Below are 72,089 nucleotides of genomic sequence, written 5' to 3'. Positions count from 1 at the left end.
CCATCTTCATCCTCAATATCTGGGAAAAGAGTTTCATTCAACTCACTGAAATTTTTCATCAGTTCCCTTATCTTTGTTTCTAAATTTTCTGGCAAAATTTGGGCCTCCTGCATTGATTTTACCAACAAATATGTTGGTTGGAGTGCATGTGGCCTCTCAACATGATACTTAGAAGCCATAGACATTATTTTGAGCTCGTTTCCCCTTTGCAACCATTTTGTGAACAAAGGGATTGCCACTTATCTATCATCATCAAATTTTTGAATAGCATTAAATAATAAAGAATACAAGGCATGAATGCTATTGAGTCTACTATCAACTTTTTTATTTAAATGATTTAGCACTGAGCTAACTATTTCCTTTTGCTGCCCGATTGATTGATCTTCTGAATCTTTCAACTTATTTTCTAATTCAACAATCTTCTCCAAATTTTGAGATTGAGTTGGATCAGTAGATCTAGTGGCTTCAGGCTCGTCATCATCATATGGGACTAATGATATACTGGGGTTACCAACATTGATGTGAGGTTGAATTGCTTCTTCTTCATGGATAACAGGTGACGACCTAGATGTTGATGGCGCTGATGTCCTTGTAAGTGTAGAGGAGGTGACCTTTATTTGTCCTTGTTCAAGGAGTTGCACTCTCGTTTGCAACTCCACACACCTTTGTTGAGATGCATTGTAATCATTGAAAAGCTTATCAAATTTTCTCATTAACTCTGCCTTTTCCAAAGCTTCTCTTTTTGAAGTTTCATGAGCTAATTTAGCAACATCAACATTCAACTTTATAGCCTCCACATTTGATGTGTCAGATTCTCTTTTTATAATAAGGCCTCTCCTTAAGTTGGGGTTTAAGTCACTAATGTTAGGCTTTCTAGGCCCTCCCTTTAATGCCCATATTGCCAAGGTTGCATAATCATCTACAAAATCTGAACCTTTCAATTCCAACCTTGCTTCCTCCTCTAAACTAAATTGATGGACGTTTGATTTCCTAATAGCATAAAAGGCCACTGCATCTGCTATGTCCCATTCTGGTAAGGTTAGAACTCTAGCCTGACTTATAATCATCCTGCCCTCGTCTATAGTGATTCTCTTGAATTATTCCATCATTTCATTGTTGACCTCTTCCTGATTTTCTTGATCAAACCTATCTGACCTTTGGGCCTCTTTCTCAACACTTCTCCTTTTGTATTCTTCAATTTTCATCTTCCATACTAATTGCAAAAAGGTCGAGCTTCTAAAAAAAGTATCATCTTCAAGAAAATTATCACATGCCTCCTTCATTGTATTCCTGAAAGCTTTACCCTGAATATCTAAAGGAGTGAGGTCCAACTCCAAATTAGGGGGGAAAAGAGGAATACCAATTTGCAATTCTACACTTGTTGCTACAAATGTATCTTCCTCCATTTGTTCTTCATCCCGCCTTATGGGTGAAAAGGGCATGTGTGGTGGCAAAGGACTTCTATCTAAGTCTTCAAGATCAATGATCTTGACTCCTTTAAAAGGGTTGATTTCCATCTTTGGGGAAGGGTCTGTCTTCCTTATCCTTTTACCTTTTCTCCTCACTAACCCTCCACTGTCACTGCTATTCTCTTCTTCATCACTTGTTTATTCTCTTGCTCTCTTTTGAGAAGACTCATAAACATGTGTCTTTTCTATTATGACATCTATTCTTTGAGGCAAAGGAGGTTGTGAGCTTGACTGTTGCATCCCCTTTTTATGAATCAAAACTGATTCCTCCACAGTGATGGGTGTTGGATGATTTACATCCCTTCTTTCAACTTGTCGGCCATGAAATTATTTAAGTTTGGCCTTGTTATCCTTCAATGCCAGCTTCAGTTCATCAAAATTGTTCATAACAAAATTGACTTTAGCACAAAATGGAGTAAAATTCTTTGTTGGATCATAGCTTGGATCCATTTTCTGAAGTGCAGCCCATAACTTCCTGAAAAATTATCCTTCTTTTTCCTCCACTCCTGGGTCATGGAATCAAACTCATTTCAAATTATATCCTTAGGAAAGTTATTCTCACAAGGAAATAGACCTCATTTTATTCTTATCTTGAAAATATTGTAAAACCCCTTTGGGTCACTATGTCTAGCTATGCTCACCCCTAAATGATATGGTGCAAAGAATTTGTCAAAATGTTCATATCCTCCTTTCAAAATCACAAAATATGAGATGATAGTATAATTAGGGAAAATTGTTCCTTTTCCTTTTCCCTTTAATTCCTTATCATGAATTCACCCTATCTACCACATTACTTCAACAAAGCCCATTCTCAAAGGAACATTAAAAGGAAATACATGCGGCTAACCAGAAAAACCATAGATTCTAATAACAATGCTAATAGGATAAGGGATAAAATCCCCCCAATTGTGCTCAATCCTCACAAGTGGCAACCTCTCTTTAGGCCTTACAAAATCATGCAACTCCTTGGGGATCCTTGGTGGGTTCACTATCAACCTTTGTCTCAACTTAGCAACAAAGTTGTTATCAAATCTCACAAAACTAGTCTCCTGTCTGTCCCAAGACATATCCATGCTCCAAAGTTGCACTGGAATTTCCTTATTAACAATTTCCCTCTTGAGGTTCATATTACTTTCAAAGTAATTTGTGTTCCTATATAGGAACATGTGCATGAGCAAGGAATACCAGTAGAATCTGGCACCAACCACTTCATTTTTAATATCTTGTAACCCCTCATGAATCTTATCTTCAAGGTATGGGGGCAAAGTCAAAAACCACTGTATAATCCAGATGTTGAATTTGCATGGCGATATACATGAAATTAGGTGGCATAACTACAATTGAATTGAAACCCAATATCTGACACAGAGAGAAAAAGGTAGCCTAAAAATAAGGAGCAAACACACCAATAGGGAATGGCTCCTTTGAACTAGGACCAATGTAATATGTTGTATCTCCTGCTCTAACCAAATGCATTGGAAGAAAATTACTTCTAATGAAATCCTTCATTTTATAATACTTTGCATTTAACTCATTCAAATCTACTTGCACCAAGTTAGTAGATGGTTCATATAGGTAAAAAATATCCTGGAATTCTTCTCTTATGATTGTTAGCAAAGTTTCTATTGGCCATTTGGTGGAATTGATTATGTGTTGCATTGATGTTTTGTCATTGATGCCAACACTAAATTTTGGATACTTTACCAACACTCTTCTGGTCCTGGTAGGATGAGTGGTTTCTAGTTGATCTAGATCCGACATCATCCGGTAGGCTCTAATTGTTGGCATTGAGTTGTCATTGATATCAATCGGTATTGCAGGCTACTGGTAGAAGTATGTCAAACTGGTATGAAGAATATTGAACTGACATAAGGAAGATTAACACGAAGGCTTGTCAACCGGTATGGTGGAAGACAAGTAGGTATTGAGACTATCAATAACCTCATCGGTATGAGGAGAGTTGCATGTGTGTGTTAGCAGTTTGGGTGACAACCAGTAGAGCATAAATTGGTTTGAAGGATGGCTATCAAGTTGTGATAAGAGGCAGAATGTTAAAATGATCACAAACCACAAGAGGTGAAGATGTGCTACTTGTGTTGTGTGCACTACTGGTTAGTAGAAGGAGAAGGTCTCGCCGGTAAGGGTTTGTGCCAATATGAGTTTTTTGAATGTCAAGTGTAAACCGATCTTGTGTCAGTGATTTGAGTGTATGACCAATGTGATGCCATGTGGAGCTGAAGTGCCAAGCATGCAGAGGTCGGTGAAGTTTCCATCGACATGGTTGTTGGAATAGTTAGTAGACATTAATGAAACAACCACAAATCACGTGATGATAACAAATTGATGCGGCTCGAGGAAGAAAGAGTGACAGAGAAATATCAGGGAGTTATTGGCACCTGGATTGAAGTAAATAAATCAGACTGCAAGAGGACCTCGATAAGGAAACAACTGGGTCATAAATGAGTCGACAGATTTCAAGGCCAAAAACCATGGTAGGGATTGCTATCTTTGGCAAATATGCATTGGATAATAGAAAATGCATACAGATGCATTCCTCCAATGCAGGTGATCAATCCAAGGTAGATTGGATTGGATATGATGCAGATTTGGTCAGGTGAAGGAAACCCTAACCGCCTAGTTTGAATTGATTTTTGGTAGGAAAGCTCAAGATTAAATATGATGACTTGAGACTGCGATCGCTACTGCTAAAGAGTGAAGGTAAGTGTGAAATTGTTGTCTGAGAGCTAAAGAGATAAGAACTTGAAGTGTTTATGAGAAGAAGACTGTACCAGTATGGAGAAGTGAGGTAAACTAGTGTAAGAAACAAACCGATAGAGTTAGCATAAGATGCATAGGTGAAAATCTGAAGGAAGCCACATCTGATAAAGAGTGATCGGTGTGAGTTGAATAAAAAAAAAAGGAAATTGTAAGAGAAGACTTAAAAGGTTAGAATTAGTAGCAAAGCAAAGTTGCAGAGTGTGTGGAGGAAGCACAGACCGGTAAGGTTGAAACCAGTAGAGCAGAATATTGTAGGGTTGCAAAACTTCTCTTGTAACAGGGATCTGATTTGTTTAATTGAGTCTTATATTGTTTTTCACTAAGTTGGTAATTAGTGAAGGGGTTGTAGCTCCTTTAGGTTGTGGCCTATAAATTGATCAGGGGTTGGTGCTCCTTGGGTTCGTGCCCTAAAATTGTAATCAAATCTTTTACATTGTGAGGCTGGATTGGATCAGAAGATCTCCAACAACTATTCTCACCGAGGTTTTTCCCACAATGGGTTTTCCTTGTATATCTGGTGTTGTGTGATGCATTCTTGTGTATGAGTTATGTTGATGTTATAGAAAATCATTTCACACACTTAGTTTGCACTGTTTGAGCTACTCAGTTTGTTTTATATATTGCCGGTATATCCCTGTTGAAGAAAAAGTGCTTAAATCATTGATTCACCCCCCTCTCAGTGATCCATTGTGTCCAACAATTGGTATCAAAGAATAGGTACCATGTTTTGTCAAAAACATTCTCAATCTTGGGTAGATCCTATCAAGTGTTCACAATGGCAAGAAATGAATCCGCCTCCTCAAAAGCCCCTATGTTTGATGGTGTCAACTATGCATTTTGGAGTAGAAGAATGGAAAACTGTTTGTCCTCTCTAGGTTGTGATGTATGGATGTCATTTGTGAATGGGTATACAGTCCCTAATAATTCCCCTACTGATCCAGATGGTAGGAAGGAATATAAGAACAATACTAAAGCTAAAAATGCCATTCTTAGTGGGTTATCTGATAATGAGTTTGTTAAAGTCATGCGTTGCTCCTCTACCAAAGAAAATTGAGATAAGTTAAAGAAGATATTTGAAGGTGATGCTAAAGTCAAGGAAGCCAAGTTACAGAAATTGAGAGCACAACTTGAAGGTTTGAAAATGAGAGATCAAGAGAAGATTGCTGACTATCTCCAAAGGATTGATGAAACAACAAACACCATTAGAGGGCTTGGAGAAGAAATAAAAGATGAGGTGGGAGTGAAGAAAGTACTTAAATCTCTTACATCTAAGTATGATACAAAGGTCTTAGAAATAGAAAATGCAAAAGATCTGGAAGTCTTTACAATGGATGACTTGTATGGTTCCAGAATCTTGAAAGTTGAGATTCAAATGAGGCCTTCAGTCCCTGACAACATTGAAAGCTGACATGTTTTCAATGATGATGATGATATCTTAATGTTTTTGCATTGTGTATATGAATATGAGAATCAAGAGATTGATTTAAATGCCTTTGTACAAATAGTGGATGATAAAGAAACAGTCCTTGGGAAGGAGGTGATTCAATTGAAGACAAACAAAATTCCCAAAGGTCTGGTTGTCCTAGAAAGGGTGTTTGATAGTCAGGATAAGGCCAAGGTTGCTACCACTACCCCACACCCTGAGGATTTAGAGGAAGTTAACCTTGGAATAGAAGGAGCCCCAAGGAAGGTGTATATTGGAAAGAATATGTCACCTAAGGGGAGGAAAATGCTGATTAATTTGTTGAGGAAATATAAGCATGTCTTTACTTGGTCATATGATGACCTAAAGGCTTATAGGGAAGATTATTTCAACATGAAATTCTTTTGAACAAAAATTCTAAGTCTTTCAGATAGAAGAAGAGGCCTATTAATCCAACCTTAGCACCTAAAATGCAAGAAGAGCTTGTCAAGTTAGGGTATACTGGGATTATAAAACCTATTAGACATTCATCATGGGTGTCTAACTTGTTACCTATGAGGAAAAATAATGGAGATATGAGATTGTGTGTTGATTTTAGGAATTTGAATATATCTTCATTAAAAGACAACTATCCATTTCCCAATATGGAATCAATACTACAAAGGGTGACAAGATGTGATATTTTGTCTATGATGGATGGATTTTCATGGTACAACCAAGTAATGGTCAAAGAATCAGAATAGTACAAAACAAAATTCACTACGCCTTGGGGAACCTATGTTTATGTAAGAATGCCTTTTGGTTTAACAAATGCAGGAGCAACATTTCATAGAGCCATGGATGTTGCTTTTTCTGACATTATAAATGTGTTCTTAGTGGTATATCAAGATGATTTAACAACTTATTCCAAGAAGGAAAGTGATCACTATGGTCACCTTGAAAAAATCTTTGACAGGGATGTTGACTATAGAATATCATTAAACCTAAAGAAACGTGCTTTTGGGGTTACTGAGGGTAAGCTATTGGGTCACATTGTTTCAAAATATGGTGTAAGGATTGATCCAGAGAGGGTAGTAGAAATTTACAAGGTCCCTCAACCCAAAACAGTGAAAGGTATCTGTGGTCACATAAATCTGTCCATTTTAATTAAATGAATATTTGCTATTTATTTAATTAAAAAACCCACTAGCCATTAGTTAATTAAATTAACATTTAATTAATTCATCCTCAAACATTCTCCTATTAATTAAATAAATTATTTAATTTATTTTAATTAATTCATTAAACCATATTCACAATCAATTAAATGAATAAATCCTATTTATTCAATTTAATCCCCTTTCCTCTTTTAAATAAATTAAATAAAACATTTATTTAAATCATTAAATCCCCCCCCCACTTGCATTCTCCTAAAAATGCAACCTGCACCTATTTGTTGAAATAAATGAATTTTATTTTAATAAAAATCCTATTTTCCCTCACCCACCAAACCCACTTACAATCCTAATCCCCTTCTAGACTCTTCTAATCCCTTTATAATTAGCCTAATCCATCCCCTAATTATTGTCACATTCCTAAGCAACTTGGAGTCACTTCTCAAAGACTCCAAAGTCTTTGAAAAACATTTAATGCTTTGTGTCCAACAAGCTAACCTCTAAAGTCTTCCAAACCACTAGTGGCTCTTACATGACCATTAATGGCTCTTACATAACCATTTATGGTTAAATCCACTTGCACCCATGGTTAGGGACTTTGACCCCTAAAATCATACCTCATGTAACCCATGTGTCCCATCAAGCATTTATTGCTTTGACCATGGTTATCCTCACTAACTCTTGCACAAGAGTTTACCCATTGGATAAAGATATTATTTATTGGATAATGGCTTTATTATTTCAACTCAACATTAACTTTGCCTCCCAAGTTAACCCTCAGGTCATGTCAAGCATTTAATGCTTGTTCCTTCTCCTCTCAACCCATCTCATGTTGACACTTGTCAACATGGGATTGGGTTGAAAGCCCTCTCATGGATTGAATATCATTCAATCCCGACCCTTGTTGAGATTACTCAATCTCAACCCTCCATTGCTCCATTTTTCCTATAAATAGAGCCCATTTCTTGATGATCCAGATCTTGAAAACTTGTATGCATTTACATTATAGTCATTTTTAGAGAGCATTTAACATAAATCAATCATATTCACTCTTTTGGTTTAAAATCAACACTAGCTAATTAGATAATCTCTCATTTTTAGCTTTTGTTCACACTTGCATAGCATTTAGATTAATTATTTTCAATCTTGAATCTCCATAAGGCATCCATAGTGCAAAAAGCTGCTGAGAGCTACACTAATTTGGAACTTGGAGAGGAGAGGAACAAGGGAGGAGGAGCTACAAGCATGGTGGAAGGCATTTGGAGATGTCTTCTTGCATTTGTTTTCATAGTTAAATGCTTCATTATGTTTTTAGTGTCTCCCTTGGTATGCCTACTTAGATTAGTCTTTGGTTGATTAACACTAACATTTCTCTTTGTTTGTTGTGTTTCTTATGTGTTATACGACCATAGGTTCTTGTCTAACAACCTCCCATTTTGCAGAGCATCAGTATCCAATCATTCTTTGGGCAGATTAATTTTCTCAAAAGGTTTGTCACAAATTTTGCTGAAACCAATAGGCCTATATCCAAGATGTTGAAGAAAGGAACAAAGATAGAATGCAATAGAGAGCCAGTCAAGGCATTCCAGGAGATCAAGCAGGCTATTAAGAATGCACCTGTTCTGAAGACACCTAATTATGGAAAACCTATGCAAATTTTCTCATTTGCATCTTTTCATACTGTTGTTGTTGTCTTGTTGCAAAAGAACTCAGAAGGTTTTGAGCAACCTATAGCATTTTTTAGTAAATCCTTGCAAGTTATAGAGATGAAGTATGATTTGAATGAGAGGCAGGCCTATACACTAGTAAAGGAAGTTAATGCTTTTAGGAGTTATTTGATGGGAGAAACATTGGTTGCATATGTGCCAAGTGCTGCAATCAAAGACATTTTCACACAATGGGAAGTGTCTGGAAGAACATGTAGATGGATCAATAGGATCCAAGAATTCAATATTGATATCCAAATCACTAAGTTAGTGAGAGGACAAGGACTGGCTAAATTAATGGCTCAGACTAATTTCGATGCCAATCAAATAAATATTGTAGAAGAACATAGATCTTATACCTGTGACATGGATGGTTGTGAATGGTATGATGATATCATATACTATTTGCAAAGGATGAAATGTCTTGAAGAAATTAGCAATAATAAAAGGACATTGAAATTACATGCTATCAAATATACCATAGTTAATGGGAAACTTTGGTGGAGAAACAATTATGGTGTCATGCTAAAATGCGTTGACCAGGACTAGGCTCAGAAGTTATTGTCTGAATTGCATAGTGGAGTTTGTGGAGGGCATTAGATGGCCAAGACAATTGCACACAAGATATTAAGGGATGGGTTTTGGTGGCCAACAATTTTCAAGGATGCACATCAATTAGTCAAAAAATGTGATCTATGCCAAAGGTTTTCGGGAAAATTGAAATTTTCAGGGAATCTGCCATTGAGACCTGTAAATGTGCAGGCCCCATTCCAGCAATGGGGTATAGATTTTATTAGAGAGATAGCATATAAATCTAGTAGTGGTCATTCGTAGATCTTGGTGGCCACTTATTATTTCACTAAGTGGGTTGAAGCCATACCTACTATAAAAGCAACAAGTAAGGTGGTAATTGATTTTCTCATAGATAATATATTGACTATATTTAGATGTTTGGAGAGAATAGTCTTTGAGAATGCCATGAGTTTTAGGTCAGAGGAATATGAAATTTTTTGCAACAAATATGGTATCCAAATATCTCATTCATGACCTTACCACCCACAAGGAAATGGGCAAGATGAATCAAGCAATAAGAGCTTGTTGAAGATTATCAAAAGAATCCTAGAGAAAAACAAGAAGGCTTGGGATTCAAAGCTAAGCTTACCAGTTTGGGCAGACAAGGTAACAATTAAGAAAGCAATTGGATGTGCACCTTTTGATTTGGTGTATGGTATGCGTGCAAGGTTAAACCAAAACAACCTGATAGAAATGTATAAGTTTATTCAAACTTATGACAATGATATAGATGATGATATGCAGTTGAGGATTAGGGATTTAATGGAACTAGATGAAACTAGAAGAGAAGCCAATACTAGGAATGCAAAATTACAGATGCAGGTTAAAAACCTATATGAAAAAAGAAAAACTACAAGAAATTTTCAAATTAATGATTTGGTTCTGATGTGGAATGCCAAATTAGAAGACAAGGGAAAACATGACAAGTTTGATGCCATTTGGCTAAGCCTATATCTTATATAAAGCAAGTGGGAAGAAGATTCATATTTTCTCCAAGATATATAAATGGTGATACTCTTGAATTTCATGTTCATGGACAATTATTGAAGCTCTACTTTTCTTAAAGTAGTTATTATCCATGAGCATTAGTTAGGTTTTGTACATATATTAGTGTAGTTTCCTTCCTGTTCAAGTTGCCTTGTCCAGGTAATTTCTTTTTGGTCTGCTATGCAAGTGGTCTGCTTCACCAAAGATTCTAGATTCTTGCTTCATTCCTATAAAATGAATGTCCCCAACTAGAGCCATTGATAGTCCTAAAAATGACTGAACAAGAATTTTCATGCTTGAGTCAAAATATTTGTCTTTTTGGATTTATTTTGCCCTTTGTCAAGGTTCAAGGTTTAGGCTTTTAGGGGTTATGATTTCTGATTAAGTCTTGTAAAATAAAAACCCTAAGCTTGTTATATTTCATTATTATCTTTTTCACTTAAGCCAAGGGTCAGTTACCGTTGGCGGGTCCATTGTAATTCCTAAGCATCAAGTTGCATTCGACCGGTCCCTTTTAATATTCATGCCAATGCGTATAAATTTTTCCTAAGTATAATATTTTTTAATACTTCAGCTCGTGGATAAAGGCAGAACAGATCTGACGGTTTGCGCTTCCCCGTGGTTGAAAATACAAAGAAGATAAAGACCGTGACATCACAAGATGATGCCACATGTCCTCAACGGAGAAGGGTGAGCTGACAGTTTGACCTTTCAAATCTTTAATATTACCGGTTCCCAGCAGGTAAAACTCGAGTTACTAAGGATGTATGTTTTTGCACGTGCTTGTATTGAACGATGATGTTTTAATCCTAGTCCAAGAAGTTCTTGGGAGTTAGTGGCCATTGTTAAGTGATCGCTATGGTTGGAAAGTAAATAGAGAACAAATCCAATAGTTTTATTAACCTCACGATTAAGAGATGCGAGGAGATTATGGACCACGACATCACGAGATGATGCCACATGTCCAAGGAAGGCCAAGGAAAGTCGATGGTGGGGTCATTGAAAGTGTAAAAATAAGAAATGAGTTGGATATGCCACATCATGCTAAGGGTGGACCCGCTTGCCACATTGGAGGGTCAATGTCAGATTGACTGGTTTGGTTCATGAGATTTGCTAGCGTGAAAGATGATCGATGGTCGGGTTTTAAACTTTTCAAATGCAAGTTAGAGTCATTATTTCACTCGCGTGAGTAATAATGGCAGATGAGACAATGGCGTTTCATTCCAGGTGATAATAAAATAACTCTCAAAGCTATTTCTGATTCATAAAGAGATTCATAGCGATTCAGAGGACATCCTTGTGGCTGAAGAAGATTGAGATGGTTTCTTGCAACACAAAATTGCTATTCCCCTGGTGTAATCAAAGCAGTAAGTTCATCTAAGTTTTTTCATCTATTTTGAAGCAATTGATGTTGTGAATTGTGCACAAAATTGTAGGAAAAGAGTTTTAATTTTTCTAGGGCTAGAAGCTAAACAGAAAAAGGTGAAATTTGCTTCAATTACTGTTGTAATTTAAATCTTGTGTTAGCCCTAGTCTTTTCCTTCCCAATTCAAAGCTATAGTAGAAAGCCCCAGTTCAAAAGATGGCTGCTTGATGAAAAAATTCATGGTAGACTAAATACCTGAAGAGAAATCTTTATGATTATTTCTTAGACCAATTGAAGCCCTCGACAAATGATAGGTACCAAGGGCAGAAATTTATTCATGGAAAAACCCTAGGAGAAGGGTTGACTGATAAAGAATACCACTTGGCGGATGCTAGGGTACCAATGATTGGGTTAGAGATGTTCAAATTATGGTATGGAAAAAGAAACTTACATTCCCCACTCTCAAGTCCCTAGTAATATGATTTGAGTAAATTAGTGGTTGCGAGTGTGTTCATGGATGTTGACCTTCTTAAGGCTGTTGCGAATAGATATGACCCTGTCTTGAGGGTTATAAGGGGAAATGAAGGAGAAACTCTACTGAAAATTAGAAGAGAGGAATTCTAGGATATTTTTGACTTATATGAACCATCTGCTAAACTGGTACAATTATATTTTAATGAGTTAAAGGCAGAATATTATAAAATGAAAGATTTTGTTAGAAGTAATTTTCTTCCAATGCATTTGGCTAGAGCAGGAGAGACAACGTACTACATTGTGGTGCAAGAGCACCTCATGAATAAGGTGATAAGAGAAATAAAGGCCTAAAGGGAACACATGGGAATGTGACCTTTCAATCAATGTAATAGGATAGTCTTGTTTGTTTGATGTTTGATTTTTGTAATAAACCCCACCTTATTACCCAATGACATGGATTTGGCAAGTTGATAAGCCACCATGGGCATATGGGCCTAGGGGTATTTAGTTGAATATTTTATAGGTGTTTATGTGTTGGAGATGTCTTAGGAAGGTTTAGGACATGTTGAAACATCTCTAGGTAGGCGGATTTAACATGTGTCAAAAGTTGCTCAACATAACAACTTTTGGTTGCAAATAGCAACTTCCTTCCAACGGTCACCCTAGTTCAAAATGTGGTTGATAAGAGGAAGGTATAAAATTTAATTCCCAATCATCATTGGGGGGAGAGGATGACTTTCTAAACTTTTGGCATCATTGAAGTAATACAATTCTGAGAATTTCCTGCAATTTTGATATTCTGCATGGTGTATGGTACTGTACAGACATTTTGGAATTAGGAAACCACTAGGATATGTTATAATGGCCAATCACCTTTCATATTCATCAAGTCTGAGGTCCTAATTCACCAAGACAAGGAAGAAATCTGCAATTTTCTGAAGGTGGTCTAGATTTGACAGTTTTGCCTAGGGTTTTGCAAAGAAATGGACTCATCTTGTTGATCCTTCATTGGTGGTTCACAACTTTGGAGGGGATGCAAGTGTGGCCAATGCATTTTAGGATTTTGAAGGCCTTTTTCAGGTAAGGACCAGTTAGAGGTGACTCCATGTGGTCACCGTGCATGTGTAAGCAAACAGGTCTCACATTAGGGGTCAAAGGTCTAATCATGGCATAAGACATAGGAATTAGTGTATTTACCATTCCATAAGAATTTACCTTGAATTGGTTTGGTAAGTTAAGGTCCGTGTCTTCACACTCCTTTGTAAAATAGGCCTAATTGGGCTATTAAGTCTCCTAACCAAAATAAGGTTGGGATTCTTGTGTTCCCAATTGGTCAGAACCTTAGGATATGTTTTTTAACTCTCAAAAGGGTATCCAAATTTGGGATTTTTTGTCTAGGTATTTTGGAGAAATAAGGAGTTAAGTGTGGAAAACCGGTCTGGCAGGGATACTAGGATTAGTAGGCCTTGTTGCAACAGTTACCCCAAACCGGTAGAGGGAACCTAAATAATTGATTAAAGGGGGTATCTCTGGCCTAAGGGAATTCAAACCTAACCTTTAATAGCTATTGTTTCATTGGGAAAGAGGCCAAACTATTGTTGGCCATAGGACCCTTAGAAGCCTCTTGAAGACCTTATGAGATGCTCAATGAAAGAGACCTAATGAGGAAGTCTTTTTAGAAGAAAGGGATGTGGGATTTGTCAAACTGATATTCCTTGAACCCTTGTAGTGTTTTGTGATTTCTAGGGTCCTTTGTGTGCTCTTGGATTAGGGGAACCTATCCTATACCTATACCAGGGCTCTACATCACATTGGCCCTAGTTTAGAGGAGCCATTCCCTATTGGTGCTTTTGCTCCTTATTTTCAGGCTACCTTTTTTCTCTGTGTGTCAGATCTTGGGTTTCAATCCAATTATAGTTATGCCACCTAATTTCATGTATATGGCCATGCAAATTCAACATCTAGATGATATAGTGGTTTTTGACTTCACCCCATACCTTGAAGATAAGATTCATGAGGGGTTGCAGGATATTAAAAATGAAGTGGTTGATACTAAATTCTAATAATACTCCTTGCTCATGCACATGTTACTATATAGGAACAAAAATTAATTTGAAGGTACTATGAATCTCAAGAGGACAATTGACAATAAGGAAATTCCAGTGCAGCTTTGGAGCACAAATATGTCTTGGGACAGACAGGAGGCTAGTTTTGTGAGATTTGATAATAGATTTGCTTCTAGGTTGAGACAAAGGTTGACAGTGAACCCACCAAGGATCCCCAAGGAGTTGCATGATTTTTTAAGGCCTAAAGAGAGGTTTCCACTTTTGAGGATTGAACATAATTGGGGGGATTTCATCCCTTATCCTTTTAGCACTGCTATTAGAATCTATGGTTTTTCTGGTTAGCCACATGTATTGTCTTTTAATGTTCCTTTGAGAATGGGTTTTGCTGAAGTAATGTGGCAGACATGGTGCATCCATGATAACGAATTAAAGGGAAAAGACAAAGGAACAATTTTCCCTGATTATACTATCATCACATATTTTGTGATTCTGAAAGGAAGATATGAGCATTTTGACTAATTATTTGCACCATATCATTTATGGGTTAGCACAGCTAGACACAATGACTCAAAGGGATTTTACAACATTTTCAAGACAAGAATAAAATGAGGTCTATTGCCTCATGAGCATAACTTTCCTGGGGATATAATTAGAAATGAGTTTGATTCCATGACTCAGGATTGGAGGAAAGAGAAATGGATAATTTTCAGGAAGTTATGGGCTACAATTCAGAAAATGGATCCAAGCTATGATCCAACAAAATATTTTACTCCATTTTGTGCTAAAGTTGATTTTGTTATGAACGATTTTGATGAATTGACTCTTGCATTGAAGGAGAAGAAGGCCAAACTTGAAGAGGTTCATGCTCGACAGGTTGAAAGAAGAGATGTACATCGTCCAACATCCATCACTATGGAGGAATCAGTTTTGATTCATCAAAAGAGGATGCAACAGTCAGATTCATGACCTCTTTTGCCTCAAAGAATAGATAGCCTGATAGAAAAGAGACCTATTTACGAGTCTTCTCAAAAGAGAGCAAGAGAAGAAACAAGTGATGAAGAAGATAGCAGTAGCGATAGTGGAGGATTAGTGAGGAGAAAAGGTAAAAGGATAATGAAGACATAGCCTTCCCCAAAGATGCAAATCAAGCCTTTTAAAGGAGTCAAGATCATTTATCTTAAAGACTCTGATAGAATTCCTTCACCACCACTCGTGCCCTTTTCACCCATAAGGCATGTTGAAGAACAAATGGAGGATGATACACTTGTAGCAACAAGTGCAAAGATGCAAATCAGTATTCCTCCTTTGCCCCCTAATTTGGAATTGGATCTCACTCCTTTAGATATTTAGGGTAGAGCTTTCAATGATGCAAGGAAGGAGGCATGTGATAAGTTTCTTGAGGATGGTACTTTTGTGAGAAGCCTAGCCTTTTTGCAATTAGTGTGGAAGATGAAAATTGAAGAATTTAACAAGAGAACTGATGAGAGAAAAGCTCAGAGGCCAGATAGGTTTGAATATGTGAATCAAGAAGAAGTTAAGAGTGAGATGATGGAAGAGTTCAAGAGAATCACTACAGATGAGGGCAGGATGATTGTAAGTTAGGCTGAAATTTTAATTTTACCAAAATGGGATATAGCAGATGCAGTGGCCTTTGATGCAATTAGGAAATCGAAGGGTCAATAATTCAATTAAGAGGAGGAAGCAAGGTTGGCATTGAAGGGATCAAATTTTATAGATGATTATGCAACCTTGGCAATATGGGCATTAGAGGAAAGACCTAGAAAGCCTAATATTAGTGACATAAATCCCAACTTAAGGGGAGGCCTTATTGTAAAGAGAGCATCTGACATATCAAGTGTGGAGGCTACAAAGTTGAATGTTGATTTTGCTAAATTGGCTCATGAAACTTTAAAGAGAGAAAACTTGGAAAAGGCAGAGTTAATGAAAAAAATTGACAAGCTTTAAAATGATTACAATGCAGCTCAAAAGAGGTGTGTAGAGTTGCAAATGAGAGTGCAACTCCTTGAGAAAGTATAGATAAAAGTCTCCTCTTCTGCACTTACAGGGACATCAACGCCATCAACATCTAGGTCATCACCTATTATCCATGGAGAAGAAACAATTCAACCTGACATCAATGTTGGTATCCCCAATATATCATTGGTCCCATATGATGATGACGAGCCTGAAACCACTAGATCTACTGGTCCAACTCATTATCAACTCTTGGAGAAGATTTTTGAATTAAAAAATAAGTTGAAGGAATCAGAACATCAATTAGCTAGGAAACAAAAGGAGATAGTCAGCTCAGTGCTAACTCATTTAAATGAAAAAGTTGATAGTAGACTTAATAGCATTCATGCCTTGTATTCTTTATTATTTAATGCTATTCAGAAATTTGATGATGATAAAGAAGTGGCAATCCCTTTGTTCACAAAATGGTTACAAAGGAGAAATGAGCTTAGAATAATGTCTATGGCTTCCAAGTATCATGCTGAGAGGTCACATGCACTCCAACCAACATATTTGTTGGTAAAATCAATGGAGGAGGCCCAAATTTTGCTTGAAAATATAGAAAGAAAGGTAAGGGAGTTGCTAAGAAATTTCAGTGAGTTGAATGAAACTCTTTTACTAGATGTTGAGGATGAAGATGGGGCAGTCAAGCCTCTACAATTTTGAAAGGAGGAGGCAGAGAGATTCATCAACACCTAGGTAGAGTTAATATGTGAAGGGCTGAACATGAATATGTTGGAGGATAGCATGGACAAAATAATTTCTACGGGGTCATTTTTTGAATCTTTTGAAAGAGAGGCAAATCAAGTAGTCGTTAAATACACTCCATACAGAGCTAAAGCTAATGAAGTCATGAGTTATGATGAATGGCCATTTGATGAAGAGTACAATGGATGGAGTAGGATGTATCTAAATGATGAATAAGGGTTCTAAACAACTTGATATAACTATTTTTGTCTTCTAGTGGTAGAGATCTTTTTGAATCGGAACAACAGTGATGGCAGTAAAATACATCATGAGTTTTAAAGAAGCGATCGCAGATTTTGATATTGGTTATATCTTTATTAAGGATGGAACATTTTTGTAACAAAATGCTGTTGTATGTGATCATTTTAAGATGACAGGTGTCTCCTCTGGCCTGAAGCTTGTTAGCTCCCTTGTTTTCTATAAAAGGGAATTCAGGGCTATGAGACAGGGTTCAAATTTTGGTCCCTTTAGTGTTCCGAAATTTTTGGTTCTTGTAGTAAAGTCTTAGGTGAAACAAGCAAATTTTAAAGTCATTTGTAGAGCAAATAGAAAGAGTTTGGTGTCTGGTTTTTTGCAAGTTCTTGAAGTAGTTAAATGTAAATTTTTTTTTGACAAAGACAACTGATTTATTCAATAGAAATATGATTCAAATCCATATCTCTTCTGTGTATTATTCTACTATATTTTGAATGAATAAAATCAAGGATTTTCTCATTCATTGCACTTTTTTGGTGTATGTATTTTCTGTTCATGCTTTGGTCTAAGGGGCCAATTAAATACTTGAGTAGAATTGCAAAGTGGTAGGTTTATTGTAGGGATTTTGATAAGTAGTTTGGGTTGGGCTTACAGATGTGATTCATTGCAAGGGAATACTATCTTAGATCTATATGTTGTTAGATAAATTCTGTCAGAATTCATTTTATGTCATATGAATTTATGTACCCAATGGAGTAAGGCATTGATTGTAGCTTGTAACCATCTTTAGTGACAATTTTGTGTTTAAAATCACCAACAATTTTCTATAATTGGTTGAAATTCAGAATATATTTTACTTTCATGTATGTTTCTAAGTGCACAAAATCATCTCATTCTCCAATTGGTTGAGGATCACTGAGGAATTTGCCATTCCTGATCATTCTTCCTTTCTATTGAGCCTTTAGATGAGATTATCTTCTTTTCTTTATGCATAATTTGTGAATGTGGCGCAGAGATCATAAATTGGCTAAGGGATCACCCTCCCAGGTTTTGTAGAGCCCAAAGTGTAGAAGGATTTGCAGATCCTTGTTGTAGTTGGTTCAAGTTTGAAGGATATTGATAGTTGGAAGTGGTTTTCCATAGATATTTTGAGGTATCAACTTCGTCTTTGCCTTGTAGCAGTGTAAACCCATTTTCGGGCACCAACAGGTGCATTGAGTATGGCCTCTGATTCATTGATTATGTATACTAGTTTGTGTGGTGGTTTCTAACAACATCTACATATGTCTTCTTACCGGTATCCTTTCTTACCGTGAATGCCTTCTTCTCTTCACCTTCATTTAAAGAAGTAAACTGTATCTCCTTACCAAATGTGTCTTTGTTGTTTTTTCTTTGACCCTCTTCAAATCCTAAGCCATCGGTATCTTTAGATTGCTTCTGTTTGCTCAACATCTTGCCTAAATTTTTGGTGTTGCCTTCATATTTAACTCACTTTCATTTCTTCCTTACTTTTCTCTAATTCCTTCCAGAGCTTGACAATTTCTTCTTCCAGGTTCTGATGCTCCTTCTCCTTTTTACTCAAGCCGGTAATAGTAACTTCATATATCCTCTTGGTCTCTTCCAATTGAAGTTTTAGATCTACAATTTTTTTCTTGGATTCTTTAAGAGATTCTTCCAACATCTCTTGTTCTTTAGCTGCAACCTTTTTCACCTTCTTCAGATCTCTTCTTGTTTTCTTCAGCTCTTCCAAGGCGTTGATGAGCTCTGCTTCAAGATCTAATTCTCCTTCTTTCTCTTCTTCTTCTCCTTCTTCGGGTACCAGAACCTCTTGGGCCATGAAAAGGTTTTCTCTGACTTCATCTTCACTACAATATTCATATGAGGCACTTTCCTCATCTGTGGTATCATTTTCATGTGTAAAGATTGATCTACTTCCAATAGCCTCTTCTACCATGTCGGTACATTTTTCTTCATGTTCTTACCATATGATCTTCTACCACTTGATTGATCATCTTTATTCCCCTTTTTGGGATCCAAGAACACTAGGAGGGGGGGGGGGGGGTGAATCAGTGTTCTGCCGGTATGAACAGTTTTTATCCTTTTGTAAAATACACATATAAATTGATAAACAAATAAACATATAACAAGAAGTAAATAAACCATCCACATAAATGAACACCATAACACATAGAATTTATACGTGGAAAACCTCAAAGAGTAAAAACCATGGTGGGATTTGTGACCCACAATATCAGTTCACTGGCCATATGAAAATATATTACATATAATAGGGGCTTGCACATGCAGGAAGACACAATTCCTAGAGCATACTGCTCATCAATAAAGAGCCTCACTAACTACAAGCTTTATGCTAAAGTAAATTACTAAAAATGAACTCAAGAATGCATCTGCTATGCCAAATAGAGTTCCAGTTCTAGCTCTGCTCTATATCGGTTCATAAACCTTGAACTACTACCGATATCTCTTCTCCTCCAAGAATGCTTTCCAAGATATCTACAAATCATTTCATGATATAACATTTGCATAAAAAATTATCTTCACACATATATTTTGCATTATATAGTTCTGTTATATTCTCCTATATCCACATATCCATATTTTCTAGAATAACCTAGCAGACTAACCTATATACCCATTACAAATAATATGCCTTATGTCAGATTAAAATACATTTACAAAAGATATTCAATGTTGGCCTTGACAATAATTATAAAATTATTTATTAAATAAATCCTCCTTGATGTTTGCTTCCAATGAAGTATTAATGTTGATGCCGGTGTTGGTGTCGATGTAGCCCCGAATGCTCCAAAGTCGGTATCTGTTGGTATATGCCTCTTAGTGCCAGTATGTGAGTTCCATCTGATCTTGTTGCTATCAATGAAAAAAAAATGAATCCAATGAGTGTCAATTGCCAACAATCTCCCCCTTTGGCATTGATGGCAACACTTATGTGAAAAATGGATTCCCTGTAGGTATGCTCCCCCAGAGCAATACATTCCATCTGATATCCTGATATCCTTCCCATGTATTTTATTTGGTATCCTCTGATATTTTTCACATATATGCATACTCCCCCTTTGACATTAATTCCAAAGACCGGTGAAAGAATTTCAAAATAAAAAATAAATGAATGCTATTAGTTTTACTAGAGCTTAATCATTTTCAAGATTTTTGGGTATGCCTTTTGCAATAACTGAAGATATGTATCCCATCCGATTTTGAAAGTATAAAAAATGAATGCTATTCCCCTTAGTAAGTGGGCAAGTGTTTCCTTCTCTTGGACATATTCTGGTGTAGGTTTAACTATCATATACATGCACTCTCTCTTATGAACACCCAATGAATCTAATCTAGGACTTACCAATCCTCTTAGACTTCTTGCTCTTTGCATTATTTTATCTCTCTCCTTCTCAAAATTTGGTTCTCCAAAGACAAATTTTTTTCATCAATAGATGTGGTCAGTGCAATCAATCCATCAAAAGAATTAGCAATTTTAACTATCTTATCATATAACTCCTTTAATCTGCTATCTACATTAGTTGTAAGAATTTCTATGTTACAACACACTCTGTAGATATTTGTACATTGTTTTAAACAAACCTTAACAGGAATAAGTTTGTCCTTGATTTTGTTCTTCTCTGTATCTATAATTTGATCAAAAGCTATTCTTTTAGCTACTGTGAATTTATCCAAAGCCCGTCGGTCTGCAATCTGCCTCAAAGATTGAAAATTATTAGAGATATGCTATGTTAGAGTCTTGAGCTTCCCAGAAGGGCTTGCTCCATCTTCAATCTGATAGTCAGGTATTAATCTGTGCAACACTGTGACCGATTGATAAATTATTCCTTTATTTGTAGTACCTTCCTTCAGTAATTTCTGAGTAGCCATCATCATCAATTATATTGGACTCAACTCAGAGACTGATTTCTTCTCAACCTGAGAAGTGTCAATTGCCAAATCCTTTGCTAGGGAATTAGTTTTAACTGCCGGTATGGACTCAGTTGCTTTTACCTTGTCCATCTCAACCTCTTTTGCATTGGTGGTTTTGCCACTTGGTGCAGTGTCAGTTACTGCCAGTGGAGTATTATCCATAGTTTTTATAGTGTCCTGTACATTGCCTTGCTAAAAAATGGTCTATGTCAGTACAGACTGTACACTCTCCTTAACTGCCGGTTATGTCTGAATATCTATAGTTACTGCCGATTGTGTCAAAATTGGAGTTGAAATGCCCAAAATACCTTTCCCCTTTGATTTGTCAGGAATGGTGGAAGTTGTTGCCCTTACAAATTCTTCTTGAGATGTGAGAAAATCTGGGTTTTTCTGAAAGAATTTGGTCCATCCCTTACTAGTCTCATTTATTACCTCATTTACTCTTCCCATCATAAAGCTTATCTATTGGGGTTTACGACTGAAAAACTATCCTATTTGCAGTATCTATGCATCTTTTCATTTCCTCATTATTTATAGCACCACACATTTCCAAAAGTGCTACTTCCTTAATCTTCTTATCTCGCTTGACAACGTCAAGTCTTCTAGCCTTATGTTTATTATACAAGGATAAAGGTATCTCCTTCAAAATTTCAAATAAGGCTTTCTTATAAATGTCTACATACAACAAAATATCCTCTTCTATTTCATTTTGCTCATTCTCTTCTAAATCTTCATAATATTTTGATACATTTTTTCAGTATTCCATATTTTGTAATTTCATCAATAAGATCAACACAGGTCATTATGGTCTTATCGGTTTCAGTATCATCACCCTTCTTCTTTTACCTTGTGGTTACCGGTGTGTCAGGTTTCCTATTTTGCATAGGCTTCCTTGCCGATGGTGGAGGTGCAGTAGGCTTAGTTGCCTTTCTAACAAGTCTCCTCCTAGGCTCTGCCTTCTTCTGCTCTATCGGTGGTTGTACCACTTTTTGCCTTTGTACCCTTCTAAAAGCAAGAGGTTCATTATCCTCAGAGTCAGAATCAAAAGTGATAGGGGAAATGTGAACTGGCAGCTTCTTCACTTGTGCAGTACCAACCTCTGCCGGTTTAGCTGCCTATTTGGATCCTGAACCCAGTTAAGTGTCTATCTTATGAATTACATCTTGTTCATATGCAAACATCTTTTCTATTTTCTTCTCTCTTCTCCTCCTATTAAAACTAGTTTTCACTTCAAGAGTCTTCTCTCCTACTGTACCAAAATGCTCTGTTTTGTCATCTAATGGGGCATCTAACAACATTTTTTCATAGAGTTCAAAAATGCTATCATCTACCTCATATCTAAGCTCTGTAGCCCATATTGTCCTTGGTTCAACTGCTTCCATAAGAGTTTCATCATTTTTTACCATTAAACAAATATTAGTGGAATACTTCTTCACAGTGTTCTTTGATATTCTCTCCCTTTTCCTCATGTGTTCTTGGAATGTCTTGAAATACCCCCAAAGTTTCTCATCTTTGCTGGTACCAAGACCGGTGATTTCTACCTTGATCTGCATACATACCAGAATGTCATGAGCCCAACGCTTCTTCCCTAGACCAGGTAGCTCATTCATGAAGTAAAGCATTAAACAAAAAATCAAATTTCCATATCTAAAAGTGCCTTTCTTGATTCCTTTGATCTTACCAAGGTTCAACATTAATTTACTCCTCATCCATTCACATAAATCATACTTTACATTATTCCTCAACATCTGATATGCAACATGAATGCATGAACTAGCAACATAATTCAATCGGTTGGATTGAGTTACCTTGTAACCTATTATCATGCTTACAAATTTTACATCAGCGTCAGTGATTGTTCTTATCCTCAGTGATCTCCTATCAGAAGTTGCACTAGTGAGTTTTTCAACCTCATTATTGGAAAATTTCTTGGTAGGCTCTTCTCTGAATTTGGGTAAGCCGGTGACTTCTTGAATAGCCTCCTTCATGATCATGTAAGGCCTATCTAGCCAAATAAATTCATTGTGAACCCTGCTCAGGATGTATCTAATAACCTCATCTTTGAATTTTGATATGTACAGAATACCGGTTAACCCTAGATCCTCAATTTCTTTGTATTCCAATTTGATGGTTTTGGAGTCTCTTAGTATCACAGATTGATACATGCTTTTGATGTCCTCTGTGCCCAAATCCTCTAGGGTACAGTGAATGTATGCCCTCATATCTTCAACATACGTCACGCCATCAAGAACCCTAGAAAACGCTCCCATAGAGTCTTCCTTTTTAGCAATTTTAGGAACCTCCTTGAATACTGGCCTTAACCTATCCTTGACTTCGACAATGGTGGGATTTACAATAAAAGTAGGAGTTGAAGATCCAGATTGCATTTCGAGGAATACCTAAAAGTGAGTACCTGTGGAGGATTGAGTGCTTCAGATAACTGCTTGAAATCCTTTTTCAATGCTTTTGCTTGCTATTAACTTGCCTTTTCTTTGCTCTAAATGCTTGAATGCTCGGTGAGTGAAAATGAATTCACTTACCCCCTTTTATCAGCAAATAAAACCCTAATTTTCTGTAATAAATGCTTCACCAACAACCCTACGAATGCCAATTTCACAGTCTTGTGTCGGGTGAACCTTCATTGATGATGAGCACAACTCTCCAGATCTCCTTTGGGGTAATATGCAAAATTTAGCAATGACTTTGCCAACCCCTAAGGCTTATGCCTCAGTTACCGGTGGAATTTCCTATCGGTGGAGGAATACACTGTTCTACTAGTGGAGTTATCGGTTTAGATCCATCTCCACTTGTTTCTTTAGATTTTCTAACCCATCTCTTGGTGTGATCTTATTGTATTTCATCTACCTTCTGCTTTCCTTTCTCATTATATTTATCATTATTAATCGGTTGAGTCTTTCTTCTACAATACTTAGCAATATGATCTATTTTGTTGCATGCATAACATGTAACATTGTTCTTTTGAATTGCTTTGAGATATCCGATATCATTTCTTGACCTACAATTATTAGCAAAATGTCCAAACTATCCACATGCATGACATTTAACATTCATTCTGCAATCTTCTGATCTATGACCATATTTCTTGGAATTTGTGCATTGACCGGGAACAAAATTGTAGTTTTGATTTGCTTTATTTCTACATTGTTTATCCATATGCCCAAATTTGTTGCAAAAAAAACATCTACGATTGAATTTATAAGCATCAGATTGCCTTACCGGTTTCCTCTATTCTGATGAGTTCTGCATACTGGTTGTCTAATCTTCATTTGCAGTACCGGAGGTTTCACCTTGTACAAATCCAAGTCCTCTAGAATCATCAATTTGTCTTTGTCTTTCCAATAAGTCGTCCAACTATTCAACGCTGATCCTAAACTTTTCTTTATACTCACTTGTAGTAGTCATATCATCTCTCATAGTAGTTATTTGTCTTTTATGTTCTTGTTCATTGTTCTAGGAGTGTGCCAAATCAGTTCTCAACAAATTATTCTCATGAGTCAATATGCCACATTCATCAAATTTGTTCTTCAGAGATATAACAAGATTATCTTCCATCTTCTTTCTATCCTCAACATCTTTTGATAACCTCATAGTCAGATCTTCAATTTCATTTTTCATGAGCATGCTTGCTTGACTTAGTTTTTGACATTGTTCCTTGAGTGCATCTTTTTCCTCATCATCCGGTTTTTGCAAAAGTTCTTTTCTCTTGGCTTGAGAAGATGATAACCTTTCTTGTAGGATAAGAATGAATTCATTTGCTGAATTCAATTCTTCTTGCAATTTCAAGTTCTTCGTCCTTTCAGCATCATAATCCTGAAGAGCCATCTCAAGTTGCTTCTCCATAGCCATGTTCAAAGATTCCAGTTTCAGGATCTCCCTCAAGATGTTAAACTTCTTCGGAGGAACCAAGATTTGATACCAATTGTTGGGATCCAAGAACACTGTGAGGGGGGGTGAATCAGTGTTCTGCCGGTATGAACAATTTTTATCCTTTTGTACAATACACATATAAACCCGTAAACAAATAAACGTATAAAAAGAAGAAAATAAACCATCCACATAAATGAACACCATAACACATAGAATTTATACGTGGAAAACCTCAAAGAGGAAAAACCATGGTGGGATTTGTGACCCACAATATCAGTTCACTGGCCATATGAAAAGATATTACATATAATAGGGGCCTGCACATGTAGGAAGACACACTGCCAAGAGCATACTGCTCATCACTAAACAACCTCATTGACTACATGCTTTCTGCTAAAGCAAATTACTGAAAATGAACTCAAGAATGCATCTGCTATGCCAAATAGAGTTCTGGTTCTAGCTCTGCTCTGTATCGGTTCATAAACCCTGAACTACAACTGACATCTCTTCTCCTCCAAGAATGGTTTCCAAGCTATCTACAGATCATTGCATGATATAAAATTTGCATACAAAATGATCTTCATACATATATTTTGCATTATACAGTTCTGCTATATTCTCCTAGATCCACATATCCTTATTTTTCAAAATAACCTAATAGACTGACCTATATACCCATTACAAATAATATTCAATGTCGCCCTTGACAATAATTACAAAATTATTTATTAAATAAATACTCCTTGATGTTGGCTTCCAATGAAGTATTGATACTAATGTCGGTGCTAGTGTCGGTGTAGCTCTGAATGCTCCAAAGCCGATATCTACCTGTATATGCCTCCTAGTGCCAGTATGTGACTTCCATATGATCTTGTTGCCATCAATGACAAAAAAATGAATCCAATGAGTGTCAATTGCCAACAATCTCGCCCTTTGGCATTGATGGCAACACTCATGTGAAAAATGGATTCCCTGCCGGTATGCTCCCCCTGAGCAATACATTCCATCTGATATCCTGATATCCATCTCATGTGTTTTATTTGGTATCCTCTGATAGTTTTCACATATATGCATACTCCCCCTTTGATATTAATGCCAAAGACTAGTGAAAGAATTGAAATAATTTTAGAATAAAAGAATAAATGAATACTATTAGTTTTACTGGAGCTTAATCATTTTCAAGATTTCTGGGTATGCCTTTTGCAATAATTGAAGATATGTATCCCAGCTGGTTTTCAAAGTATCAGAAATGGATGCTAGTCCACTTAGTAAGTGGGCAAGTGTTTCCTTCTGTTGGACATCTGCCGGTGTGGGTTTAGCTATCATATCCATGCACTCTCTCTTATGAACACCCAATGAATCTAATCTAGGACTTACCAATCCTCTTAGACTTCTTTCTCTTCGCATTATTTTATCTCTCTCCTTCTCAAAATTTGGTTCTCCAAAGACAAAATTTGTTCATCAACAGATGTGGTGAGTGCAGTCAATCCATCAAAAGAATTAGCAATTTTATCTATCTTATCATATAACTCCTTTAATCTGCTATCTACTTTAGCTGTAAGAATTTCTATGTTACAACAACCTATGTAGATATTTGTACATTGTTTTAAACAAACCTCAATAGGAATAAGTTTGTCCTCAATTTTCTTCTTCTCTGTATCTATAATTTGATCAAAAGCTATTCTTGTAGCTGCTGTGAATTTATCCAAAGCCCATCGGTCTGCGATCTGCCTTAGAGATTGAAAAATATTAGAGATATGCTATGTTAGAGTCTTGAGCTGCCCGGAAGGGCTTGCTCCATCTTCAATTTGACAGTCAGGTATTAATCTATGCAACACTATGACCGATTGATCAATTATTCCTTTATCTGTAGTACCTTCCTTCAGTAATTTTTGAGTAGCCATCATCATCAATTCTGTTGGACTCAACTCAGAGACTGATTTCTTCTCAACCTGAGAAGTGTCAATTGCCAAAACCTTTGCCAGGGAATCAGTTTTAACTACCGGTATGTACTCAATTGCTTTTACCTTGTCCATCTCAACCTCTTTTGCACTGGTGGTTTTGCCACTTGGTGCAGTGTCAGTTACTTCCAGTGGAGTATTATCCATAGTTTTTATAGTGTCCTGTACATTGCCTTGCTAAAAAATGGTCTATGTCAGTACAAACTATACACTCTCCTTAACTGTTGGTTGTGTTTGAATATCTATATTTACTGCCATTTGTGTCAAAATTGGAGTTGAAATGCCCAAAATACCTTTCCCCTTTGATTTGTCAAGATTGGTGGAAGTTGTTGCCCTTACAAATTCTTCTTGAGATGTGAGAAAATATGGGTTTTTTCTGAAAGAATTTGGTCCATCCCTTACTAGTCTCATTTATTACCTCATTTACTCTTCCCATCATAAAGCTTATCTGTCGGGGTTTACTACTGAAAAACTATCCTATTTGTAGTATCTATGCATCTTTTCATTTCCTCATTATTTACAACACCACACATTTCCAAAAGTGCTACTTCTATGCATCTTTTCATTTCCTCATTATTTACAACACCACACATTTCCAAAAGTGCTACTTCCTTAATCTTCTTATCTCTCTTGACAACATCAAGTCTTCTAGCCTCAAGTTTATTATACAACGATAAAGGTATCTCCTTCAAAATTTTAACTAGGGGTTTCTTATAAATGTCTATATACAACAAAATAGCCTCTTCTAAATCTTCATAATATTTTGATACATTTTTTAATATTCCATCTTTTGTAATTTCATCAATAAGCTCAGCATAGGTCATAGTGGTCTTACCGATTTCAGTATCATCACCCTTCTTTTTGCTTGTGGTTGCCGGTGTGACTGGTTTCCTCTTTTGCATAGGCTTCCTTGTTAGTGGTGGAGGTGCAGTAGGCTTAGTTTCCTTTCTAACAAGTCTCCTCCTAGGCTCTGCCTTCTTCTGCTCTATCAGTGATTGTACCACGTTTTGCCTTTGTACCATTTTGAAAGCCAAAGGTTCATTATCCTCAGAGTCAAAATCAAAAGTGATAGGGGTGATGGTATGATGAAATAATAAGTATCTGGTAGATTACTGAGAGGGGGGGGGGATGAATCAGTAAATTGAAAAACTGATACAAACTTCCCAAACTCAAACTTAATCACACAAAGTATACTTATCAATAAAATAACTCTGTCAAGATCAATACTCATAAGATTATTAGTTGACTGTCAAAGAAACTTCATAGTAAACAATTTCAATCTTGTAAACATCCGAATGCTTAATCATATGTCAACATACTCCATCTCTCAATGATTCCAGTTATGATGCCTTATTAGAGTAGTTAAGTAGTTAATCAAATCAACAAATAAGATCATAACCACAAAAGCATTCACCACATGACACAAATATTTATACGTGGAAAACCCAAATAGGTAAAAACCATGATGAGATGAGAGTCACAAGATAGTTATCTGAACTCTTCTTAAGTTCACCCTTTTAGGAGCCAAGCTTGTTAAAGCTTTTACAATAAGTCTTGTTAAGAACTGATCCTGTTAGGAATCACCCGGTTAAGGGATTTACAAAATGCCTTAATAAAAAGAAAGTACCGTGTTAGGAGTAACCTCGGTAGAGGATTTGAGAATCCAAGCTAATGGATCACGTTGTTAGAGGATTTAAGAAGTAACCGAGCTTGTTAGATCTTACCTAGTTAGGGGATTTCAATTCTGTTTTAATTGTTAGAAGACAATAGGTTTTTCTTGATCTGTCTGAATAGCACTACATTTTCTTGATCAGATCCTTTTAAGCTTCAATCTTCCTTTACACAAACTGTAGATTCATTCTCCGGTTAGGCAACCACACACTCAACTGATTCTGCCAACACCGTTTACAAAACAACTTCATCGACCTTAAATACAAATCAATTAGGTCGATAACGCAACAAAAACCTAATTCTCTCATATAGATTAGAAACAGACCAGTTCAAGTGTGACCGTTGAATTTACATAGCCATCTGTACACATTATTAAAGAAAATTCTAATTGCTCCTTGATCACCACTTCATCGGTCTTTGTAACTGATCACGCGCTTTGCATTAGATGCAATCCACTTTGCTGATTCCCTAGAAAAACAAACAAACAAACAAACAAATGCACCAAAACAATTTGAACTTGTCTTCATACAATGACCACACATGTCACCATCATTACCGCTCAACATCATATCATAAACCAACATAACCATTTCAACAAACTTAATCGGTTAGGGTTTAACAAAAACAACTGGTAGGGTTTACCGGTTAGATAGGGTTTATATCATACACCAGTTACCGGTTCAACTCATATACTTACATACCGGTTTACAACATCTTCCACAAAGCTCTTCCTACTAGTTACAAGATAATAGCGATAACAACAACAATATCAACAATATCTTAAATACTATTACCAGTTCAATTGACATCAATGACAACATAACATATCATTAATGCAATCTTCATGCAAATGCCAATAATCTTCCCCTTTGGCATTGATGACAATACAAATATCAACGCCTCTGATTGCTACTGTGATTAGTGAATAGAAATCCTGGTTTACATACCAAGTATTCACCATGCTCTGTCTGTCATCATCTTGATACTGATTCTCCTTATCAATTACATAATTCTTCTCCCCATCACATAATTCTTCTCCCCCTTTGACAACAATGCTAAAGTGAAAGTAAAACATGTAATTGCAAATTTTCACTATGCATCAACATACTGCAACTCGATGCTCCCCTTGTGGAGTACATCCACTTCATCATCAATCCATATAAAATTCTACAAATGATTTAGGGACCGATGCAATCAACATCATGCTCAATTGACCTCATGAAGGGGTACAACCCCTAGTTGACTTCTAAGACACTAAAATGTAGTCTTAGGCAGAGGTTTGGTAAAAATATATGCAAGCTCCTCCTTGGTAGAAACATGCTCTAAGATAACATCTTTTCTTTGAACTTTTTCCCTCAAGAAATGATACTTCAATTCAATGTGCTTGGTTCGTGCATGCAAAACAGGATTCTTAGAAATATTTATGGCACTCGTATTATCACATAAGATCTTTATAGGTTCTGAGATCTTCATCTTAAAACCTTCTAAAATGTGCCTCATCCAATTAGCTTGTGTGCAATTCATATAAGCTGCAACATACTTAGCTTCAGGAGTAGATTGTGAAGTACAACTCTGCTTCTTACTACTCCATGAAACAAGCCTTCCTCATAGAAAGAATGCTCCGCCAGTAGTGCTTTTCTAGGCATCAACATTTCCTGCCCAATCAGCATTTGTGTACACCTTCAAATCAAAATTTCCTCCATATGGATACCATAATCCATAGTCAACTGTACCTTTCAAATATCTAAAAATTCTCTTGGTTTCTATCATATGTGCTTCCTTTGGATTCTTTTGGAATCTAGCAACTATACCAACTGCATGGGCTATATCCGGTCTGATGTGAACAATATAGTGTAACTTGCCAATCATTGACCTGCATTCTTTTTCATCAATAGACTTAGATTCATCTTCCTTGGACAATTTACAACCTGTAACCATTGGTGTTCCAACTAGTTTACAGTCACTCATTCCAAAAGACTTCAAAACCTCTTTTACATACTTAGATTGAGTGATGAAAATACCATTCTTCATTTGCTATATCTGCAAGCCTATGAATTTTTTTATTTCCCCTACTAAAGACATTTCAAATTCATTTTTCATTTCATCTGCAAAACTGTTGCTCATGACATCATTACCTCCAAATATAATGTCATCAACAAATACTTTACTAACCAGTATTTCATCTCCTTTAGACTTGAGATAAATGTTACTATTATCACTGGTTCTTGCAAAGCCTATCTTCATCAGATGTATATGAATCCTTTCATACCATGCACTGGGTGCCTGCTTTAATCCATATAAGGCTTTATGCAATCTGCATACCATGTCTTTCTCATCTATCAAAGCATAACCATTTGGTTTCTCTATGTATACCTCTTCTTCCAATATCCCGTTCAAAAATGTAGACTTAACATCTATCTGGTATACCTTGAACTTCTTATGGGCTGCAAATGCAAGTAAAGTTCTGACACCTTCTAGTCTTGCTACTGGTGCAAAAGTTTCACAATAATCTTCTCCTTCTTCTTGTGCATAACCCTTGCAAACCAACCTAGCCTTATTGCAAATTACAACACCATCTTCATTCAACTTATTTCTGAACACCCATTTAGTACCTATGACATTCTTGTTTACCTGTCGGGGTACCAGGGTCCAAGTGTTGTTCTTCTCAATTTCATCCAATTCCTCCTCCATAGCTTTAACCCAATGATCATCACCAAATGCATCCTTAGCACTTCTTGGTTCAATGGTGGAGATCATGCAAGAGTTCTCTCTTATTCTCCTTCTAGTTATTACTCCAACATCCTTATCCCCAATAATATGTTCAGGACTGTGATTCAATCTTACATATCTAAGAGTAACATGATTATTCTCTTCAGGTTCAACTTCTTCATCTTCTTCTTCTTCTGAATTTATCTATACCAGTTGAACAAGTGCATAATAATTTGCTTTACTGGTTTCAAATTTAACTATTTCAGGTTCCAAAAGAAAAATGCAAGGATCTTCATCCTTTTTCTCTGAACTAGTTCCTTCTGAATCTTCAGGACATTCATCTACTCGAACATCAACACTCTCAACAATTCTCTGTGTCCAATTGTTGAAACATTTTTAGGCCTTACTCTTTGGTGGAATAGCCAAGAAATATGCCTTCATCACTCTTAGCTTCAAACTTGCTAATGTAATCACCTCTTTTAATAAAGCATTTGCTACCAAATATCTTAAAATAGCTAACATCAGGTGATCTTCCATACCAATATTCATAAGGGGTCTTGTCCTTACCTCTTTTCATCAGAACTCGGTTCATTATGTAGACAGTTGTATTGACAACTTCTCTCCAAAATATTTTCGCTACATCTCCTTGTATCAACATTGTCCTAACAACTTCAACCACTGACCGATTGTTCCTCTCTGTGATACCATTTTGCTGTGGTGTCCTTGGTGCATAAAGCTTCTGTTTGATACTGTTATCATCACAATACTTAGTGAACTCCTCAGAAGTAAATTCACTGCCTTGATACGTTCTCAAACATTTTATCTTTTTGCCACTCTCTTTCTCAGCTAAGGCCCTGAATTCTTTGAACTTACCAAAAGCTTCATTCTTATCCTTCAGGAATGTGACCCACATCATCCTTGAACAATCATTAGCGAAGATCATGAAATATCTGTCACCTTGAATGCTTCTTGTTCTTATTGGTCCACATAGATTGGTATGAACCAAATCTAACAAGTGCTTTGCTGAGAAGGACTTGCTCTTGAAAGTTGAACAAGTCATCTTTCCTAACTGACATTCTTTACAAAGAGCATTAACCGGTTTGTCTAGCTGAGGCAGACCTCTTACTGTCTTGGACTTACTCACTTTAACAATATTGTCAAAGTTTATATGACAAAATCTCCTATGCCAAAGCCAACTATCATCTATCTTTGCAATCAAATAGTTGCTAACTTTAGGATTAAGATGAAATAGATTACCTCTTGTTTGTTTCCTGGTTGTAATCAATTCACCTTTGTTGTCAAAGATTTTGCACATACCATTTTTAAACTCCAGTGGGTATCCTTTGTCATTAAGTTGTGCCACACTTAGAAGATTGTGCTTTAGACCTTAAACCCAATAGACATCGTCACCACTGCTTTTCCCATTAAGAGAAATAACTCCCTTACCTTTAACCATACAGGGTGAGTCATTGCCAAATTTGACAACACCGCCATCAAATTCCTTGAAGGAAAGAAATTTGCTCCGATCACCGGTCATATGATGTGAACAACTACTATCAATGATCCAATCATTAGAGTTATCCATCCTAGACACTAATGCCTTCTGGTCTGATATCTCTTCCTTAATAGCTACAAACACAATATCTTCACTAGCATCATCATTAGATTCTTCATCTGTGATACCACTATCAACAACTATAAGATAATCTCTCTTGCCTTTACCCTTATACTTCTTGAATTTATCCCTCTTGTGTTCATTTTCACCATTAGGACAATTAGTTGCTATATGACCAATCTTGTTGCATGCAAAACACTTTCAAGGTAGCTTACCTATGTATTTTCCAATGCCTCTAGGCAGTCATTTTGGCAACAATGCTTCAAGCTCCACTAAACTGTCTTCATCATCAACATCTCTGTTGGATCTAGATTCATAGCCATGACAAGTATCTCTACTTTTTCTCATAGATGGGTTAGAGACAGAAGCTCTGAAAGAAAATTATAATTTCTATACACTACCATCATAGCCATTTAATTCAAAAGTAGTAAGTTTGTCAAAGATAGATTCAATAATTACCTTAGTTTTGTCAATGGATTTCAGCTTTTGAATAGCTGCAACTCGAATAGCGTAGACCGGTAGCAGGGTTGTCAGTACCTTACTGATCACTGTGGCACCTTCCACTTCCCCTCCTACACTCTTTATTTCACTGACTATCTCTTTTATCCTTTGACCATACTGTTGGGTATTCTCACCTTCAGACATTCTCATGTCACCAAATTTTCCTCTTAGACTCTCCTCTTTAGCAATCTTAACATGTTCATCACCGCTATAAATCTCTTCAAGTTTTTTCCATACTTCATATGTAGTTTCAAGACCATGAACATCTACATATTCAACATCAGACAGGGAACTGATAATAGCCTCCAATGCTTGATGATTTTCTTGTTGTTCTTTCTTCTAATCATTAGTCAGAGTTCCAGTAGGGACAATATACTTGGTTTCTATATGATCCCAATACTGACTTCCCAGACTCTTGATGTAAATCTTCATTCTATCAATCCAAACTCTATAGTTCTCTCTGTTGAACTTTGGACCTTCCTTCTTCATCATGATCTACAAGATCTTTTCCTCAAGCTATTAAGCTTAGATCTAAGAGGACCTGATATGCTCTGATACCAATTGATGGTATGATGAAAGAATAAGTATCCGGTAGATTACTTGGGGGGGGGGGGAATTAGTAAACTGAAAAAATGATACAAACTTACCAAACTCAAACTTAATCACACAAAGTAAACTTATCAATAAAATAACTCTGTCAAGAAAAATACTCATAAGATTACTGGTTGACTGTTAAAGCAACTTAATAGTAAACAACTTCAATCTTGTAAACATCCAAATGCTTAATCATATGTCAACATACTCCATCTCTCAATGCTTCTAGTTATGATGCCTTATCAGAATAGTTAAGTAGTTAATCAAATCAACAAATAAGATCATAACCACACAAGCATTCACCACATGACATAAATATTTATACGTGGAAAACCCAAATAGGTAAAAACCGCGGTGAGATGAGACTCACAAGATAGCTATTTGAACTCTTCTGAAGTTCTCTTTGTTAGGAGCCAAGCCTGTTAAAGCTTTTACAATAAGTCTTGTTAAGAACTGATCCTGTTAGGAATCACCCGGTTAAGGGATTTACAAAATGCCTTAATAAAAAGCAAGTACCCTGTTAGGAGTAACCTCGGTAGAGGATTTGAGAATCCAAGCTAATGGATCATCTTGTTAGAGGATTTAAGAAGTAACCAAGCTTGTTAGAGCTTACCCAGTTAGGGGATTTCAATTCTGTTGTTGTTAGAAGACAACAGGTTTTTCTTGATCTATCTGAATAGCACTACATTTGCTTGATCAGATCCTTTTAAGCTTCAATCTTCCTTTACACAAATTGCAGATTCATTCTTCGATTAGGCAACCACACACTCAACTGATTCTGCCAACACCTTTTATAAAACAACTTCATCGACCTTAAATAGAAATCAATTAGGTCGTTAACACAACAAAAACCTAATTCTCTCATAGAGATTACAAACAGATCGGTTCAAGTGTGACTGTTGGATTTGCATAGCAATCTGTACACATTATTCAAGAAAATTCTAACCTCTCCTTGATCACCACTTCATCGGTCTTTGTAACTCATCACGCGCTTTGCATTAAACTTTGCTCATTCCCTAGACAAACAAACAAATGCACCAAAACAATTTGAACTTGTCTTCATACAATGACCACACGTGTCACCATCATTACTGCTCAACATCAGATCATAAACCAACATAACCATTTCGACAAACTTAATCGGTTTAAGGTTTAACAAAAACAACTGGTATGGTTTACTGGTTAGATAGGGTTTATCTCATACACTGGTTACTGGTTCAACTCATATACTTACATACCGGTTTACAACATCTTCCACAAAGCTCTTCCTACCGGTTACAACATAATAGCAATAACAACAATATTGGAAATATCTTAAATACCGTTACCGGTTTAATTGACATCAATGACAACATAACATATCATTAATGCAATCTTCATGCAAATGCCAACAAGCAGAAATGTGTACTTGTGGATTCTTCACTTCTGCAGTACTAACCTTTTCTGGTTTAGCTGGCTGTTTGGATCTTGAACCCTGTAGTACCCCTGCCCTAATCAATTTCTAATCTTGGTTTGATCTTGGCTAGTTATCTTATTATAGCGTTATAGTTAGGTGCTGTGATTTTAGTGCATAGTTGTTAATGTGGTTTTCGCTCCAGTTTGTATGCAAGTTGATTAATTCTCCTATTTCGTGTTACTATCTCGGACTAACGCTTTCATTAAATTTATATATGTATGCATGTATGACTCTTGGATGCAGGAGATTTTAGGTACAATGCCGCATGGGTGCGAGGTTCATCTCCACCTGAATTTGCAGGTTTGAGTGTACCTCTTTAATCTTGAGAGTTGGATTAGGTGGTCAAGAGTTTCTCATTTGACCATAGCCGTGCTCAAGTGAGTGTCGTCAGTCGTCGTCGGTGCTCCCTTTGGGTTGGTATTGCGGGTTGTCTATTCGTTTGACTTTCTTGGGTTGCATGTTTGGTGTGTATGCTTAAATTGAGTAATTAATCCTTAATCTTTAAATTTGATTTAATGTGTGTTTTCGCATTAGTATTTTGGGGACTAGATTAAATAGGCTCATGTTTTATGTGATTAATCGTTAATTGAATTGCTCAATTCAGGTTGGTAGTAAGTTCAATTAAATGGTTAATTTTAATATTAAATTTATTATGTTTATGCTGTTGAAAAAGAAAGATTTAAATTTAATGGAAATAGAGTTAATTTAATCTTTTTGGTATTTTTGAAATAGAAAGGTTAATTTCAGTTAATTAAGAAAATCAATTTTAAATTGAAGAGCAAGTTTAAATTATTGATATAGTTTAAAAGAATGATTTTTGTGAATTATTTTAAATAAAATATTTTAATTCCAAAAATAAAATTTTTGTCAAACTTCTCCCATTTAACCTAGACTTTTGGAAAATATGGGGGATTGATTTTTTTTGGAAGAAAATTTTTGGAGAATATTTTTGGATGGAAAATTTGGGGGTTTTGGGAGGAAAAGGAATTTCTTGAGCTGGAGAATTGGGCTCTCCATTAGATCTTTTCCAGGAATGCTTATTGAGGTAGGAATTCTGTTTATCAATTTAGTTATTGTTTAAATTTTTTTTTTTAAAAAAATGGGCTTGAATGTTCTTCATGCAATTTCGGTTTCAAATTCTCCATTGATTGCCCAAGATTAAGAATTATAGTGAAATTAGTCAAAGTTTGGCTTATTGCTTGAATCCTTGCATGAGATATGAGCTCCTTTTTGTCCAAAATTGTTATTTTGGAAGGTTATTCAACAATTTCCTCTATTTTTTGGAAACCTTATATATTCTGGAAATTTTTATTTTAAATCTCTATATGAGACTGTTTAAAAAAAATAGGGGTTTGTTGTTTTTAGAAAAGAAAGATATAAAACAAATATTCAATCAAGAACTGATTTTATTATTAAATCAAAATTTATAATCTAAATCGAAATTGTTTTTTTAAAAAAATAAAAAAATAAAATGTAATTCATTGGGGTTGGAGAGATGGGGAGCGGAGGCTCAACCCGCCGCCTCCTCCCCCCTGCGCGCATCTGCGACCAGTGGTGGCCGCAGCTAGCTGCGACCCCCGCGGTGGCCGCAGGGAACTGCGACCCCTGCGGTGGCCGCAGGGTCCCCCATAGTGGCCGTCTAGCTGTGACCCCCGCGGTGGCCGCAGGGTCCCCCGTAGTGGCCGTGTGGGCGTCGCAGGACTTGCGTCCACCGCGGTGGCGCCGCCTGCGGTTAGGGCACGACCGTCCAACCCCCGTGAAAGGGAGGTGGGCCCAGCTACCCTTTTTGCCGCCCCCATTATATTGTTGTTTTTTTTAAAAATTGTTTTTTATCAAAAAAAAATATAATAATAATTTAATATTATTAAATGTAAATTTTAATTAAGTTTAAATATGGCATTTAATTAATAAATTATGATTATTTGTAATTAATTAATTGTATAAGTGGCAATATACTTTAATTAATTTTCAAATTGTAATTTTATTATTAATGCATATTTTTCTAATTAGATACTTAATTTGTTATTTTGTTATTATTAATTGTATATATGTTATTAATTGCGGGTTAATAAATATATAGTAATTAATATTTAATTTTGGTAATTTTCTATATATGCAAAAGGAAATAATTGTTAAGTAGGAATGGACTATCTTTATTTGGATTCCTTATATGTTTATGTTTCCTTGATCCGTATAGTGTAACTGGGCTTGGAAAAGACAAAATTGGAGAGATTGTTTTTGAGCCAGTATGAGAACGATGTTTTATTTGAAGAATAAATATCTTATTTAGTTGGTTAATGATTATTTAATTATATTCATGTGAACTTGGTTTAAGAACTCATAATGATGCATTTATGTATGTTTGATGCTAATGAACCTTAGAAAACCAAGAATCAAATTGTACCTAGATGAGGTAGATAACTGCAATCTAACTTAGATCATTTAGAAAACTTGATCGACATTTAATGTTTAATTAATTTGGAAAAAGATTGTATCTATAGATTATTACTTATGCAAGTTTAATTTCTATATTCGCTTTTACTTATGTAATGGCAAGCTTTGAATTGTTGGATTGGACCCTGTCGTATGGTGGATTTGGGTACCTATTTCAGTCCTCGGTCTCGAGTTTGACTGTTGTTTAGTGGTAGTGTTGTAATTGGTCATATCCTTTATGTGGGTGTCGAATGATGATTCGTGGTTGACCATAGTTGGTCAGGTCTTTGGTTAGAGTACTGTCAGTAAGTGTATCTCTTCTAAGTCGTGTTTGACCAAATGGTTGTTCCCTCCTTTTTGAACTCTGTTTGCTTGACCATGTGTGTCCATTGGATGTTGAGTTCGTTGAGTATAGTCTAGTCTCGTATGGGAAAGTGGCTTTTGATTGGGGGTCGCGCCCAAAGTGGTTGCTGGGTAACCCATCGAAAGTGTGTCTAAAAAGTGATAACCTAACAATAGATTAGAATGTTAGTTAATGAATAACTAAATAAGATAATTGTGCCTCACACATGGGATGAGTGCTAGTATAGACTCGACATGCAGTGAGAAGGCCTGAGATGGCAAACCATCATTCTTGTCTTCATGAAAGGATGTGTGGGTCCACATGAGGCTTGGATGGGCCGGAGGTACGGATTAGGTTGCCAGGGTAACCCAGTGTATGGGGCTGGAACCTATGAAGACCTACCATGGTAACCATACCAGGTTGTGTGATGACACTTGTCCCTACATTCGCTAGTGTGTTGTTGTATTGTCTGGATAGGAGCACTTTTGTGGAGTTGTCCTATTGCTTATGCCCTTGTGAGAACCTGATTTCATGCTAGACCCTGGGTTGCGATGTATTAGTTTTGCGGATGCTCCAGTGGACCCTTGTATTAGCTTCGATTATGTTCAGCTGGATCCTTTCCTTTTCAGGGATCGTTAATGTATTTATTGACCGGTGTGGTCGTTTGTATATTGGTCATGTTTCACCTTGATGGCGGGATTGTAAATAATGAGAACCTCATGTATTCTTAACTTTATAATTATCAGAGGGGTCTTGCAGTTGAGCAGACACAGAGATGTAGCCCTTTAGGGGTGAACATTGAGATCATCTTGGTGTTATGTGATGCTTTTGTTCTTATGTTTCATGTTTAGTGTTAGCATGTATGAATGACATTTTGATAGAATGTAGAAGTAGTTTAGATGAAATTATTCTTAAATGCATGTATGCAGTCATCTTTTAAATGCTGTAGTTTGGATCATGAAAGAATGTAGTTTTGTACAATAGAATGCATTCAGTTATTGTTAAGGAAATTAAGTATGCATGGAAATATCTCATTAGTTTATGATAAAATTCAAGTGTGTTGTTAAATTAGATGCATGACTTAAATTCTCATGAAAGTTCGAATGAAGGCATAGATAAATCTTAATGGATGAACCTTATGTTGTGAACTATATTTTCATCTATCTGAAAAAAATTATCCTTGTTTAAGAATTATCTCGTTATAAGATAATCAACTCATTGGATTTATTAGTGTGAGTTAAGTTAAATGTGTAATTAAGTAATCACATTGGGAAACTCTGTAGGTGTTAGTTGATGTCTTCCGCTATGTAATCTGAACTTTGATGTCTCGTTGTATCTTAATGTTGTGTTTAACTTCTAAAAAAAAATTATTGCACTCTATTCTTATGTTTTGGCTTAATCCCTTCGGGGTTTCCTGGCAGGGCATTACAAACCTAGTTGAGTGTCTATCTTATGAATTACATATTGTACATATGTAGACATCTTTTCTATTTTGTTCTCTCTTCTCTTCCTATTAAAACTGGTTTTCACTTCAAGAGCCTTCTCTCCTACTATACCAAAATGCTTTGTTTTGTCATCTAATGGGGCATCTAACAACATTTTTGCATAGAGTCCAAAAATGCTATCATCTATCTCATATCCAAGATCTATAACCCATATTGTCCTTGGTTCAACTGCTTCCATAAGAGTTTCATCCATTTTTACCATAAAACATATATTAGTGGAATACTTCTCCACAATGTTCTTTGATATTCTCTCCCTTTGCCTCATGTTTTCTTGGAATGTCTTGAAATACCCCCAAAGTTTCTCATCTCTACCAGTACCAAGACTGGTGATTGCTACCTTGATCTGCATACCTACCAGTATGTCATGAGCCCAACGCTTCTTCCCTAAACTGGGTAGCTCATTCAGGAAGCAAAGCATTAAACAAACAATCAAATTTCCATATCTAAAAGTGCCTTTCTTGATTCCTTTGATCTTACCAAGGTTCAGCATTAATTCACTCCTCATCCATTCACATAAATCATACTTTATATTATTTCTCAGCATCTAATATGCAGCATGAATGCATGAACTACCAACAGACTTCAATCAGTTGGATTGAGTTACCTTGTAACCTATTATCATGCATGCAAATTTTACATCAGTGTCAGTGATTGTGCTTATCCTTAGTGATCTGCTATTAGAAGTTGCACTAGTGAGTTTTTCAACCTCATTGTTGGAAACTTTCTTGCCAGGTTCTTGTCTGACTTTGGGTAAGCTGGTGACTGGTTGAATAGCCTCCTTTGTGATCATGTAAGGCCTATCCAACCAAATAAATTCGTTGTGAACCCTGCTCAAAATGTATCTGATAACCTCATCTTTGAATTCCGGTATGTACAGAATACCGGTTAACCCTAGATCCTCAATTGATTTGTATTATGGTTTGATGGTTCCAGAGTCTCCCAGTATCACAGATTGATACATGATTTTGATGTCCTTTATGCCCAAATCCTCCAAGGTGCAGTGAATGTATGCCCTCACATCTTCAACATACATCATGCCATCAGGAACCCTAGAAAATGCTCCCGCAGAGTCTTCCTTTTTAGCAATTTTGGGAACCTCCTTGAATATTGGCCTTAACCTATCCTTGACTTTGACAATGGTGGGATTGGAAATGAAAGTAGGAGATGAAGATCCAGATGCCATTTCAAAGAATACTTGAAAGTGAACGTCAGTGGAAGATTGAGTGCTTCAGATAACTGCTCGAAATCCTTTCTCAATGCTTTTACTCTCTCTTAACTCGCCTTTTCTTTTCTCTGAATTCTTGAATGCTTGGTGAGTGAAAATGAATTCATTTACCCCCTTTTATCATCAAATAAAACCCTAATTTTCTGTAATAAATTCTTCGCCAACAACCCTATGGATGCTAGTTTCACAGTCTTGTGTCGGGTGAACCTTCATCCATGATGAACACAACTCTCTAGATCTCTTCCAGAGCTCCTCCGAGGTAATATGTAAAATTTAGCAATGAATTTGCCAACCCCTAAGGCTTATGCCTCAATTATCAGTGGAATTTCCTACCGATGGAGGAATACCCTATTCTACCGATGGAGTTACCGGTATAGATCCATCTCCACTTGTTTCTTCAGATTTTCTAACCCATCTCTTTGTGTGATATTGTTGTATTTCATCTACCTTCTTCTTTCCTTTCTTATTATCTTTATCATTATTAACTGGTTGAGTCCTGCTTCTATAATACTTAGCAATATGACCTATTTTGTTGCATGCATAACATGTAACATTGTTCTTCTAAATTGCTTTGACATATCCGATATCATTTCTTGATCTACAATGATTAGCAAAATGTCCAAACTTTCCACATGCATGACATTTAACATTCATTCTGCAATCTTCTAATCTATGACCATATTTCTTGTAATTTGTACATTGACCAAGAGCAAAATTGTAGTTTTGATTGGCTTTATTTCTACATTGTTTAGCCATATGCCCAAATTTGTTGCAAACAAAACATCTACCATTGAATTTATAAGCATTAGATTGCCTTACCAGTTTCCTCTGTTCTGATGAGTTCTGCATACCGGTTGTCTGATCTTCATTTGTAGTACCAGAGCTTTCACCTTGTACAAATCCAAGTCCTTCTATAATCATCAATATGTCTTTGTCTTTTCAATAAGTCATCCAACTGTGTAGCACTGATCCTAAAATTTTCTTTATACTCACTTGCAGTAGTCAGATCATCTCTCAGAGTAGTTATTTGTCTTTCAGGTTCTTGTTCATTGTTCCAGGAGTGTGCCAAATTAGTTCTCAGCAAATTATTCTCATGAGTCAATCTGCCACATTCATTAAATTTGTTCTTCAGAGATATAACAAGATTATCTTCCTTCTTCTTTCTGTCCTCAATATCTTTTGATAACCTCATAATCAGATCTTGCATTTCATTCTTCATGAGCATGTTTGCTTGACTTAGTTTCTGACATTGTTCCTTGAGTGCATCTTTCTCCTCATCATCCAGTTTTTTCAAAAGTTCTTTACTCTTGGCTTGAGAAGATGATAACCTTTCCTGCAGGATAAGAATAAATTCATCCACATAATTCAATTCTTCTTGCAATTTCAAGTTCTTCATCCTTTCAGCATCATAATCCTCAAGAGCCATCTCAAGTTGCTTCTCCATAACCATGTTCAAAGATTGCGGTTTCAGGATCTTCCTCAAGCTGTTAAACTTCTTCCAAGGAACCAAGCTTTGATACCAATTGTTGGGATCCAAGAACACTGAGAGGGGGGGGGGGGGGGGGTGAATCAGTGTTCTGCCGGTATGAATAATTTTTATCCTTTTGTACAATACACATATAAACCGATAAACAAATAAACATATAACAAGAAACAAATAAACCATCCACATAAATGAACACCATAACACATAGAATTTATACGTGGAAAAACTCAAAGAGGAAAAACCATGGTGGGATTTGTGACCCACAATATCAGTTCACTGGCCATATGAAAATATATTACATATAATAGGGGCCAAAACATGTAGGAAGGCACACTGCCTAGAGCATACTAATCATCACTAAAGAGCCTCACTAACTACAGGATTTCTGCTAAAGTAAATTACTGAAAATGAACTCAAGAATGCATCTGCTATGCCAAATAGAGTTCCGGTTCTAGCTCTGCTCTATACCAGTTTATAAACCCTGAACTACTACCGATATCTCTTCTCCTCCAAGAATGGTTTCCAAGCTATCTACAGATCATTGCATGATATAAAATTTGCATACAAAATGATCTTCATACATATATTTCACATTATACAGTTCTTCTATATTATCCTATATCCACATATCCATATTTTCCAAAATAACCTAGTAGACTGACCTATATACCCATTACAAATAATATGCCTTATGTCGGCTTACAATACATTTACAAAAGATATTCAATGTCGGCCTTAACAATAATTACAAAATGATTAATTAAATAAATCCTCCTTGATGTCATCTTCCAATGAAGTATTGATGCTGATACCGATGCTAGTGCGAGTGTAGCCCTGAATGCTCCAAAGCTGGTATCTGCTAGTATATGCCTCCTAGTGCCGGTATGTGACTTCCATTTGATCTTGTTGCCATCAATGACAACAAAATTAATCCAATGAGTTTTAATTGCCAACACTTATCACCATAGGGACATTTGGCAACAAAATGTCCAATCTTTCCACAGTTGAAACATTTGAAGGGAAGCTTGCCTTTGTATTTGCCTGAACTCATCTTGAGTCTTCTGACAAAATTTTTCATGATATCATGAAACTCTTCATCGGTTCCATCTTGAGAAGACTCTTCTTTTCCTTTCCTTGATGTTTTGAATGCATCTTCTTTCTTCACAGCCTCAGTACCAAGAATCCTCATCTCATAAGCAGTTAGGGAACCATACAACTCATCCATTGTAAAGATTTTTAGATCTTTTGCTTATTCTATTTCTAAAACCTTTATATCATTCTTAGATGTGTGATATCTAAAATATTTCTTCACTACCACCTCATCTTTTATTTCTTCTCCAAGCCCTTTAATGGTGTTTGTTGTTTCATCAATCCTTTGGAGATAGTCAACAATCTTCTCTTCATCTCTCATCTTCAAACCCTCAAGCTATGCTCTCAAAGTTTGTAACTTGGCTTCCTTGACTTTAGCATCGCCTTGAAATATTTTCTACAACTTATCCCAAGTTTCTCTGGCAGATGAGCAGTGCATGACCTTAACAAACTCTTTATCAAATAACCCACTAAGAATGGCATTTTAAACTTTAGCATTATTCTCATATTCCTTCTTAGCATCTGGATTAGTAGGGGGATTATTAGGGACTGTATACCCATTCACAACTGACATCAATACATCACAAAGGACAAATAGGTTTCCATTCTTCTACTCCAAAAAGCATAGTTGACACCATCAAACATAGGGGCTTTTGAGGAGGATGATTCATTTCTCGCCATAGTGAACATTTGATAGGATCTACCCAAGCTAGAGAACGCTTTGACAAAAAAGGGTACCTAGGCTCTGATACCAATTGTTGGACACAATGGATCACTAAGAGGGGGGTGAATCAGTGATATACCACTTTTTATTTAATCAGGGATATACTGGTATGATATGAAACAACAGAGTGCTGATCGATAAGCCACACTATGAAAACTAAGTGTGTGAAAGGATTTTCTATAACATAAAAATAACACATACACAAGATGCATCACATAACAACAGATATATGAGGAAAACCCAATGTGGGAAAAAACTCGGTGAGAATAGCTGTTGGAGATCTTGATAGGGAGAAACCCACAGGAGGACCAATTAAAGCTAAGTATAGTCTTCTTGTTAAGAGACTCCTTCAAATGAGAGAGGAAAGGTCTTGGTTTTCTTGATAGGGCCCACTTTAAATGTTCACAAGCTTCACTCAACCCAACACTTACTCCTTGAGTTCTTCCAATCATTTGTTCATACACTTGCTCAACTCAAACTACCATGCTCTCATTTTGCTCAGCACTTACTCAAACCCTTACTATAGGTCCAAAACCCAAATATAGAAACTCTGATCATATTGAGGTGTTAGGAGGTTTCATTGAGTGTTTTCAAATGGATTCCAATGGTTCTTCAAGACCATTCAACCCTGCACAAATCGGGTTCACACTTTTTGCAAAAATAGGGCTAGAAAGGGCTACTAGCCGAGTAGGCCTAATTTAGGTGAAATTTGCTCACTCAATGCTACGATGGCCAAAGTAACCTTGTTTCTTGATTGGGATAGTCTATTTGAGGTCCTAGCTCATATATTTTTCAAGTTTTAAGCCTTGGGATAGTCAAATAGTGACTATCCACATTTATAGCCATAAAGGTAGGGTTTCAAGAGGGTTTTCAAGCTTGCATTGGTAAATACACTTATCCTTCACAAACCAAGGCCTAAAACTGACCATTGGGCTCTGCCACACCTTGGAGATAAATTTTCAAACACCTTCCACCTGTCATTTTGCCAAACACTTGGCACACTAGCTGTAGAAGATGACAAAAATAGTCATTTTCACTGTTTTTCTGACTTTTCACTGTTATTTCTGCACAATGGAGGGTTAGAACTTCTAAAATGCCTACACCAAATTAATATAAACCTTTTAACAACAATTTAACTCTGCCTTGAACAAGTATGGTGAAGTCTTCATGCATAGAAGGTTTCAAAGACAATCTTGGAGCCAAAAAACCAATATATTTCCCAAAACAGGGAGTTCACTGTCCTTCACAAACTGTGACACATAACAATGCAAAAAAAGTAAAGTTTGTAATTACAACTCCTTAAAAATACTTCTAGGACAAGTGCAGACCTCTGTCCATTTTTGTTTCAACACTTGGTGCTTAGAATCCAAATTTTGAGCATTTAGGAAGAATACTAGCCAAGTTAGACAACTTGCCTAATAAGTGCTCAAACTTATCTTTTCCATCATGTTTGATAGAAAAACCTTAAAATACAATATGTAAAAAGGTACAAATTGGTCTCCAAGGTTCATTTTTTCTTGGTTACCCATGGAGACCAAGTGTTTCAACCCATTTTCTTCAAAACCCCAGTTCAGGGCAGCGAACTGGCAAAAACTAAAAGATTTTTTTTTGATAAACCAAAACATAGTAAAAACCCTAACACAAAGAATTAAAAACCTTCATAAAACCTTGACACAAACTCCCATGAAATAACAGTGCGGAAATAGTGCTCTGTACGGACTGTTACAGCAGATTAAGCTTTAAAAGCATGAAAAACAGTCATATTTAATAACTTCCTCTTGCCAATACAAAGCCAACCTATTTACAGTGTTTGAAGTGTCCTTATATAGGAACACTCAAACCATTTCAACAATTATGGCATCCATAACTACCTTGTAGAGTGATTTTACAACTTATCTCACTTTTTGTCAAAATGTTGCTTGACAACATTGGCAATTTTTGACTCTTAGTGCATTTTTGACCTACAAGACAAATATCTTCCACCTAACCATTTGAGAAGGTGTCAAATCAATAAATACACCTACTCCAATTTCTTTCTAGGCTTGTTACAAGGTTTTGAGCATATTTTCACTATAATGCCATTTTTGGCTTACAAGGCACTATGGGTCAAAACTGGAAAGAAAACTTGAGAAAAACTATCTAAACAACTCTAAGATAAACTTAAACTATAATGAAACCTAAAACACACACTTGGACTCTTACACTAGTCCTTTATTCAATTCTTGATCCCATCAGGATCAAACAAGCCAAAATTGTGAAGGTGCTCCTGCACCAGATCTTCTACTCAAATCTATCCTCACAATGAAAATGATTTGTTTACAATTTTTGGGCACCAACCCAAGGAGAACCAACCCTTTCTTTATGAGCACCAACTCAAAGGAACACCAACCCCTAAACATTTTATAGGCTACAACCTAAAGGAGCTACAACCCCTGCACTAAGCACCTACTTAGTGAAGACAATATGAAGATTCAAATACAAAAATAAATTCCCTATTGTAAATGAAGTTTTGCAACCCTTCAATACTTTTCTCTATCGGTTTCAATCTTACCGGTCTGTGAAACCTCCACATACACTGCAACACTACGTTTATGATGGTCCTTACTTTGTTGAAACTTCTCTTTCTCTGTCTGTTGGATTCACTTCACACCTACTCACACTTTACCAGGTTTTGTCTCTGTCGGTTTACACACTTTACCGGTTTCTCCTTCAACACACATTCTCCTCTTTCTCTGTCTATTGGATTCACTTCACACCTGCTCACACGTTACCATGTTTTGTCTCTGTCGGTTTACACACCTTACCAATTTCTCCTTCAACACACAGTCACTTAATATTTTTCTTTTTTTTTTCACTTAAACAATCTTTTCTATCTCTCTTTCATTCACCAGAATAATCACATATCATTCTGTAGCAGCAACCTCATCGATTTAGACTTGTATATTTAAGAACAAGTTTTCCTGCCAAAAACAAATTCAAACTTCAGGCGGTTAGGTTTTCTTTCCTTCGATCAAATTTGTATCAAATCTGATTTGATCTGCCTTGGATCATTCACCTTCTTTGGGGAGATGCATCTATACACGTCTTTATTCATCCAATGTATGTTTTCTAAAAATAGTAGACTTCACCCTACTTTATGGCCTTGAGCTTTGTCATCCTCATTTCACCCAGTTGTTTCTAACTGAAGGTCAATCTACAATCGGATTTCATGCCTTGATCACAATGCGAGCAACTACCTAATCATTCTCTATCGTCCATTCTTCCTCGAGACGCATCAATCAGATATCATCACATGATTTTTGGTTTTATCATTTAATGGCCACCAACTGTATGGACAACCATGTCGATGAACATTTCATCGACCTTTACATGTTTGCCAACTTAGCTCCCCATTGCACACATCGACATACTTTCAACTTACTGACAAAGAGTCAGTTTAAACTTGAACATCCCTATCGGTACAAACCCTTCTACTAGTACAAACCTTTATCGGTATGCCCACCATACTGGACAACTACTTTTACCGAGAACACATCATACTGACAGTTCATCTTGCCTTCTGGTATTTCTTCATGCCATTTTTTTTGTTCAGCTCACCGGGTGTTGTTGTGATTCATCTAATATTTTGAATCTTCATCACAAACAAACAACCAACCATCATACTGGTTTATGTTTTACTGATTAATACTCAAGCATACCAACACACTCTTGCATCTCACCTCATACCAGTGATATCATCTGCCAACTCATAACATACTTCTCTTCTTTATGTCGGTTCAACTTCTTCATTTCGGTTGACATCAATGACAACTCAATGCTAACAAAATCTAATAAAATTCTTGATCTTATTCATACTGATCTGTGTCGATCGGAAAGGACTAAATTTTTTCAAGGTGATAGATACTTTATATTACTTATTGATGATTATTCTAGAATGATGTAGGTTTCATTTTTGAAAGAAAAATCTGAATCTCTTGAGAAATTCAAAATTTTCAAAGCTATGGTTGAGACAGAAACATGATTGAAGATAAAATGCTTAAGATCAGATCAAGGCGGTGATTTTACATCCGGTGAGTTCAATGACTTTTGTGAGAAGCATGGAATCAAAAGACAACTTTCTGCACCTAGAACCCCACAACAGAATGTATTAGTGGAAAGAAAGAATAGAACCATATTGGATGCTGCAAGGACAATGATGACTGAAGCAAAATTGCCTAATATCTATTGGAGAGAAGCTATCAATACCATTGTATATACTTTCAACATAGTACACATAAAAGGTGATATCGGTAAGACTCCTTATGAATTGTGGTTTGGTCATACTCCTATAGTCAGATATTTCAATTTTTTTGGAATTAAATGCTATATCAGAAGAGATGATGCATTAGAAAATTTGATCCTAGAAGTGATGAAGGAATATTTGTGGGCTATTCTACTAAGAGAAAATCATATAGATGTTATAACAAAAGATTGAATAGGATAATGGAGAGCAGAAATGTTAAGGTGGATGAGCAAGGCAATAACCAGATTAGATCATATGACTATGGATCGAAAGATGAATTTGTCAGACTAGAACTAGTAGTGCAAGAACTGTTTCAGAGCATTGAACCAGTGACTCCGACAACATCAGAAAATTCAACAGTGACTGTTGAACAACATAAAGAGTCAGTAAATCAAGAAAATTCAAAGACTCCCAGGTATGTGAATCTAAATCACTCTAAAGATTAGATCATTGGAGATAAAAGGAAAGGTGTAATTACTAGAATAAGGTTAGCTACTGAAGAGGTATGTTTAATTTCTCAAATTGATCCGACATCTTTTATTGAAGCAAGTAAAGATGAAAATTGGATGAAAGCAATGGAAGAGGAATTAGATCAGATAGAAAAGAATAAGACATGGGAATTAGTTCCTAGATCTAAAGATAATAATATTATTGGAACTAAATGGGTTTTCAAAAATAAATTAAATGATGAAGGTCAGGTTGTGAGAAATAAAGCTAGATTGATTTGCAAAGTTTATTCATAGGAAGAAGGAGTTGATTATGATGAGACTTATGCTCTGGTTGCAAGAATTGAAGCAGTAAGACTATTTCTTGCCTATGTTGCACACAAGAACTACAAGGTATATTAGATGGATGTCAAATATGCATTTTTGAATGGAGATCTTGAAGAGGAAGTATACATTGAGAAACCTGATGGATTTTCTTTATCAAAGGACAAGGACATGGCATGCAAATTGAAGAAAGCTTTATATGGTTTTAAACAAGCCCCTAGAGAATGGTATGCTAGATTAGATAAATATCTTTCAAAGCTCAGTTTTAGTAAAGGTAATGCTAATAGTAATCTATATTATAAGATTGAACATGATGACATACTGATCATTGAAGTCTTTGTGGAAGATATCATTTTTGGTGGAGAAGAAAGTTTATGCATGAAATTTGTTGATGATATGAAGAATGAATTTGAAATGTTTATGATTGGTGAGATGAAATTTTTCTTAGGTTTGCAGATCACTCAAACTGATAAAGGTATTTTCATTTGTCAAATTAAGTATGTGAAGGAATTGCTTAAGAAATTTGGACTTGAAAATTCTAAACCTGTCAAGACTCCTATGATAACCAATTGCAAATTGTCTAAGGATGATGGATCTCCTAAAATTAATCCAAGCATATACAAATCAATGATTGTTGGATTTCTATACTTAACTTAGACTAGACCTGATATAATGAATGTTGTTTGTATTGCTTCTAGATTTCAGTTAGATCCTAGAGAAACTCATGATATTTCTATCAAGAGGATATTCAGATATCTAGTAGGTACAACAGACTATGGGTTATGGTATCCAAAAGATGACGATTTTAGACTATGTGCATATAAGACTCTGATAGGGTAGGAGATGTGGATGACTGAAAGAGCACTACAGGTGGTTCATTCTTTCTTGGAAAGAAGTTGGTTTCATGAATTAGCAAGAAACAATCATGTACTTAATTATCTATTGCTGAAGAGGAATATGTAGCTTTTGCAACTAATTGTACTAAGATATAATGGATGAAACAGATGTTGAAAAATATAAGGGTAAGTTATGATGAGCCTATTGTTATTCACTGTGATAATATTGTTGCTATTGATATGTCAAAAAATCTGGTATTTCATTCCAAATCAAAACATATTTCTATAAGGTATAATTTCTTGAAAGAAAAGGTTGAAGCAAAGGAAGTCAGATTGGTTTATGTGCTTACTAAGGAGCATATCACAGATTGTAGATATTCTAACAAAACCATTGCCCAAAGATATTTTTGAATATCTCAGAGATCAGTTGGGGGTTACTACCCCTCTGAAAGAGACTTAGAGACTTAGAGATGCAGAAATGCATTAATCTAGTGAGCCTATCAGACATACTTTTTGATCTGAGTTGATGAGATGATGCTACTGCTCAGGGGGAGTAGTTAGTCATTTGGTTGAGTTTTTCTTTTTGGTTTGGTATCTGTCCTTTATCATTGATGTCAAAGGGGGAGATGGTGCTCATGTGAAAAACAACTAATCTTTGAGGAGATGGTATTCATGTTTATCTTAGGGAGAGATATACTTCATATCAATCTTCTTTGGGAGACTGTTGGCATTCCTTGGCACTTGGATGTTTTTCACATTCAGTGTTGTCATCAATGCCAAAGGGGGAGATTTTTGGAAATATGTTGGATTTGGTTAAGTGTTGTCATTTATTTCAACACTCTATCTTGGTTGGATATGGTTCTACTATCCTAATTGGACCTATCCCGGTCAGACTTGGTGTTTATCTTGGTTTTGGCTGCGATTCTGATCTGGTATGATCAGATCCTCGGTTTTGGTTTTTGGATGCTTATTTAGGATGGTTATATGCTTTCCATATTCTATTGGTTCATGATTTGGTGTTCTAGTAGCTATCACTTATGTTCTCAGTTGGCATTTCCTGGTATTGGTTAGCTTTACCGGTTAGAAATATTTGATGATTTGGTTAGATGATTTTGGTCCGGCTTATGGAAACGGTTTCAAGCATGTTGAACGTGCTTCTTGATCGTTTCCTAATTGTTTAGTGTCTTTGCATTGGCTGGCGTTCTATTATGGTGGTCCTATTTGGATTCAATTAGACTTTCTGTGTTATTGCACTAAGGGTTTCTACCAATTGGTGAAACGTGTTGGTGATTGGTCTTAGTGTAATTTCCGGTGGATATAATTATTTGGGAATTTGTTTTAGGTCCATGCTATGTACTGTAAATCATAATATTGGTCCAGTGATATCGTGTGATGTAATTTTGTAACTATGGGTTTATGGGTTTTGAGTTTAGTCAACCTTATCAATAAGGTTGATGATCTGTATTTATAGGTGACTTATTCATGTAATTGGATATAATTTTTTCAATTGATGGTTATGTCTGCATTATTAGAGGAAGGTTTATGTGCAAACATTGTTATGTCATTCAGTGAAAGGTTTTGGTGTTGCAGGGCAGACATCCGTGCTTAACTAGAATTGTATCAAGCATTGGAAGATGCTACTTTCATAGTTCATTCTTTTTGGATTGTAGTCCATGTTGGGATCCAAGAACACTGAGAGGGGGGGGTGGTGAATAAATTTTCTACCGGAATGGAGAATTTTAACCTTATTAATATAACAACTCAGCAACTAGTAAACATAAAAGCATATAACAATAAGCAACAATACAACCACAAAGATGAACACCATAACACCACAGATTTATATGTGAAAAACCTCAAACAGGAAAAACCACAGTGGGATTGGAGAACCATAATATCTATCCACTAATTAGATGAATAAATATTACAATAAGGGGTTTGCAAATGCAGGAAGGCCAACATCCTTGAGCACACTGATCATCACAAAAGGAGTCTTACTAACACAAAAAACATTAGACAACAATCTAGAATGAAGATTGAACTGCAAGTATAGCATCTCCCATGCCCGAGTATAGTTCCAATTAAGCTCAATAATAGAGGCCTAAAACCTCTTCCACAAACCCAATTTGATCACCTATGATCGACCAAAACCTCTGCATGAATGATTATTACATTATTCGCTTGCATACCACAATTTTATTGATCTACAAAGAGATCTTACATCAAATTTATACCAACCCGAGACCTAAAAAATTAGGTCAACCACCTAAATGATAATACAATAAATTCATAACTTAAACCCACAATCTAATGATCAACCAAGTCAGCCTAAGACCGAAACAACATAATCGAATCAATGAATCCAACCGGTAACACATCAGGAGCATCAACCCACACGTTACATAAATCGATCTATAACCTAGCAGAATAACCACCAGATCTATAATAGGTCACCATAAGCCAAATGAAACATCACGAACAACTAGGACACAAACATGATAACCATTAGCATCCTAAATCCATTCTAGAAGTTGAAACAACACCACTTATGCATAATATCAAAAGATCTTCAACAAAGCTTTGTCAGTGAAACCCTTACTGATAACAAAAAGGCTTAATAGAACAAGTGATAGCTTACGAATCTTCAAATCTTGAACCAACTGAATGTGATACACATCAAGAACACATGAATAACCAATCCAAACCAATTCCATAAACCAGGCATACTGGATCAACATGATCTTATCAACCAAAAACCAATCATCCTACTGGGACCAACCAGATACCAGAAAACAGCCAAAGTAGCTAGTGTTGACATCAATGACAAACATCATTGCAACACATAATCAATACCTCCAAATTGCCAACAATCTCCCCCTTTGGCATTGATGGCAACACTAGATGTGCAAAACATCCAAGTGCCAAGAAATGCCAAACAAGTCTCCCCCAATGGAAGATATCCAACAATCTCTCCAAGATGATACAACAATGAGGTTCTGAACCAAATATCTTTGAACCAATTAAACATCCATAGACCTGAACCAAAATCCCCCAATGGGATACAACCAATCTGAAATTTTGTTCCTCCTCCTTATGCCAATAATCTCCCCCATAGATTGATATCTCTGTTAATCTTTGTTTATCACATAAATATCTCTCCCCCTAATGTATATAACTATTTAAGTTTTTCACATGAATATATCTCTGGTGCAGGAGCACCTAGGACTTAGGCTTTTTTAGTTTTCTCAATTTTGTCTTGTACCGACCCTAGCCAAGTCAGGTAGTGATTAAGGACTCTAGGAGGGTCCAAGAGTGAGTGTTTAGAGTCAATGTAGGTCTAGGTTGAGTTAATTCTTCTTAGGTTTGCATTTTGTGCATAAATAGTGGTTTGAGTAGGTAGTTGACCTTCTTGATGGTCAAAAGTGTAAAAAATTGGTATAGGCATTAGGGAGGGTTAAATTAGTCTTAGAAATTTTTTAAAAGTCATGAGTGATGACTTAGAATATGTCTCATAGGTTGAGAAGGCCAAAAAGTGCAAAAGTGCAAAGTTGCAAAAAGTTGTCATGACAACTTTTGAAACTTGTCATGACAACTTTTGTCCTAATTTGATTAGTGATGGAGTTAGGGATTGTCCAACACCCTAGAAAGACTCCACACATGGGGAATTATATAAGAACCCTCTCTTGCATGGTTACCAAGGTTAGAGTCTTTGTTTTGTAAGTTCAACAATCTGAAACTACTCATTTTCAGACTAGTTGGCATCATTTTGGCTTGTTTTACTCATTTTGTAAATGCAAATGGATTGAGTTTCTTTTGTGTGTTACAGATTTTTTAGTTCCTTTTCAAGCTTTGTAGATAGTTTGTATTAGTGTTTTCTTGTTTTGGTTTGCAAATAACCAATTTTGGCTTGTATATAACAGTTTTATGTAAAATGGTTGCCCCATGAATTCCACACGTGCTACCATCACGACCTAATGGGACATGAAGGGAAACCACTTGTATAGTGTACATATGTAGGGACAAGTGTTGGAGATGACATTTAATATGACTGTCACCTTGTTCTAGGCGAGTCCAGGAGCAACCAGACTAGAGGAGACAGGGTGAAATTGATGTGCAAAGTGCAGGGTGAATGCCAAACCACCATCTAACCTTTTGGAGGGGTCCATGAAGTTAGTATATAGTTTCCAATGTAAGGGAAAGCCTTGAAAAAGTCATTTGTTTCCTAAACACCAACTTGACCAGTCATTGCCTGTTAGAAGGCCTAGAAATCGTTGAAAACCCTCATTTTTGGGTTAGGGCATTGTACGGTGGAGTAAGGAACCAAAACCACAAAAATCACTTGAGGTTAGATGAGTCATTGAATAAAATCCAAACTTGTTAAGGGTCTTTTGGACCATTTTCTCTCAATCCCTAAAAAACCGGATTTAGGAGGCCTAATAGGGCAAATTCCTTGTAGCCCTTTTCTAGGCAAAATGGTGAAATTGGTAAGAAGGAAAATGGTTGTGAACCTCAAATCGACCCAAAAGATATTAAAAACATATTAGAAGCCACATACACACCTCTGCTTCAACTCACAACAGTAGGAGGTCAATTTGACAAGTTGAAGCCAAGACAACCATAATGAGCACATGGGAAGCATTGTGAATTGGTAGGGTTCGTAGCTAAAACACTTGAAGCAAACACCTTGAAAGGGATAAGAAGAAAGCCATAGAAGAGATTGAGAAGGACTTGGAGGTCTAGAGTGCAAGTAGGCCTAGAGATTTGGTGGAATTGAGCAACACCAACTACGTGAAGTGTTAGCAAACTAGGTGAAACCCCAACAAATTGGTATCGGAGCCTATAAGATTTGGGCTAGGTGAGTAGATGTCCTTAGTGGAATCAGTAGGAGATAAAAACATGGTGACCAATGCAGAGTTGGCAAAGAAAGTGGATGATCAGGAGGAAGAGAATAGACTCCTGAAGGAGAAGTTGCTTGAATTGGAGAGTAAGCTTGGTGAGGTTGAAACCAAGGCAGATGAAGTGTTGGTAAAGGTTGAAGGAGAAAAAGGGAAGGGTAAAGAAGTGTCAGAGATAGACAAAGTACTTGAACCTGGTCCCATCTTAGAGAAAGAACCTTTCTTGATGACATTGCAGGCCTTGAGTGTTAAATCACTGGAAGGATTGCCATTATTCATTGGTAAGGTGGAGGCAGAAGTGGTCCTAAAATGGATAGAAGGTATGGAGAACCATTTTGAATGTGAAGGAATAACTGAATCCCAAAGAGTCAAAGTAGCTAAGTCAAGGATGAGAGGATCTTCTCTCACATGGTGGAAATTTGTGCAAGATGAAAGGAAGAAAATGGGCAAAGCACCCATCTCTTCTTGGAAAGGGATGTTAGTCAAAATCAAAGAAGTCTATCTCCCTGATGACTATGAAGTGAAAATTAATAGGAAGAGGCAAAACTTAAGACAAAAAGACCTTGATGTCAGTAGCTATATGAAGGATTTTCACAAACTTAGCCTTAGATCTCATGCAATGGAAGAAGAGAGTCTCAAGGTTGCTAGGTACCTAAATGGTCTATGATGGAACATCCAAGAAGAAATCAGTTTAATGAGCTCAAAAATAGTCCATCAAACCTATCAACTTTCCCTTAAGGTGGAGGAAAAACTGAAAAGAAGACATGACTCAAGTAGCAATAGGGGCAGAGGTAGAGGAAAAGACAATAGAGGCCATAGGGGAGGCTTTGGAGGAAGAATTTCTAAACAAAGAACACAAAGAGAGTCTAAAATCACTAAGTAGCAAGATAGTGGCACTAGTAGAGGAGGATTGAATAGAGGAAGATGATCAAATAATGGTTTTAGAGGAAGATCTAGTGGACAAGGTAGAGGTTCCTCATATTTTGCAACAATGAAGTGTTACCATTGTAACCAACTTGGTCATCCAACATATAGGTGTCCAGAGAAGGGATCATCATCACAAGGTGGTGAAAGGAGAGTGATCTATCTTCAAGAAGAGTCTTCAAGCAACAAGACTTTAGAGGCTGCCTTAGAATTAGAGGTAGGTGACAAGTTGATGATAAGGAGAACTTTGATCAAAGAACCGGTCAGAGAAGAGCCAAGCCAAAGAAGGTCCTTATTTAGGATCAAATGCAAGATAATGGACAAAGTTTGCAAAGTGATCATTGATTCAGGGTCTACAGGCAACATTGTGTCAGAAGAGGTAGTGAGTAAGCTCAAATTGCAAATGATACATCACAACAACCCTTATAAAGTCACTTGGTCGAACAAAGGTCAACATGTCCTAGTCAATGAACAAGCATGGGTGGATTTTACTATTGGGAGGTATATGGACAAGGTGTTATGCGATGTCCTACCCATGGATGCATGCCATATTCTATTAGGAAGACCATGGCAATTTGATAGACAAGCTATTCATGATGGAGCCAAAAATGCATACTCATTCAAGAAAGATGGAGTCACATTCAAGATTTAGTCTATCCTTGAGGAAGGTGAAAAGAGGGCAGTAGGTCCTAATGTTCTTTTGGTAAGTGAAAAATAGTTCTTGAAGACACTTGAGGAAGGTGATGGTATAGGGTTTGCACTAGTAATGGAGCCTAAAGAGGAAGACAAGAAAGATCAGCTAGATTTGCCAATAGAGGTGCAATATTTGTTGAGGAAGTTCAAAGGCATAGTGAGTGATGGACAACTAGCCACCTTACCTCCTAAAATAACCATAAGCCATCAAATAGACTTCATTCTTGGAGCATCTTTACCTAACAAGGAAGCTTATAAAATGACTCCCCAACAAAATGTTGAGGTTGCCAAGCAAATCCAAGAGCTCTTAGACCAAGGCCTAATTAGGAAAAGCATTAGCCCTTGTGCTGTCCCTACCGTGTTAGCCCCAAAGAAAGGTGGTACTTGGAGATTGTGTATTGATTCTAGAGCTATAAATAGGATCACCATCAGATATAGGTTCCCAATTCCTAGAATAGAAGACCTAATGGATTGTTTAGGGGAAGCCAAGTACTTTACCAAGATTGACCTTAAAAGTGGATATCACCAAATTAGGACTAAGGAGGGTGATGAATGGAAAAATGCATTCAAGACTACAGAGGGTCTTTATGAGTGGCTTGTAATGCCATTTGGCTTATCCAGTGCTCTAAGCACCTTCATGAGACTCATGAATGAGGTGATGAAGGACTTCATAGGTAAATTTGTGGTTATATACCTAGATGATATTCTCATTTTCAGTAAGGATAGGGCAGATCATATTAATCATTTGCAAGATGTAATACAAAGATTGTATGATGAAAAGCTAACCATGAACTTGGATAAGTGTGAATTTGTCAAGAAGAAGTTGGTTTACCTTGGGTTTGTGTTGTCTCAAGGAAACCTCAAGATGGATCCCAGGAAGGTTGAAGCCATAGTAAATTGGCCTACTCCTAAGTCAGCAACAAAGGTGAGAAGCTTCCATGGACTAGCTCAGTACTATAGGAAGTTCATTAGGGAATTCAATGCTATATGTGCACCAATGTTAGACACAATTAGAGGTGGAATAAAGGAAAAGTTTAACTGGGGTGAAGAAGCAAACAAAGGTTTTGAAACCTTGAAGGAGAAGATAGCTACTCAACCGGTGCTAGTGTTGCCTAGTTTTGAGAAACTTTTCATAGTGGAGTGTGATGCAAGCAATGTTGCAGTAGGTGCTATCCTAAGTCAAGAAGAAAGACCAGTAGCTTTCCATAGTGAGAAGCTAAGTGATGCAAAGAGGAAATACTCCTCTTATGATCTAGAGTTAAATGCTTTAGTGTAGGCTTTGAGGAAGTGGAGACACTATCTCCTTCCTAAAGAATTTGTAGTCTATACGGACAACCAAGCATTGAGTTTCCTAAACTCACAAGAAAAACTCAGTCATAAACACATGAAATGGGTGGAGTACATGCAGGCCTACACATTCACAATTAAGCACGAGAAATGGCAATTAAACTGGGTAGTTGATGCATTAAGTAGGAGACTTTTGACAGTCCAAGAAATTCAATTGAGGAGCATAGGTGTTGACAGTTTTAGAGACTTATACCCAAAGGATGAAGACTTCTCAAATGCCTATAAGGTGTGTAAGGAGTATCAAAATCACTTCCATAGTGAGTATTCTGAGTTTACTTTGCAAAATGGACTATTGTTTAGAGGTGGGCAGCTTTGTGTGCCTAGAGGCTCAATGAGAGAAAATCTCATACAAGAGAAGCATAATGGAAGCCTTAGTGGACATTTTGGAGTCAACAAGACTCAAGAGTTGGTTCAAAGGTATTACTATTGGCCAAGGATGAATCAAGATGTGAAAAAGTATGTGGAGACTTGCATAGTTTGCCAAAACACCAAAGGTACTTCTTCAAATGCTGGTTTATACCAACCTATTCCCATACCAAATAGACCTTGGGAATGCATTAGCATGGACTTTGTGGTAGGTTTACCAAGGACAAAGTAGGGATTTGACAACATTTATGTCATTGTGGATAGATTTAGCAAAATGGCTCACTTTGTGCCTTCCAAGACTACTCATGATGCATGCCAAATAGCTCATTTGTTCTTCAAAGAAGTGATAAGGATACATGGTTTACCCATGAGCATTGTTTCAGATAGGGACTCAAAGTTCATGAGTCATTTTTGGAAGACACTTTGGCAAAAGCTTGGCACCAACCTCTCTTTTAGATCAGCCTACCATCCTCAAATAGATGGGCAGACCGAAGTGGTGAATAGAAGCTTGGGAAACTTATTGAGGTGCCTTAACAAAGAGTATAGTTAGACATGGGATCAAGTACTCTCACAAGCTAAATATGCATATAATGACACCATGAATAGGACTATCGGCAAGACCCCTTTTGAAGTGGTCTATGGTGTACACCCAAGAGGTATTTTGCAGTTGAGAGACTTAGGTAGTGCAGCAGCAAGAAGTGGATATGTAGAAGACTTTTCTCAATCAATGAAGGAGGTACATGAATCAGTCAAGCAAGCATTGATGGAGAACACCAGCAAAATCAAACAAAAAGTTGATGAAAGAAGGAAGAATCTACAATTTGAAGTGGGAGATCTTGTCATGGTGCACCTAAACAAAGAAAGGCTATAGCAAGGAGTGCCTAACAAGTTGCAAATGAGAAGGTTAGGTCCATGTGCCATTCTAGCCAAGTATGGAGAAAATGCATACAAGGTTGATCTACCTAGTGATATAGGATTGTCACTGGTTTTCAACATAGTAGACTTAGTTGCCTACAAGGGACCAATCCAAGGTTCAGATTGTAGTCACTCAGAGGTATCAAATGATGTGAACAACCTTCAATTACCAACAAAACCAAATCCGAAGGCCAAGAAGGTGTTGAGTTCAAGGATTGCAAAGAAGACAAGGCATCAAACCTATTGGGAGCACCTAATAAAATGGTAGGGTATGGATGATGCTGAAGCTACATTGGTGTTGGAGAAAAATTTTAAGAAGCTAGGCATTGATCAGAATCTGATTCCCAAGGAGGTGACATGATTTTCTTTTGTTTGGGAGAATGGTGCAGGAGCACCTAGGACTTAGGCTTTCTATTTTTCTCAATTTTGGCTTGTAATAACCATATCCAAGTTAGGTAGTGAATAAGGACTCCAAGAGGGTCCAAGAATGAGTGTTTAGAGTCAATGTAGGCCTAGGTTGACTTAATTATTCTTAGGTTTGCATTTTGTGCATAAATAGTGGTTTGAGTAGATAGTTGACGTTCTTGATGGTCAAAAGTGTCAAAACTTGGTATAGGAATTAGGGAGGGTTAAATTAGTCTTAGAAATGTTTTAAAAGTCATGAGTGATGACTTATAATAGATCTCATAGGTTGAGAAGGCCAAAAAGTGCAAAAGTGCAAAGTTGCAAAAAGTTGTTATGACAACTTTTGAAACTTGTCATGACAACTTTTGTCCTAATTTGATTAGCGATGGAGTTAGGGATTGTCCAATGCCTTAGAAAGACTCCAAATGTGGGGAATGATATAAGAACCCTCTCTTTCATGGTTACCAAGGTTAGAGTCTTTGTTTTGTAAGTTCAACAATCTGAAAACTACTCATTTTCAAACTAGTTGGCATCATTTTGGCTTGTTTTACTCATTTTGTAAATGTAAATGGATTGAATCCATTGATCTAGTAATGGATTGAGTTTCTTTGGTGTGTTACATAGTTTTTAGTTCCTTTTCAATCTTTCTAGATAGTTCAATTAGTGTTTTCTTATTTTGGTTTGCAAACAACCAGTTTTGGCTTGTATATAACAATTTTATGTAAAATGGTTGCCCCATGAATTCCACACGTGATACCATCACGACCTATTGGGAAATGAAGGGAAACCACTTATATAGTGTACATATGTAGGGACAAGTTCTGGAGATGAAATTTAATATGACTGTCACCTTATTCTAGGCGAGTCGAGGAGTAACCCGGCTAGAGGAGACAGGGTGAAATTGATGTGCAAACTGCAGGGGTGAATGCCAAACCACCATCTAACATTTTGGAGGGGTCCATGAAGTTAGTTATTATAGAGTTTCCAATGCAAGGGGAAGCCTTGACAAAGTCATTTGTTTCCTAAACACCAACTTGACTAGTCACTGCCGGTTAGAAGGCCTAGAAACCCTTGAAAACCCTCATTTTTGGGTTAGGGCATTGTACGGTGGAGTAAGGAACCAAAAACATAAAAATAACTTGAGTTTAGATGAGTAATTGAATAAAATCCAAACTTGTTGAGGGGTCTTTTGGACCATTTTCTCTCAAGCCCTAAAAAACTGGATTTAGCAGGCCTAATAGGGCTAATTCCTTGTAGCCCTTTTCTAGGCAAAATGGTGAAATCGGTAAGAAGGGAAATGGTTGCAAACCTAAAATGGACCCAAAAGATATTCAAAACATATTAGAATCCACCTCCACACCTTTTCATCAACTCACAATAGTAGGAGGTCAATTTGACAAGTTGAAGCCAAGACGACCATAATGCGCACATGGGAAGGGTTGTGAATTGGTAGGGTTCCTAGCTAAAACACTTGAAGAAAACACCTTGAAAGGGATAAGAAGAAAGCCCTAGAAGATATTGAGAAGGAATTGAATTTATAGAGTGCAACTAGGCCTGGAGAGTTGGTGGAATTGAGCAACACCAACTAGGTGAAGTGTTAGCAAACTAGGTGAAACCCCATCACTCTCCCCCTTTGAAATCAATGCCAGAAATATGACATAAATATAAAAGAAAAATCATAAACCAATAAACCATACATCTGACTACTCCCTCTGAGTAGTAGCACCAACACATCAATCCAAAATGAATGATAGCTATGATAATGCATACCAGACTGATGCCAATCAACATCACTCAGGTCTCTACCAGAGGGGCAGAAAACCTCAACCTGTCTCTCAAATTATCAAATGATTCCTCAAACCAATATGACTTCATTTTCTTCCACCTACTCCTTCAAAAAATTATGCTTGATAGAAATACCATTGTTTGATATGTCAATAGCAACAAAGTTATTACAATGAATAAATACCGGTACATTACAATCCAGTTGTATATCCTTCAACACATGCTTGATCCATAGAACTTGTGTAGAGTTAGTAGCAACAATAACGTACTCAGCTTCAATAGTAGATAAGGAAGTGCATGATTGTTTCTTGTTGATCCATAAAATAAGTTTCTTTCCAAGAAAGAAAGCTTCACTGGATGAGCCTATCCAGTTACCTATATCTCTAGCCGCATTTGAACATACTCAAAGTGTAAAGTCATCATAAAACAAAAACCATACCAGATAATCCTTGAAAATATCAAAAAATCCTAGATACCGAAGCAAGGATTCAACATAATCAATTCCTTCCTTCTAAGAAATCCATTGCAAACCAATCAAGCCTAGTTCCAATAACATCCAAGTCCATGTGTTGTCCTTTTCTAACTAATCCAATTCCTCTTCCATAGTTTACATCCAGCATCTTTACATGCTTCAGTTACTGATACTGGTACAATTAAAGAAATTAAGCATACCTCATCAGCTGCCAACCTTCTTCTTGTCCAATTATTTGATCTTCTGAATGATTCAACCTTACATACCTAAGAATATTCTAACTTTCTATTCCTCTTCCCCGATCTTAAGTTACTGTTTAATTTTATAATACTATTGGAGTAATTGAATCTGCATTCTGTTCTGGTACAAGTGCTACCAGTTCAGTTAAGACCATTTCCACTACTAGTTCTTGCTCATAAATTCTGATTTGTCTTATATTCTGCTCATCCACCTTGACATTAGTGTTCTCCACAATCCTCTGCAATCTTTTTTTATAACATCTATATGCTTTGCTTTCATTAGAATAACCAAGAATTATCCCTTCATTACATCTAGGATCAAACTTCCAATTCACTACCAGAGATTCTGAAATACTTAACTGTAGATGTATGACCAAACCATAACCCATAAAGTGACTTACCTGTAAACCAAACTAGATCCAAGATCCAATAAATATTTGCTGGTTAACCTTCAAACTAACTTCCAAATATCTAAAATAAGCTTTTAAACCACTACCAGGGGCAATGCAATGTTAGGGTTTCAAGCAGATCCGAAGCAAATATGAACTAACAATTACATGCAGATTTAAATACAAAAGATAAAGAAATAAAACAAGACACAGATAACACAGAGATTTAACGTGGTTCACCCAGAATGGGTTACGTCCACCATACACAGCCGTCCAATCTTTCTTATTATCCAGCAAAAACAGTACATCAACCTTACAATGCCTTGAGCATCCCAGCCGCTTATAACATGCATTTTTAGGGCAACAAACAAAGTCGGCCTTTTTTAGGGTTTTATTACAATGTCGGTTTTCATCAACAAAAAAAATGGCAAAATTTTTTTTCTCAGGGGCTGCCGCCCTCGAACCCCTGCCCGAGGCCTGGCCCGGCCCCGGACCCTGGTAAGGATACGTGCTGAGTGTATAGTACTTTGCTGATCAGTTGCCACAATTCAACAATCTCCCACTTGGAGACTGATCAGGCTCCACACCAAACAATCTCCCACTTGGAGACTGATACTACATGACACCACTGTACATGCAACATCTGCTGGATAAAACACTAGGACTTGACTGGTATAAATTCCACAATTATCAATCAAGAAGACCAACAGAAACTGATGAAGAAATCAGCTTCTCCTGTGGAACTGCCTTTGTGAACATATCGGCAGGATTCTCACTTGTGTGAATCTTCTCAAGCCGTAACTGACCCTCCTCCAAAATAGTCCGGATGAAGTGGTACCTGAGCTGAATGTGCTTTGTCCTTGAATGAAAAGCAGAGTTCTTCGCAAGATGAATGGCACTCTGGCTATCAGTATACAATGGGCTATCCTCTTGTGTCTGACCCAATTCCTTCAGAAAACATTGCAACCAAATCATCTCTTTGCTGGCTTCTGTAGCAGCAACATACTCAGCTTTAGTGGTTGAAAGTGCAACAACCTTTTGCAGCCTAGAAATCCAACTGACTGTAGTTCCCCCTATAGTAAAAACATACCCTGTAGTACTCCTCCATGAATCAATATCACCCGCCAGATCAGAGTCAACAAATCCACTTAGAGCAGCATTAGATCCTTTGAAACATAATGCCTTCGTAGTAGTTCCTTTCAAATACCGAAGAATCCATTTCACAGCATTCCAATGTTCCATACCCGGATTACTCATAAACCTGCTCACAACTCCCACTGCATGTGCAATATCTGGCCTTGTGCATACCATTGCATACATCAGACTGCCAACAGCTGATGAATACGGGATGTTAGACATTTTATTAACCTCTTCCTATGCCTTTGGGCACATCTCCTTAGTCAATTTGAAATGACTAGCCAAAGGTGTACTAACTGCTTTTGCATCCTGCATGTTAAATCTTTTCAACACCTTCTTTATATACTCACTTTGGGACAAATTCAACGTTCTATTTTTCCCGTCCCGTGTAATCCTCATACCGAGAATTTGCTTAGCTGCACCCAAATCCTTCATAACAAATGACCTGGCTAATTTCTGTTTAAGATCATTTATATGTTGCATGTTAGACCCAGCAACAAGCATGTCATCAACATAAAGCAACAGGATAATATAACTGCCATTATCAAATCTCTTAAAATATACACAATGATCAGAATGACATCTATGATAACCGTGTTCAGCCATGAAACTATCAAATTTTAAATACCGTTGTCGGGGTGCTTGCTTTAGGCCATACAGACTTTTCTTCAACCTGCACACCAAGTTCTCCTTACCTTTGACCTCATATCCCTGTGGTTGCAACATGCAAATTTCCTCCTCCAAATCTCCATGGAGAAAAGCAGTTTTGACATCTAATTGTTCAAGATGTAAATCATCTACAGCCACAAGACTAAGTACAGTTCTAATTGAAGTCATTTTTACAACTGGAGAAAATATTTCATCATAATTTATACCCTTTTTCTGTGCAAAACCTTTTACCACAAGTCTGGCCTTATATCTTTTCTGACCTCCTTCCTCCTCCTTCAGCCGATAAACCCATTTGTTAGGCAAGGCTCTTTTTTCTGCAGGTAGAGGAACTAAGTCCCAAGTCTTATTTTTCATCAGGGAGTCCATCTCCTCTTTCATGCCTAGCTGCCACTGTTGTTTGGCATCCACCTGCATTGCTTCTTCATATTCTTTTGGTTCACCAGAATCCGTTAATAAAATAGAATACAAAGAAGGAGAAAATCTTTCAGGGGGTCTACTTGTCCTCGTAGAACGTCTAACACTTGCAGGAGTTTGTGGGACAATCAGTTGTTGTTGAGCATCAGGTACCTGTGGCATTTCATTTTCAGGAATCTCATCCAACACCACATATTCTTGTTTGTCCTATTCATGCTTCTTTTCCTGCATCTGTTCTTTATACATAACCTTCTCATTGAATATAACATCTCTACTTCTAATTATTTTCTTATTTTCAAAATCCCATAACCGATAGCCATATTCATCTATCCCATATCCAATGAAGGTACATTTCTGAGATTTAGCATCAAGCTTGGTTCTGTTTTCTTTATCAACATGGACAAAAGCTTCGCAACCAAAAGTTTTTAGGAAAGAATAATTTACCTTTTTACCAGTCCATGCCTCCTCTGGAATACCACCATCCAAAGGGGTTGAAGGTCCTCTATTTATCAAATAGACAGCAGTATATACAGCATCTGCCCAAAAATGTAAGGGCAATCCAACATGCAATCTCATGCTCCTCGCACGTTCCATGATGGTCCTATTCATTCTCTCTGACACACCATTTTCCTGTGGAGTTCCTGGAACTGTCTTCTGCTTTCGAATCCCATTTAAGGAACAATAATCATCAAATGCTTTGCTGCAATACTCACCTCCATTATCCGATCTGAGACACTTCAACTTTTTTCCTGTCTCATTCTCAACCAAAGCTTTCCATTTCTTAAAAGTTTCAAAAACATCTGATTTTTGTTTTAGGAAATATACCCATGTTTTTCTAGTTGAGTCATCAATAAAAATAACATAATAACAAGAGCCACCAAGAGATGATACCTGAGTCGGTCCCCATACATCTGAATGTACAAGCTCTAACTTCTCACTCTTCTTCTCTTTCCCAACCTTGAGAAATTTGACTCTTTTCTATTTACCATAAACATAGTTTTCACAGAACTCTAAATCAATCTTCTTTAGTCCTGGCAATAGATTTTTGGAGTGAAGGATTTTCATCCCTTTCTCACTCATGTGCCCAAGCCTATGGTGCCACATTATCGAATCTGTTCTTGCAACATTTATTGTTGTTGTCCCTGCAGTAACTTTATCTGTAGCAGCTAAGGTAGAGTAAGTGTTACCAGTACACAGATATCATGTGCCTACCTTCGCATTAGCTACTACTAATGATCCTTTAGTGACCTTCCACATACTGTCTGAGAAGGTAACTATGCAACCTTCACTACCTAGTTGCCCTGCAGAAATTAAATTTCTTCTTAAATTAGGAACATGTCTTACCTCCTACAGAAACCAGTCATTACCATTCTGCAACTTGATCTTTATCTTTCTTTTTCCAAAAATTTGACAGGGCTCATCATCACCCAAATATACCTGTCCAAAATCACCTTGAACATAATCTAGAAAATATTTTCTATGGGGTGTAGCATGAAATGAAGCCCCAGAATCTATTACCCAGGAATCATTAACATTATCCAAACATAAGATTAAAGCATCTTGTAAAGTATTACTTGCAATATTAGCTTCCTTATTGTCATTTTCATTTTTGTCTCCTTCTTTGTTTTTCCGAGACCAACAGTCTTTCTTTAGATGACCAGGCTTTCCGCAATACCAGCAATCTTTCTTTCCTCTAGATTGAGAGCGTCCTTTCTTTGACTTCCCTCGTGACTTCTCATTCCCAGGGCCTTTTCCTCTTTCCTTTGATCTTCCTCTGTTCTCCACATTCAAAAAACTACCCGATGATGTTGGAGTCTCACCCGTGCTTTTCCTTCGCATTTCCTCGCTTAGGATAACACCAACAATATCATCAAATACCAAAGTATTTTTACCAGAGACAGAGTTACTTACAGCCATAACCAAGCTATTCCAGCTTTCTGGCAAAGAACATAAAATCAAGAGAGCCCTAACCTCTTCTGCAAAGGTAATTTTTACCGAAGACAATTGACTGGTAATTGTATTAAATTCATTTAAGTGCTCTGCTACAGATCCTCCCTCACTCATTTTCAAATTAAACAAACGCTTCATAAGAAATACCTTATTCGAAGCCAAGGGTTTCTCATACAGCTTAGCCAATGTTGCCATCAAATCTACAGTCGTTTTTGCTTCTGTTATATTGAATGCTACAGACGACGCAAGGCACAATCGAATGGATCCCAGTGCCTTTCTATCTAAAATGTCCCACTCTTCATCTGATATTGTGGTCGGTTTCTTTGCCTTTCCTTCCAATGGCCGCCACAAATCCTTTTGATATAGGTAATCCTCCATCTGCATTTTCCATAACTGATAATTCTGGCCGTTAAACTTTTCGACCTTGAATTTGGAATCCTCCATTGCTCCCACTCAAATTTGAAAGTTCTGCCAATTTTCAGAAAACCTCGCTCTGATACCAATTGTTAGGGTTTCAAGCAGATCCGAAGCAAATATGAACTAACAATTACATGCAGATTTAAATACAAAAGATAAAGAAATAAAACAGGACACAGATAACACAGAGATTTAACGTGGTTCACCCAGAATGGGTTACGTCCACCATACACAGCCGTCCAATCTTTCTTATTATCCAACAAAAACAGTACATCAACCTTACAATGCCTTGAGCATCCCAGCCGCTTATAACATGCGTTTTTAGGGCAACAAACAAAGTCGGCCTTTTTTAGGGTTTTATTACAATGTCGGTTTTCATCAACAAAAAAAACGGCAAAATTTTTTTTTCTCGAGGGCTGCCGCCCTCGAACCCCCGCTTTCTCGGGGGCTGCCGCCCCTGTACCCCTGCCCGAGGCCCGGCCCGGCCCCGGACCCCGGCGAGGATATGTGCTGAGTGTACATTACTTTGCTGATCAGTCGCCACAATTCAACATGCAAGATCTGTCATCAATTTTCTTCCCCCTAAGGTGGATGCTTAGTTATCGGATGAGTTTCCTACCGGTGCATGAACATTTTGCTCTGTTGGTTGAGTAACCAAGCTATATCCTTCAACCAAATGAACATCTGGGACAATTGATTCTACTAGATGAGCCTCAGACTTTACAACCAGCTTCTTCTCATGCTCCTTCTGAATGTCATCAACCTTCTGCTTTCTCTTCTCATTAGATTTATCACTTCCTGCCGGTGGGTTCTTGCTTCTGCAAAATTTAGCACTATGTCCTACTTTGTTGCATGCATGAAAAGTGACATTGTTATTATGAATTTGTTTACTATAACCTTGACCATTCCTTGACCTGCATTGATTAGCCATATGTCCAAACTTTCCACATGCATGACATTTCACATTCATTCTACAATCTTCTTTCCCATGACCATACTTCTTACAATTTGAACATTGACCAAGAACTGCATTATTTTTTGATTTGCTCTATTTCTACAATGTCTTTCTATATGACCAAATTTATTGCAATCAAAGCATCTACCATTATATTTATGTGCATTGGGTTGCCTTACCAGTGACCTTTGATTTCGGTTGACCTTCTGATCTTCATTTGCAGTACAGGATTTTTCTCCATGCTCAAATACAAGACCTCTAGTGTCTCCAGTGTCCCTTTGATCCTTCAATAATTCATCAAGCTTAGCAGAACAAACCTTGAACTTGTGTTTGTATTCATTTACAAAAGTCAGATATCCTCTTAGGACTATTACCATTCTTTCCAATTCTTGCTCATTGTTCTGTGATTGCACCATTTCAGTTCTCAACACATCATTTTCATGAACCAAACATTCATTCTTCTTCTGGTTTTCAATCTCCTTGGACATCCTCATAGTTAGGGCTTACATTTCATTCTTCATGACAATATTATCCCGACTCAACTTCTTACATTGTTCCTTAAGGGTATCCTTCTCTTCATCATCCTGATTTTGTAAAAGTTCCTTCCTTTTAGCTTGGGCAGATGACAACCTATCCTGCAGAGTAAAAATGAATTCCTTCGTAGATCTCAACTCATCTTGCATCTTCAGTTTCCTCAATCTTTCAACATCATAGTCTTCAAGTGCTACTTGAAGTTCCTTTCTTAAACTTGTCTCCATAGATTCCGGATACAAGATCTTCCTCAAGCTGTTAGACTTACTCTGAGGTGAGTCAATGTTCTATCAGAATGGAGAATTTTAACCTTATTAATACAACAACTCATCAACCGGTATACATAAAAGAATATAATAATAAGCAACAATGCTACCACAAAGATGAACACCATAACACCACAAATTTATATGTGAAAAACCTTAAAGAGGAAAAACCATGGTGGGATTGGAGACCCACAATATCTATCCAGGTGAGTAAATATTACAATAAGGGGCTTTCACATGCAGGAAGGCCAATAGCCTAGAGCACACTGCTCATCACAAAAGGAGTCCCACTGACTATAGAAAACATTGGACAACAATCCGGAATGAAGATTGAACTACAAGTATAACATCTCCCATGCCTGAGTATAGTTCTGGTTAAGCTCAATACCGAAGGCCTAAAAAATCTTCCACAAACCCAATTCAATCACCTATGATCAACCAAAACCTCTGCATGAATGATTATTACATTATTCACTTGCATGTCGTGATTTTATTGATCTACAAAGAGATCTTACATCATATTTATACCAACCTGGGACCTAAACAATTAGCTCGGCCACCTAAAAGCTAATACAATAAAGTCATAACTTAAACCCACAATATAATGATCAACCAAGTCGACCTAAGACCAAAACAACATAACCCAATCAATGAATCCAACTGGTAATGCATCAAGAGAATCAACCCACACGTTACATAAACCGGTCTATAACCTAGCAAAATAATCACAAGACCTATAATAGGTCGCCATAAGCCAAATGAAACATCACGAACAACTGGGACACGAACATGATAACCATCAGCATCTTGAATCCCTTCTAGAAGCCGCACCAACACCATTTGTGCATAATATAAAAATATCTTCAACAAAGCTCTACCGGTGAAACCCTTACCGGTAACAAAAAGGCTTACTAGAACAAGTGATAGCTTCTGAATCATCAAATCCTGAACCAACTAAATGTGATACACATCAAGAACACCTGGATAACCAATCCAAGCAAATTCCACAGACCAAAGCATACTAGAGTATACCAAATCAACATGATCTTATGAACCAGAAACCAATCATCCTACTGAGACCAACTAGATACTGAAAAATAGACAAAGCAGCTAGTGTTGACATCAATGAAAAACATCATTGCAACACATAATCAATTCCCCCTGCAAACAGTCTGATGCTTTTGTAAGTCATTGAGACTTCTCTTTTGTGATGAGCAGTGAGCTCTAGGTTGTTGGCCTGATTGCAAGTGCAATCCCCATTGTAATTATTTCACATACTGCTACAAAAGTATTATCTGATTGTGGGTAGGGTTTCCCACCGTGCTTTTTCCCTTTACCGAGTTTTCCATGTCAAAATATTGGTGTTGTGTGTACCGTACTTTCATGTTTTATCTTTCATTTTGTTGGTTTCTTTGTGCTCTGGTTTAAAGGTTTTAATCTACAATAGTAATTATTGATAGTAAACTGATTCACCCACCCCCCTTCTCAATTTACTCCTAGTATCAGATCTATCTAACATAAACAATCTTACAACTTCAATTCTTGCCACAGGGGCACAAGATTCTTCAAAATCAATTCCTTCCATTTGTGCTATCCTTTACAAATAAGTTTTTCTTTGTTTCTAACAACTTCACCTTACTCATTCAATTTGTTCTGGAAGACCCATTTGGTTCCAATTACATTTTTGTCCTTAGATTTGGGAACAAGATGCCATGTATTATTCTTTTCAATCTGCATCAATTCTTCTTCCATTTCTTTGACCCAATTTTCATCTTTACATGCTTCATTTTCATCCTTAGGTTCAACCTTTGAAATCAAACAATACTCAACTTGATCTTCATAAATTATTCTTGTTTGAACACCTTAATTTCTATCTCCTATGATCTGATTTTCAAAATGATTCAACCTTATGTACCTGGGAGTCTTAGGATTTTCTTGAATTTCAGACTTTTGTGTTCTTTCTTCAACACTTGCACTAGTTCTTTCTCCTTGAGGCATTAGACTCTCCAGAATGATCTGGACTTAATTATGGGTTTGAGGTTGCTTCGCATTGTTTCATTGTCACTCTGATCATTTGAATCATATCCATAAGATCTAGATTGCCTCTCATTTATTTCATCAACCCTGATATTTGCACTCTCAACTATCTTCCTTAATCTCTTATTATAATACCGGTAGGCCTTTATTTTGGTGGAATAACCAAGAAATGTTCCTTCATCACATATAGCATCAAACTTTCCTAGATCTTCATCCTTCTTGATATAACATTTACTTCCAAAAATTCTAAAATATTTAATAGTAGGAGCATGACAAAACCATAATTCACAAGGAGTCTTACCAATATCACCTCTAATACCCGGTTAAGAGTGTAAACAACAATACTCACAACTTCTCTCCAATATAAATGCAGAACATTTCCCTCCAACATCATTCTCTTGATAGTTTCTTGAATGGTTATGTTCTTCCTTTCCACAACTCTATTTTGTTGAGGGGTTCTTAGAGTAGACATCTGTCTTCTTATCCCATGTTCTTCATAAAATGCATTGAACTAATCGGAAGCAAATTCACCATCTCTGTTGGATCTTAGACACTTCAGCTTCAAACCTATCTTTGTCTCAATCATAACCTTGAAAATCTTGAACTTTTATAGAGCCTCAAAATTCTCCCTCAAGAAAGTAATCCATGTCATCCTAGAATAATCATCAATCAACAACATGAAATATCTATCTCCCTGCAAACTTCTGACTCTAGAAGGACCACACAAATCAGTATGCACAAGATCCAATAATCCAATTGAAAAATGCTTCTTTCTCGTGAAAGTAACTCTAGTTTGTTTCTCTAACTGACATTTCTTGCATATAGTGTTAGCAGGTTTCATCAACCTAGGAAGATCTCTCACAACCTGAGCAGAACTTATCTTAACAATGTTATCAAAATTTACACAACACATTCTTCTATGCCACAACCAACTTTCATCAACCTGAGAAATCAAACATCTTTTACCAACACTATTTATATGAAAGATATTACCTTTAGTCTTTGTACTTGATGCAATCTCAATTCTGGAACTACCCAAGATTATACACTTGTCATTGTTGAATTCAAGATCAAATCCCTTGTCAACCATCTATCCAACACTGAAGAGATTATTCTTTAGACCTTCTACATGTTGGATATTAGAGTTGTTGGAATGTGTTGTTGTCATTGATGTCAACATATTCCTATATTGCAGAGAGTTGGTTTGTTGCAAAGAGTTGGTTTGGTTGCAGATGTGCTGATGTGAATTAATAGGTTTCAAGATACTTATCTCTAGTTGATTTAGTATGATTT

Source organism: Cryptomeria japonica, chromosome 9 (assembly GCF_030272615.1).
Source record: "Cryptomeria japonica chromosome 9, Sugi_1.0, whole genome shotgun sequence".
NCBI lineage: Eukaryota > Viridiplantae > Streptophyta > Pinopsida > Cupressales > Cupressaceae > Cryptomeria > Cryptomeria japonica.
This window is presented reverse-complemented; position numbering follows the sequence as displayed.